This window comes from Thermobia domestica, chromosome 7, assembly GCF_964235325.1.
Source record: "Thermobia domestica chromosome 7, izTheDome1.hap1.1, whole genome shotgun sequence".
NCBI lineage: Eukaryota > Metazoa > Arthropoda > Insecta > Zygentoma > Lepismatidae > Thermobia > Thermobia domestica.
The window spans coordinates 297,992,065-298,064,153 of NC_137460.1; the positions used below are offsets into that span (position 1 = coordinate 297,992,065).

General features: G+C 35.3%; 1 protein-coding gene across 2 annotated transcripts; it reads right to left on the minus strand.

Moving 5' to 3' along the window:
• Nucleotides 1-13,488: 13,488 nt before the first annotated feature.
• LOC145691089 (uncharacterized) lies at nt 13,489-47,779 on the minus strand. Of its 2 annotated transcripts, XR_014132334.1 has the most exons (3): nt 46,846-47,779; nt 44,902-45,085; nt 14,470-14,604 (listed from the first exon to the last, which is right to left on the minus strand). XR_014132334.1 is itself a non-coding variant. In XM_081766764.1 (2 exons), exons 1-2 carry the CDS (start codon nt 47,205-47,207, stop codon nt 14,082-14,084), a joined length of 885 nt encoding a protein of 294 aa, XP_081622890.1. In that variant the 5' UTR covers nt 47,208-47,772; the 3' UTR covers nt 13,489-14,081. The 2 variants fall into 2 exon arrangements, 1 of the variants encoding a protein (XP_081622890.1); XM_081766764.1 differs by lacking the exon at nt 44,902-45,085 and having other exon boundaries at nt 13,489-14,604; nt 46,846-47,772.
• Nucleotides 47,780-72,089: the final 24,310 nt, after the last annotated feature.

Consider the following 72,089-nt stretch of genomic DNA (forward strand, 5'->3'; position numbering starts at 1 on the left):
AATCCACACATATATGAGTAAGGAGTCAAATCATGCAGAGAAAAATTACATGGGATATCAGATTTGTTATTATCCAGGATGGTGCTGATATATATGTTTGAATATGTGCATACCATTTCCTATGAAAAATTCTGTGGTAACTTACAACAAAGAAATATTACATATACATATAGATGCGTTTTGCGTTTATGATTGAGTTGCTTTTCATATGTCAGGCATTCTTAGGATATCGTATTGCAGTGCATTCTATCAGGAAATGTTTATGTAGACAGTGTGTGCGAAGGTTAACTTGGAAAAACGAAGCTAGTTCAGTACAGAAATCACGTTCAAGAATTAAATATTTATTGTTATAAAACTTATGAACAGACGTAGGGTGAAGTTAAGATCAGACATGGCGACCCCTCCATCTCGCTCCCATAATGTTTCTCAACCCAATTCTCAGTCAGAAACACCCAACCAAAATTCAAGACCTATTGTAAATGTGTATAGCAATGCCTTCCCTTTTCCCAAATATGATCCGAAAGAAATGACTATTCAGCAATTCTTTTCTGCATTTGACGATACTATAAAGCTAAACAAATTATCCCCAGATGAGGCTAGATTTAGTAATAACGTGTTTTTTTCTGGAAAAGATAAAGAAATATTACGAGTTTTTATAAATAGGACACATTTAAGGAAGAAGTAAAGAAATGTTTCAAAATACCGAAAGAGAATGTAGATATTAATCGCCCTTCACCAAAATGCTTTAGTCATATTACAATATTATATCTCCTATCCCCACAAGCGATTCTGTAACCACAGATGGACCAAAATGGATAATTACCTGCATATTAATAAGTACATTATCCTACGCGAACAGCCTGGTCGTTCGTCGTACGCAGTTCGACATGTATATACATAACAATTACGTAACTGCGTTTCGCCTGTTTGTGGATAAAAGAATTCTGCGACACATACATAAGTTTACTGAAACGGAAGCTAACAAGTAACTGAGTGATAACAAATGGACTTTGAATGCAAGTAGTATTTCCATAAGAGACTTGTGGAGCAAACAACATTTTTCACTATTTTACAAACAAATAATGAGCAGGAACAGATTTTCTGGGATAATGTAGTTTATACGATTTGATGAAAAAAGTTGTAGATTTGAGAGACAAAAGAAAGGTAAATTTGCTCTGGCTTCTGATATATTATATCGATTCATCGCCCATTGCTAGAGAAACTGCAAGCCTCATGAAAAGTACTAGCGATGAGCAAATATTTCCAACGAAAGTTCGTTGCAAGTTTATTCAACATATACCGAACAAGCCTGTTAAATTTGAATTAAAATTTTGGATATTGGTAGACACGATTTAGAAATATGTGCTTGTGAAAGCATCAAATTGTAAAGAATGTTCCATTTTACGTGGAAAATAAACCAAAGATATGGTCCCGTAACGTACAAAACTCACTGGCTGAATATTTTTATATATTAATTTTATATACTTATAATATAGAACATATATTTTGTATTTATGGTAATATAATAAAATATTGTAAAGTTTCATCGTCTACAGGGGCGAATGAAGAAAATTTACAAGTGAGGGCCATCTCAGTGATTCCTATATTACGTCTGGTATTTAATATTCGTGGTAAGCTATATTGCATGTACTCCCATGCGCAAAAAAAATTGCGCGTATACTGTAACTGAAGATTTTTCGCATTTATTCCATTTTCCTTACGTTTATGGGTAAAATTCAGATATTAGTATGTGGAGATAATAGAAAGCAATCCATCTAAGGAGATATTTCCGAAAAATATAGTAAAATAATAAAAATATAAGAAAAAAACAAAATTATGCTTGGTTTTGTGTATACTGGCAACGATGATTTCTAGGGATTTTTTCAGTAGCAGAGCATGATTACGGAGGGAATTCAGTAGGGGAGTCGAGGAGTTGGACCAAGGAATTGGATAGTGGACTAAAATGTTGCATTTATTGGTTAAAACCTAGTGTGTAGATTGCCTGCCAAATATGAATTAGCTTCTGTAACTAAGATGTCGTACGAAAATATAAAATTAAAGAGAAAAACTCTTAAGGTTCGAAGCGAAACGCACCATGGTTATGAAGATTATTTCTTTAAAAAAAAAAGAGCCAACACAACGTAACCTCCGTGGTTAGGTGGATAGAGTGACAGACTCGTAGTTTTTTTTATTATTTTGACACCACATCGAATCCCATCCCATTCCATTTTTTATTGTTTTTTACAAAACATAATTTTCATGTTAATAAGAACCGAAGCAATATAATAAGGACAACTTATTGATATTTTGCTACAATGACGTATTTATCCAGGATTAGAGAACTATTGTTAATAGCAATTGTTTCTGTTCATGCTGTTGTATAGCTTCTCTCATCCTGTTTTCTTGGGGAAAGAACAATTTTGTCTCCAAGAAAGTGTGAAGGATATATACGGACAGAAAAAGACATCTTTGTACCAAACGTGATTTATCGAGATGAAATGGACTAGTTTGCCATTATAATATATATATATATATATATATATATATATATATATATATATATATATATATATATATATATATAAAAACTAAATTACTGAAGTTGGCTTTTCTTTAGGTTTTAGCTAAAAAAAATATTTTTTCTTTATAAGACTATATTTTATGAGGCAAGGTGTGTGATCATACCCACAAATTTAGCTAGGGAGTGAAAGATGATTGTTTATACAAACATTTTACAGGTTTAGGTGCGTGAAACAACAATACACCATGGTCTCGCTTATCCGACCATCCTTTGTTCCACATACCGTATGATCCGATATATCATTGCAAACAGCACTAATCGGCAAGAAGAACTGCAAGTTGTGGTCTTAATCTATTTTTCATGCTCTGGAGTCTATCGCCTAGCGCGCCCGTCTACACCTTGACTCATACGTCTATCATTCAGTGCAGACATGTATCCAGGTTTTCTATTCGGAGGGGGCCCAACACGAATCCTCGTAAGCACGAAATTCTAATGTTTTAGAAATATCAATAATAATAATAATAATGCAACAGTTGTGTACTTTTCTTAAACTTTTTCCTACTTTTCATTTATAAACCGGTTTACTTTGGAAACTGCATTATAGCACAAACAAAATGAAACATATTTTCGAGAGAAATGTAACTAATGAAAACTGTCTGCTACGTATATCGCATAACAAAAATAGCAAGAAGACATTGAGTGTATCGTTCTAATATATTAAAGTTAAAAACAGAACATAAAAAACGAAATGTTAATCCTATTTAAAACTGTTCTTTAATTCCACCTGGTATAATGCCATTATGGTATGTTCTTAGAATTATAACAAGACAACAGCACATTGCCCAAAGTTTGGACACTGATTGCTAGTAAGCTGATATAAAAGAACCTCAAAAGGGTAAAAGCAAGTTTATTAAAAAGTGTTTGAGTTTCGAAGAGGGACAGCCCTCAGGCCCTCACGCTGGATACGTCCCTGATTCAGTCCAGTGCAGTTATTTGTTATAAAACATTATTAAATGCGTAATATGTAAAATTATATCATAAGTTTTACTTTTAATAGATCTTTTCTTAACACATCCATATTATCCAGCGTTCTTCCTGCCTGTTTATGTCGGATAAGCGAAACTCTACTGTATTTCCAAAGCTAGCATATACATGAGCTTGAATTGTATCGTCCTAGAAGAGACAATAGTGTGAAATGCTTATATTAAAAGGCTGGAATAAAAAAAAGCATAAGTACTGTTTTGGTAGAGTGAGAACAAAATAAAAACAATTCAATATATTTCCTAGCCATCAGATTATCATCTTATTGTATGGATGTGTATTCTTTTTTAAACATAGTTTTAAAAGTCATACCATTCGTAATATTTCTAAGGAAATCGAAAGAAAAACTCCTATGTGCCTCTTGTGGCAAAGCGGCTTAAGTGCATGGTCCGAAACCGATTCCCACGTTAAGGTATAGATAGAGTTCCCATATTTAAAAAATGCAAATCCGGGACGCTACTAAATTACGAGAATCTTTGAAATGCTTAAAATTGAAAGAAGTGTTGAATACTAATTTACTTTCCTCCATTAGATAGAGTTGTTCAAGTATTACGTTATCACATTTTTATTCATTTCACTAGACCTTCCAAGGACGCCAATTTCTCTGTAAATTTGGGGGGGGGGGGTGCATTCAAATGCAGAAGATATATATATGAGGATTTTAAGACAAATTACACTCAAATTATACCAAATATTGTTTATTCATATATACAAAGGAGGCCTACATGAGCTTTGGGCGCCCCGGCCCCCAGGATCGGCGCCCTTGCCTTCTTCCTAGTTAAGAAAACGTATGCAGATGATTTACTCCCTCCCCCTGGTAAGCAAATTGTATTTTTTTTAATCCTCAAGATCTGTTGTGTTTCGTGAAATAACAGCAGGAATTTCCTGATTACTTAATCAGCTGAATGAATGTTTTCACTTAGACCCATCCCGTCGATTCGCGTTGCCTAGGACTAAAATAAATTAAGGGTCAATAATGAAGATGAGACTTCCATATCAAACATGATGATACATGTGGATCGGAGATCTTTCTTTGTTCCAACTTTGATTTTTTCAAATCCATGATGAGAAATTATATTATGAGTACAATTTTCGAAATTAATAATATACAGAGACCCGGGTTCGATTCCCGGTGGGAGCTCATGTGGTTCGGATTCCACGTTAATCAGTAGGTCCACGTCTCATATAGCCTCGCTGCTGAACGGGACGTTAAACTCAAAATCAACTCAACTCAATAGTATACAATCGTAAAGATATATTACAAAACGATAGTTTATGGAAAATACTTTGACTCAAAGAATAAATTACAAGTAATAAACTTGTTACTTTTCCTGAAGAGTCTAAGTCTTGAATGAGATGAAAGCTCTCGAGCGTAGTGCTTGGAACGATTGCCTCACTTGTTCTACCTTCCCGTGGCGCAGCCTTGATTCGACTTGATCCTAAACGTATTATTCAGAAGTCGAAGTCGGAAGATGTTTCCCATTTTTCCAAAACACTCTTGGTCGATTACAATCTGCCTCACTCGTGAGGGGATAATCCCATGCCGTAAGCGTCGGTGGACCACCGACAGGCAACTAGTGACATGTCCCCAAAAATTGGCGGTCCCGCAGCCAAAAATTGATCCCACTTCCGTTTTGAAAATTATACCACCACCGGCAGAGAAGCGACGGGACGCCAACGAACCACAAAATTATTCCCCTAAAATACGTGAAATCGCCTATATGTGTAATTTCTTTGCATCAAAGTGAGTCTAAAAACATTTTTAAAAAAATAAAACAAAAGTGCCCTGAGCTAGGCGTGAACCATCAACCTTAGGGTTACTAGTTGCGTAATCTTCCGAATTCGCCACAGAGGTGATTATGAAGACACACCTTGTAGAGTGATAAATCGTTGAAGTCTTTTTAATATTTCTAATCAGAGTGCTCCTTTAACCGTGTACATTTGACGATAACTGTTTGGATTCAGATCAAATGCACTCGTCATGTAATTTTATAACAAAATGGCAAGCGTTTATTTACTTTTTTCATAGTTCTCCCATATTCACTTGCTAGTGATCGGCGACAGTTACCAACTAAATTCATACAATTATACGCACCCATCTCAAGTTTTTTCACTTCATGATGTAAAGGCAGGAGTTTCTCTTGACCCCCGGAGCTCAAGTATTGTCCTTACAATAACAATTCGTCAGCGAAAAATAATATATAATAATAACCGCATGCACATGACTGGTGATAGTTCATGTTGGTCCCTTTACGATTCTCCGTGGCAAATCAAACGAGCGCGGACGAAAATGAAGTCCTCGTTCTTACGTGGTGGTAACTTCAATACCCCCGATTCTAGATATCTGCTTCGACTCGACGAATCCCTGCCACTAGTGGCAGACTAGCGGCAATCCTTCGACGCGTCGATATAGCGACGATCGCCATTTACCGGCAAGTGGTCCACTAGAAGTTAGTGACGTTTACGGCATGGGGAAGCTCATAAACAAACAAAAAAATAAATAAATTTTAAGCCTTATAAAAAAAAGTTTTCCGAAAATTTACATCTAGCAAAATGATTTGTTGGTATTCCAAAACTGTGAATCCACCTTTATTCGTAATTTACTTCTATCGCAGTTTTGATGTGAGAATGATATGTCTGAAACTGTAACACAGGTCATTAATACTTTTTTTTGCTTTACTCAGATTTGGCAGTTTTACTTAACAGTCAGTCAATTTGAATCTGTGATATCAGAGTTTTAGAGATTTCCTTAATTTTTTCATTTCTAAAACAGTTTGCAACTAATACCATTAACGTCTCTCTTTCGATATTTCCATATGTAATGGCTTGGTCACTCCCAGTATATTTCAAACAATAAACTATTTACGGCGTCTTACTCCATTAATCCGAACTACATTTTATATCCAACAATTCTGTGCATTTTCCTTAAATCTGCAAACTTTCTATTAGGTTAAAACTCAGTATTTTCTATTTTCTTTTTTTCTTGCTAAAACGAAAGTGTTCTTTAGGCAACCTGAAATGATGACTCTATACTACATTATGTTGCATAGGGCATTTTATGTAGCATATCATTTGACTTTCTTCGTATATTGAAAGCAACAGGGATTAAGTCCTTCTACACTTACATGAGAAGTAAACACATTCTTTTTAGTTCGTGGAATTGTGCCAATGCACTAGGTCCAGAGAGTTTTTAATTTAAGCTAATAATAATAATAATAATAATAATAATAATAATAATAATAATAATAATAATTATTATTATTATTTTATTGACTTAGGTTTTTCTGAATATTAAGCAATATTTCACAAAAAGCTGGTATTTTTAAACAAATGTGTTCGATATCAAGTTTTCATAAAGTAGTCACTCTCTCCTATAAATAATTCCAGAGGGGCCGCGGTGGCTCAGTGATAAAGCGTTCACCTTTGGTGCACGGGATCCTTGGTTCGACCCCAGCTCACACCAAGTGAATTTTGCGGTGGAGAAGCACCATGTGCATGGGTTTTCTCGGGGTTCTCCCGTTTTCTCCCACTTTTTTCATTTCACCATTGCATTCATTTCTCATCATCGTGTCCTTTACCCTAGCCGGTATAACCGTGGGTCGTAAAACTTAAAGATTTCACTTCAAATAATTCCAACCCAAACAGTTGCAGGAAGTATGTCATTTCGAATAAAACAAACTACTCTATAAAATTCTAAGTATTATTATTTTTATATATACAATTTTAGCGGACCTTATTTCTAAATCTATGGGTAAGAAGATTCAATTCATTCTCTTATTATTATAAATTCATTTCAATTGAAGCAGTTAAAATAGTTGGGAAAAATTAGAAAGCCATACCCTATATTCCAGTGTGCCACAACCGGATAACGGGGCACACTGGCTTGCCCAACAAAATGAACAGTGTGACGCAAACTTTTACCTATTATTTATAAGAATATTTGTCGAGTTTATTTTATTTATTATTATGAACGATTCTTCCACAGATCAGCTGTCTGTATACAGTTAAACAGACAAGTATCACATTGAGGGAATGAGTGTAATTATTTACTTTAATAGTAATAGAAATGTATATTTTCTTGTATTTTCTACCGTTAATAACTAATCCGGTCTAGAAAGCTGGTACTAACAATAAGATAACCCGATGCGCTAAACACACACCACCCTATAGTCGTGAGTGCCACAAGTCCTTTTCTACGTCTTGGTACCCTAAAGGTTGTTGCCTTCAAAGAGAGAGAGAGAGAGAAATAACTTAAGTACTTGCACTTACATACTTAAATAAATAAATTATGTAAATAACTGTTTCGTTTTCTGTTTATTATTAATATTATTATTATTATAAATTTCTTATGAACTTGACTGCCAAAAGTATGCACACTGCTCTCCCGTGCAGCTCCTCGTGTACTATTTTCCGTACACAAACTATATATTCCAAGTTGATTATGTTCATTCTATACGTGTGTTTGTAATTAGATGCATATGAAGTAGAAGTCAAAATCTAATGTCCACGCTACGTATATGCAAAATCATAGACAAAGAAATTTATGAACAAAAACATTTATGGCGCTAAAACAAAGGGCAAACATAAAGAATTACTGGCGGATTGTTGCCCGTAGTGCACAGGTGATAACGGTTATCAGTGTTAAATTTAAACAAATAGTTTTTAATTAAGCACGAATTTAACTTATAGTGTACAGTGGGGAAGGCTCAGGAGTTGGCTAGGATCCTTACAATATCGAATTCCGTGAAATGCACTGCAAACCTGTCCGCAAGCCCCCGTAATATTCAACAGATATTGTGTATTAATACTCATTTCAATGCAAACCTATATAGACCTACGCACTTCAATACTCAACGAAGGTGCAGACTATTCATGAGTTAAACTCTCTCACCCAATGTATTCTCCTTACATGTCTCCCAGAGATTACAACATTTTTTGGTATATCAATCACTTCCTAGTAGGATAGCTTTAACTAGAGACCACTGACTAACCTTTCATTGGATGTTTCACTCTCTTACCTTTGGAGTTGACTGTCATCGGTTGGACATTTCACACGCAAATATCTAATATTAACAACGTTTCTTCTATAATTTCGTAATATTGTATTATTTCTTTGTATTATTCATTAGCTTGATTAGGCTTGTTCAAACACATTTCTCTTTGCACCTATATCTTAACGTTGGATAAAAGTAAACTAGCTCTCACCGGGAATCAAATCCAGAACCAATGCACTTGAACCATTTGGCTGCAATAAAGCACATTTAAAAAGAACCTTCGATTTTGTTAGGAAAATTGTGATTAGCTGTAACATTTAAAAATATATTTAAGAATGGGTACGGATGAAACGCACTGAATTTTCTCGCTCGAATTTCTTAAACTGACTCGTGTTAGGCTACAGCTATTACTGAAACATTTATTTGGTAAATGCGAATAAAATAATGTGTTTTTGAAAACTTTGTTCGAAGCAACTTATGTCCAAAAGTAAAGTACCCATTGATCATATTTCTGTTTGAAATAACTTATGCCATATATTAGAATTATTGAGGAAATAATTTTATGTGAACTATGAGCAAAAGCGTCTGAGTACCTTCTGAGAAATCGTCAAAAAAGTCATCCCCAAGAATAGAATATCCCTTGTGTATCTTTTCTGGACAAACGAGTTATGCTATTTATGAAATACGAACAAAATTGCCAGTCATTCTCGACAAAATCGTACGGTAAAAATTGCCCCGAAAAGTAATATACCACTTCTAGCTTTTAGGATGATGGAATTATACCATATCCTTAGGTTATTTATGTAACATTTATTTATGAAATATGAACAAAATTGCGTCAGGCGTTAATGGGAAAATCGTCGGAGAAGAGTAAACTACCCCTTCTGAATGCTTACAGGATGAACGAGTTGTGTCATATTGTTAGGTTATTAATGATACAACTATTTATGAAATGATTGAGAAAATTGTTCGGAAAAACGCATCCCATACGGTAAATTACACCTTATGTATTTTTTTCAGAGTAATGATTCATACTATATTTATAAAAAAAAATAATAATAATAAGCAAAATCTTTACAGCTGTTTTTGAAACAATTTATTTTAAATTTTCATTCTTTAGTAAACTACCCTAATTTTTAGGTGTCGGAGGATATAGAATTCGAAACGATAAAGTGTTATAAAATTTCATATCTAGAATTCGGTCCTGATACGTCGAACAGTATGGCCTATTTGAATGCATGTAAAAGCGTGACGAACCGATAAACGAACAGATGGACAGACATCAAAATCACTTTTTCGATATGTGGGGGCGTGAAACTTGAATTCATTGCAATCTCGAATTCGATTTTTATCACTATTATTACAATTTCTTCTTTCGTCGCTTGAACGTGAAAAAGAATAGGAATACAACGACACGTAAGGTGATAATTGGTAATTCCCAAAATTTAATGAGTTACGTTTAATGTGTTGCCATGCTAGAAAAAAAGCTTATCCCTGTTTGTTATATGATTTTAATATCAGTTTTTCACGCTACTATATAATGTAGAAATATGGTATGATTATCGTTCATATTCATGCTATCTTTCGGAAATATTCGTGTTCCGCAGACATAGATCTGTATAATTTAGTTACGTTCAACGAAAGCATTCTTGCACTTGTGGATATAAAAAAAAAAGAGAGAGAGAGAGGAAGTCAATACTCTAAAAAGCAAAAAACACAAGCACACACACACATAAACAATTTAACATCAAGTCGATGTAACAAGGGATAACACTGGATAGATTGTCAAGGTGCGTATGTTTTCCTGCTCCAGACACACATACCCGAAGTGAGTTAGTTGTCTGCTGTTCAAGAACGGGAAGTAACATACAAGACTATAAACTGAAAACAATAACTGTTTCTAATAATACACGTATTCTAATACTGAATAAATACGTCGATTAAAGGATACTATCAAAAAGTTATTTCCTTATTATATTGTTTCGGTTCTTATTAACATCAAAATGATACACTTCTTATAATGTTTTGTAAAAAAAAATTAGAATGGGATGGGATTCGATGTGGTGTCAAAATAATAAAATAACTACGACTCCGCCACTCTACCCACCTAACCACGGAGGCTACGTTGTGTTGGCTCTTTTTCTTTTTAAGAAATAATGTTCATAACCATGGTACGTATCGCTTCGAACCTTAAGATAAGAGTTTTTCTCTTTAATTCTATATTTTCGTACGACATCTTAGTTACAGAAGCTAATTTATATTTGGCATGCAATCTACACACTAGGTTTTAACCAATAAATGCAACATTTTAGTCCCTATCCAGTTCCTTGATCCAACTCCTCGACTCCCCTACTGAATTCCCTCCGCAATTGAGATCTGCTACTGAAAAAATCCCTTGAAATCATCGTTGCCAGTATACACAAAACCGAGCATAATTTTGTTTTTTTCTTATATTTTTATTATTTTATTATATTTTTTGGAAATATCTCCTTAGATGGATTGGTTTCTATTATCTCCACATACTAATAACTGAATTTTACCCATAAACGTAAGGGAAATGGAATAAATGCGAAAAATCTTGAGTTACAGTATACGCGCAATTTTTTTTGCGCATGGGAGTACATTTTCGTGAGCTGGGGGCACCACCCTGCCCCCACCTTCCGGCACCCATGAACTATTGTATTGAATAGTTTTCAACCTTAGTTAAATAAAATGGTAACGTATAACAAGAAATGTAACGTCATTCAACACTCATAACTGGAAAATTTCATGAGAGGTTTAAAAAACCGCTTGGTGCTTCTAGGGTGGAAATTTTATAGAAATGTGTTGCAATACAGATATATTAATACAATGGCCTAAACTTTTGTGTGCTGGTTCATTTTGACAGGTATGCGATGTCCATCAGTACCAGATACTTATAAGATAAACAGAACGTTTTTGAATAAAGTTTAGAACCTGATTTAACAACTTTTCTTATAAAACGAGTGAAAAGTTGGTAAGTCTATACTCAACAACTTCTGAGTACATAATAAAGAATAGGTATGGAATACGAAACATAGCTTCGAACTTTATTTTTAACAATCCACATGAGCGTTCACTTTATATCATCATCCCGCGCTTCAGAAACGACTGTGAGCGAGAAAGAGTGGAAGATACTATGTGACAAATTTTTGGTACACACCCTCTTTCCGAACATACAGCACGAAATCCGGTAAAGTCATTAACATTGGATAAGAATGCTATTAATGTCGCTTTGAAATCAAAGACGAACACAATTGGAGTGCAATCATGTTCCCTATTGTTAGTGAGTCATGTGAGACACTTAATACGATATTAACGTAAAGTTTGTCTGATCAGTTTAACTCATGTGGAAGGGACGAGGACTTGAGGTTTTGATTGCTTCTTATCTTCAATTTCGCCAATTTCTGTCAATGATCATGAAAGAATGTCCTGGAAACGGGAAATAAAAACAAATTCGGTGAAAACGGAAAGGCGCAACAACGTATCGGCGAGCAAGATGCAGCCCAAACGGAAAGGTCAAGAAATTCCTCGTGTTAGAATAGACATGGAACATGTTTTCCCGCTGGATCTACACTTGTAGCTGATGAGGAAGGTACACCCTGATTATCGATGTTGCTTAAACTTGTTGCTCTTAACTCCCTTACATATAAGAAGTCTCAAGAAGCGGTATATTTGGAGTCTTTATATTTAGATAAATGTTCATTTGTGGAATCGTCACTCGAACATTCGTCGGCGTCAGCCACTTTCACACTATGCAGCAATCCCTATAGCGGCAAAGCAGAAGAGCGATTCGTACAGTAGATGCGGAATCAATTTCCCGTGATATCTGCATCTAAAATACGGACTTAACAACTTGTCTTCCAAAACTCACTTTCCATTACAAAGGGCAGATACGACATTTGATGGGCTTAATGTGGTCTGATTCCTTTAAACTTAATTCTAGTGAAGACCTCTTTTGCAGGATATTTATCGTGCATTTAAAAATTTCTTCCAAAACTTGACTTAACAACTTGTGTGTGAGGTCAATTCATTTCTATATGCTATGTCCAGTTACATGTCTTGTCAAAGCTGATTCCAAACAAGATCCTGTTGAACAACCTTCGCATGTGTGATTATTGAACTGTGCCTTGTCATGCGATTTGCCAAATGTAAATTGCCAGTAAATGTTTTTCTAAACTCTCCGGGTGTGTGAGATTTTGTCCTGTGTGGATTAGTATTTAATTTGCTGTATGTGAACCTTGAGTAAATGCCATGCTACGCTCAATGCACCCCTTTGATTTTTCACTTATGTATTGAAATGCCTTGCAAGGTTAAGCGTAGACTACATCTTTCTCCACGTCTACACACGTATGAGGTTGTGGTCCTGTGTGAATCAACATGTGTGTAGCAAGATGTGATCACCGTTTATATGCATAACCACACTCTTGGCATGTGTTATGTATTATTCCTCTGTGCATATGCATGTGTGTAGCCAATTTATAACGCTGATTAAACGACCCAGCACACTCATGGCATTTGTGAGCTTTTTCTCCTGTATGGATTAACATGTGCTTTGCCAAATTTGAACGTTGATTAAATAACTTACCACACTCTTGACATATATGAACTTTTTCTCATCTGTGGATTAACTTGTGTCTAGCCAAATATGAATGTCGTTTAAACGCCTTACCACACTCTTGGGAGGGTGTGAGGTTTTTCTCCTGTGTGGATTAACATATGTGTAACCAAATGTGAATGAAGTTTAAAAGCCGTACCACACTCTTGGCATGTGTGACGTTTCACTCCTGTGTGGATTAACATGTGTCTAACCAAATATGAACGTTGATTAAATGCCTTACCACACTCTTGACAGGTGTGACGTTTTTCTCCTGTGTGAATTAACGTGTCGCGCCAAATTTGAACGTAGAGTAAATGACTTACCACACTGTTGGCATGTGTGAGGTTTTTCTCCTGTGTGGATTAACATGTGTCTAGCCAAATGTGAACGTTGATTAAATGCCTTACCACACTCTTGGCATGTGTGACGTTTTACTCCTGTGTGGATAAGCATGTGTGTAACCAAACTTAAACGATATTTAAATCCCTTACCACACTCTTGGCATGTGTGATGTTTTACTCCTGTGTGGATTAACATGTGTGTAGCCAAATTTGAACGTTGCTTAAACGCCTTACCACACTCTTGACAGGTGTGAGGTTTTTCTCCTGTGTGGATTAACATGTGTGTAACCAAATGTGAACGAAGTTTAAAAGCCGTACCACACTCTTGGCATGTGTGACGTTTTACTCCTGTGTGGATTAACATGTGTCTAGCCAAATATGAATGTCGTTTAAACGCCTTACCACACTCTTGGCAAGTGTGAGGTTTTTCTCCTGTGTGGATTAACATATGTGTAACCAAATGTGAACGAAGTTTAAAAGCCATACCACACTGTTGGCATGTGTGAGGTTTTTCTCCTGTGTGGATTAACATGTGTGTAGCCAAATGTGAACGTTGCTTAAACGCCTTACCACACTCTTGGCACATGTGACGTTTTACTCGTGTGGATTAACATGTGTGTAACCAAACTTGAACGATATTTAAATCCCTTACCACACTCTTGGCATGTGTGATGTTTTACGCCTGTGTGGATTAACTTGTCTGTAGCCAAATTTGAACGTTGCTTAAACGCCTTACCACACTCTTGGCATGTGTGTAACCTTGCCCCTGTATGATTTAACATATGCGTAGCCAAACTTGAACATACACTAAATTCATTTCCATACTCTCCGTAGGTGTATATTTTATCACCTGTATGTACTAACGTATCGCTCGACAAAGTTGAACTCTGACAAAAGTGTTTATCACTGTTTCGGCACGTATGACGCCTTTCATTTTCCTCTGTCAGCATATGTCTTGAGAAACGTGATTGACGAAATGCTTTGCTAAACTGCATCGAAGTATGAGTTTCCTCATCTGAATTAGAAGTGGCTTCCTTTGATGTAATAAACGCTTTCTCTTCTTCGTGGAAAGCTAATACGTTGTCGCACCTGTGAAGAATTCAACAAAGAAGGAAATGTGAATGAAAATAATGATTTAGTAGCACCAACAAATATAATCATTCGCTATATTTCGTTATAAAATTACGCTTAATTTATTTTATTACATGAAATATTGTAGAAATATGAAATGTAGTACCACTTAGAAGTCTCCGTATCTCTCTATTCTCAAAATAAAAGGCTATAGTTTGTTTCACAATATCAAATTGAACAATCATTTATATCGTGGCGGTCATAGGTGTTTGACCTGATAATGGCGCCTGCTTTGAAACAAATGCACAGCATGAGAATTAGATCTGCCAGATCATTCACTTATATCATCATAAGAAAACACGAAAGGCATTTTGAAATGAAGAAAAAAAAATAATATACAACTTTCCAACCTGAGGCAGAGTAACTTAACGTAACCAGACTAAAGACGCATCATTTACATCGTAGTGATCGTGGTTCAGAAGTCTAGGCGCTTAACCAGTAATCTGGAGATTCTTCGATCGAATACACGTCGAGTTTTTTTTTTTACCTAAGGAATTTTGATGGCGATAACACACGCTTTATTACATTCAAATATTTGAATACTCGTTTGTTTCAACACTTAAAATATCAAATATTCAGGAATAATACTAGTAATAATTATAAATATCTCGAAGAATATTTAGAAATTAAAAATTTATTATCACTCAGATCATACCGTTACAAGCAGAAAAGTGATAGTAATCAAAAAAAATTTCGGTTTTGTGTAATGTTGCCCATGAAAAGACGAATTTCTAATCTCGATTCTAAAACAAACCAGACAAAATCGGGATGAGACTTAACATTTTAATTCGAGAAGGGACAACGCTAAGTCACACTATCGTCATGCTTTGGAGATGAGAATCGAGACGAGACAAAAAGTATTGTAAACATTTCTCGTCTTATCTCGATTCTCGAAATTGTGTAAACCACCCTTTAAGCAACAATTGCTCTGTAGACTGAATCTCATACATTATTTTGTTACTTTGTATTTCATAGGTCTCTGAATTAAGGTCTGTGTATATACTATGGAGCAAACTTTTATAATTACATCTGCAAACTCCACAAGTTAGTTTACTACAAGCTTTAGTCTTCAATTATATTCAGTTCTTTTTAATACAGTTATTTTCTTGAAAACGTACAGTAGGATATTTTCTACGCGACATATTAGCGGAAAGCTTTCGTTTAAATTTGAGTAGCTGTAGAGGTGTTACATGAAGTTACGGAACCCCTTCCCCGAAACACCTAGGTTAAGGAAGTTTTGCCAATTTTTAGGGCAACTTTAAAACTTTTAATAGCATTATTATTATTATTATTATTATCAAAATATACAAAAAGGAATAGTTATTATTCATCAATTTTTCTTGAGAGAATATATGCAACTTGTTGCAAATGGCGAACGAAAATATTATTTCTAGTAAGGGTGGAAGAACATTTAGTAACAATTATACAATGACGTTCCAGGGAAATTTATGACTCATACTAAGCCTGAAGAATTACCCCATTCTATTCATGAATTGTTTGAGAAATAAGCGAAGTTTTCAGGCAGTAAAAATCGAGATTGTACACTGTGACGTCATGTAATTACTTTTTCCTTAGAAGGAAGTCGTTTCAAATTTAACTTGTAAGAATGGGAGAAATTGACAATTCTTCATTTTATTATACATCAGAAACATGAACATTCTAAATTATAATTTTTTTCTAAATATCCTCGGAGAATCGAACCGTGGGCCACTAACACACAAAGCGAATGCTCAAGCCACTACCCTAAGACCGCTCTTTTAAGTAAGAGTCAAGAATCACTCGTCTATGTAGGAAATGCAAACGTTTACGAATCCAATGTTCTATTAACCATGAATCACTGATTTTGGTCATGATAGAATAGAGCAGTCCAGATAATTTAAGATTAAATTTTAAAAAGACGGAAAGTATCTCTGAAATTTATCTCTCTTATATTCGGTTATTCTCGTTTTCCAGGTGATTTCAATAACCTTGAACGACAGGGATACATCGAGGGCATTTGATATTTCAAAGGCTTTCCCACCGGGAATCGAAAGTGAGACCCCGCCTACTAAACAATCAGATGGGTGGGGTGCCTGTTTCGTTCCGAAGGAAAGTAAGCTTGAGACGGACAACATAATGCTCGTGGGTTTACTCGGGACACTCCCAATTCCTCATTCCAGCAATTCGTACAACATAATTCACTTGCTAACAGGTATAATCGTTGGACATTAAGTGATTTCATTTTCAAGCTGTTAACCCAAACCAATCCGAATCGAAAAACAGTTGTATTTTCTATTGCTCATTAACGTTTTCTCACAAAAACAATATATAGAAAAAGTCACGGCGAATCGTAATTCCATTCAAAAATGAAACAGCAGACTAGCAATACCTTAACCTAAAATGTAAGCATTACATATCGTTTGGAACTTCTATAAAATCTGTACGGATATTCTGAAAAGTGCCACAGTGGGAGTTGGTCATTTAGTCGGTTGGTCAGTCGATCGTGGGTCAACAGCACCCGACCTACTGCGACCTACCACCAACATGACCCACTACGACCCACCACTCACCATGACACACTACGATCACGACCCAGAAGTATGAATTCTCTTCACACGAAACTACAGATATGGCAGATCTAATTCTCACACTTTGCATTTGTTTCAAAGCAGCCGCCATTACCTGGTCAAAGATTTATGTACGTCACGATACATACGATATCAGAGTTAACTCAGGTACATACCAGAGTACTTATTATGGGCTATATGGAATAAACATTCATTATAAGTGAAAATAGAGATACGTTGTCACTAACATTATTACTTTTTGTGCCAGAAAATTTTAAAAAAGAAAGAAATTTTTGCAATTGCAGCTACAAGAAACTGTCACTATGAGTACAAATAAACAAAGGGACGATATAACAACTTTTAAAATTTTGTACAAGATATGTGATTTCACTAAGTATACCAATTTCTGGTTGCGTTTTTAAATAGTCTGATACCTTGAGATAGTAAAATTTTGCGTACATTGATATGTAGCTACATACTAACATCTGTTACATTGTAATAAAATAAATACTTTTGAGAAGCATAGAGTTTTCAATTTCTTGTAATCTTTATGTTCTTATTTGAAATACATAAATAATGATTCCAGAATTCCACGTTAAGGTAATATGGACAACCACTAGCACCTTCGTCACTCTTAGATTATTACTATTTGGTCTAGGAATTAATTCTTGCGGTTTTTAATAAAAATTGAAGCTTTATTTCAAAAACAAAGTAAATGAATACGTTAACAAAAATATTGTCCATCGCTAGCCACTACTTTCTCCCATCTTTCAGGCAATTTACGGATTCCGTGTCGAAAGAATTCCTCATCTTTTGACGCAATCTAATCAAAGATCCATTTTTCGATATTTTCTGAAGAAGTGAACCGCTGTCCAATCAAATCGTTATTCATGCAATCGATCAAGTAGTAGTCAGACGGAGCAGTGTCTGGTGAATATCGCGGGTGGAGTAACACTTTCCATCCGACATTTTCCAAATAGGTTTTGACCGGTTTTGCGACATGTGGTCGAGCGTTATCATCTTGATAAATAAGTTTATTATGCCTGTTATTCCATTCTGGTCGTTTTCAGGCCAGAGCTTGCTTCAAACGCATTAATTGTTGTCGATAGCGGTGTCCATTAATAGTTTCACCAAGTTTCAGAAGTTCATAGTACACCACACGTTTCAAATCCCACCATATATACAGCATAACCTTTGCACAATGAATATCTCGTTTCGGTTGTGAAGGACCTGGTTCACCTTGCTTCACCCAGGCCTTTTTTCGTTTAGGATTCTCGTAACGAATCCACTTCTCATCACCAGTTACAATTCGATGCAAAAATCCCTTCCTTTTCTGTCTTTGAAGCAGCAATTCGCAAATGGTTTTTCTTCTTTCAACGTCTTTCTTTTCAATTCATGTGAAACCCAATAAGACATCTTTTGAATCATTCCTATGGCTTTGAGACGTTTGGAAACTGTTGTTTGCTCAACTCCAAATGCTTCTGCAAGTTCGTCCTGCGTTTGACACGAATCCTGATCAAGCAATGCTCTCAATTCTTCATCTTCAAATTCTTTTGGCTGTCCAAATTGCTTTTGGTCTTCCAAGCTGAAATCACCATCTTTAAACCGTGCAAACCACTTGTGACACGTTCGCTCAGCTAGAGCACGGTCACCAAACACTTCCACTAAAATATGATGACTTGCGGTAGCACTTTTCTTCATGTTAAAGCAATGAAGAATAACTCCCCGCAAAAACACTTTATCAGGCACAAAATGCGCCATTTTCAGTTGAAGAAAAAATGTTGTTTCCGCTTCAAGCAACTGACATATACTAAATAAGATGCTCAATGACAGTAGTTTTCAACGCATGTTTGGATCAACGAAACTATGGGACAATAAGCTAGTTACGCCATCTTTTGTAAAACCGCACGAATTAATTCCTAGACCAAATAGGTTTTTTGTTTGTGCTTTCAACATAACCTGCTGTAATGCTATTCGCAAAAATGCTATTCGGGAAGAGGATTAAAATTGTATGTCAAATATCATAATCTGAATGGTCTCTCTTGTTAGAGAAAGGACACTTGGCACACTAGCTTTTTTACTTTTAGAAAAGTGTCGTGTGCAGCACTGTTTTCGGAAATAAACATTCAAGAGAGAGAAGACGAGCAATCTGCATACTATACCTCAATTCAAAACATGTGGCATCAACCTAATCTGGTATTAACTAGAAAAATGGCTGAGTCGATTGAAATTAAATTTTACATGTCTGCATGTAACCCATTTAGAAAACTTTTTATATTTTTTTACGTTACTGTTCCCAGAATGAAGATTCTACGAGTAAATGAACAGATGCGGGATCTATCTCAAATATCTATTACTAGTTATCCGTTACTCTTTCACTTCTATACAGATAAATGTTGAAAAACTTTAAGCATCGTTAATTTGAAGCATTTCAAATTTGAATATAAAGTTAAGGAAGAAGATAGAAGGTATCGTTCGGACGCTGATCCAATCGCAGAATAGCTGCTCGATATCTTATACAGTTTTATCTATGAAAATTAGATAACAGGATTACTAATCACTTACTAAACAACAGCTACTACATACCTGTTACCATTTTCGTTTTGTAGCCATAAATGTTGAAACCGGAGACGGATAGTTTTAACTAAGACATGTTTAAATTGAATTTCAACGGAAAATGTAAACACACTATTTGAAAGCACAATCGATTACAAGAAACTGCAACGTGAAAGATTTTAGTATTCTACATCTAAGAAAAAAAATATTGAAATTGGATTAAATTTGAACTACTTCCGTATTTCAGACTATAATGAATAGTCATTATGTATTGTATTCAGACGCTCAATCGTTGGCAGAAACTGATTCTTGTTATTTCCTTGTTCTATGGCGAAGAAAGTTGAAAACTATATCGAATCGGATGTAATAGTAAATTCGAAAACCGTGTGTTTTTGGGAGAGCTCTGTGGTAATCACGATATGTATAATTTAAAAACTGAAATGTTTTCAGAAAGCCGCACTACGCTGTCTGTTACCTTCTCTGTTCTGTAGGGATAATGTTGTAATCAGAAATGGATATTTTGAAACGCTCACGGTTTGAATAGATGGTGGACGGAGGAGATGGATCTATTCTTGAGAAGCTCAATCGGTTGTACGAAACCGTATCTCAATACCTCTAATCATCTTTACTCTACAGAAATCAGTATTGAAATTACCAGTTTAGAAAATTTCAACAACTTCCGATTTCCAACCGTACTGTTGGTTGTGATGTGTCAACTACAGACCCTCAATCAGTTGCACAAACCGTTTGTTAATGTCTGTTACAGTTTCCATTCTACAATGGCAAATATTAACACCACAAATGGTTAATTTAAAACGCTCCGGTTTGAATAGGGCTTAGTGGAAAATGTGGAATCTTAACTTAGAACGCTCACCTGATTGTAAAAACGCACCTCCATAATTCTTACCGCGATTGTCATATATAAATTATTTTTGTAAGCTAAATTAATATTAAATTTGAGCCAATTCTTCTTTTGGTAGAGTGTTGTAGGGTCATTTTATGTTCGAAGCTCAATTGTTTTTTTGAAAGACGTCTTCTACCTATGTTTCCGTAGTATGGCGATAAATGATCAAATTGGAAGTGGCTAGTATAACATAGTTTGCTTTGGTTAAGATTTCAACACAGAAGATGGAACCTATGCTTGCGATGCTTCATCTCATGCAAAAAGTCACTTCCTGATAGCTTTACAGTGTTCATTCAACGGAGATCAATTTTGAAACCAGTAGTACTAGTAATATCCACGATAGTAGCGATATGTTGTTTTCAGACGCTGAATTCTTGGCAGCAAACCGCTTCTCCTTTCCTCTTACCGTCTTTGTTCTACAGCAATAAACGATGAAACCAGTACTGAAACTGGCAACAATAGAGAATTTGGAAAACACCCCATTTTCACAGAGCGTCTACCCAGTCATTATGTGTTTTATATAGACACGGAATCATTTGGAAGAATCACCTCTCGTTATCGTTTACCGTTCCATTCTACCGTTTCATTAGCTAAGTCTAAAATTAATGGCTAGTCTGAAGAGATTTCGGTTTCAGTATGCGGTTAACCGAGGAAATTGAATCTACTTGAGGGACACTGAAAAATTTATAAGAAACAGCATCATGAAAGCATTTACCGTTTATTCTACACAAAAATTACTTTTGAAATTGGATGCAATACTAAATTTGAACCAACTTCGTTTTTCGGTAAGGTACATTGCATAGTATTGAAATTGTGTTAAGACGCTGAATCGTTTGCAAACAAATAGATCTCGCTATATTACAATATTCGCTGTACAACGATAAACGTTGAAATTTGAAATGGTTAAATTGAACAAGTTTAGGTTTGAATAGAGAGTTAAGTAAGAAGGAACCTATTGACATATAGTTAAAAAATATAGTCGTGATATTACGCTAGACTCGACACCAGTTTCGGAATAAATGATAGTGTAAAAATGTGTGCGTGTTCAAATAAAACCAATACAATTTTAACACAGATACTTCTTATATTTTCTTAGAATAATAATCCATAGGTCATTTTTGAAGAAAAAGAACTATTTGACAATGCGTGTACGTCCGCAAAACTACTGCCACCAGCACTAACAGTGAGTGGAAGGTTTAGCTGCATAGCACACGCTCGCAGTAACTTTCTGAATAAAGGAAAAATAACTCATTGGTGTAAAAATATGTGCTTTGGCATTGTACTATATTTTTTGCAAACATATCCTTACCTAATCATCGCTAACCTATGAACACTAAAATTGAAATATATAAATAATTCTTAACAAATGTGAACATATAGAAATCCATCTTGAAGAAAAGATAGGAAACTGTAAGTATATATAACGAAATCGGGTTAATCTACCCTAGTCCATCCACACATGATCTAAGATAACATACGTGAAATGTGAGAAAAGAAATATTAATAATATATCTGAAGATATAGAAACATATTTAGAAAGAAAAATGTTACAACTGCTGTGACTTGAACCCACGACCTTTATTACAGACATTAACGCATTAACCATCCGACCACCGAATCAACCTTGGAAGTATTGGTTTGTCCGTTTTATTTACTGTGCAAAAATGCGAACTTAAATCAAGATGTAAATTGTTTCGTACAAAAATTAAGTACTATACACAACATAACCCCTTAAAGACAACATTTCGGCTATCACCGACCTGAGGTACGTTTTTGGAATTTAAAAAAATAGGACAATTTTAATTTTTAACTTTATTAACCTAGCTTAGTATATAGAGAAGCAATCTTGAATCTTTTCCCAAAACTTTTATATTTTGTACATTTGTGTTAGTAAGCATAGCTCCGGTCTTACGGTTATATATGGTTAAGAAACAGGAATCCTGATCACGTGATTCCTGCATTTCTGGTGACTGTTTCTTTATATTTGACATTCGGGACAATCATCCTCCACTTACGCACTGTTATAACTAAAAGCTAGTTGGACCATTAATGTGGTCCCGATGCTACGGGTGAAAATCGGGATTTTCTCGGTTGACCATATACAAGTTTTGATTTGTTAAAATAACCTTCAGTGCTTTGTACGAATGCCTGGTCATCACTCGGAAAGGCACCCACGAAGACGAGTGGGGTGCATTGTTCTAAACACACGTTATACTCTTATGAGTGCTCCAGTTGTACGGATTGAGCTTCGCACGCTAAATCGTCGTTTGCATATGTGAGAGCCATTTTTTTTAGTTTATCATCAGTAATTGTACGATATTTGCATACGCATCCGTGTAAAATATTTTTTCTAATATTGTGCAAAAGTCAGCAGTGAAGTGACTAGTACATATGTGTTAAGACCGTAACATTCGTTTGTAATCTCAGTTTTTGTGACAAACTCTTGCTCCAAATCATTGAAAGGGAAGGAATAATTGTGCCGAGTAGGACGATCGCTTATTACTATCAACAGAGGACTCCAGCTGACCCTTGGGATCATCCGTTGTGGAACGCCTGAGATCCTTATAACTGCAATTCCCCTAAAGCAGTTGAACCGTCGAAGACTATTGTAAGTAACTGAAATCTTAATTTATCAATTGTGCTACACAGCTGCATGTATAAATAGGAAATAAGATAAAGAGGGAAATAAAACAAGTTAAAACGGCCATAAACATATACAGTAAAAACTACTTGTTCACTTGTAATCTTTTGATTTTATTTTAATTTCTATGAATTACATTCAGTATTATTACATTTCTATAAAGTTTAACCAGTTTTTGTGATTTGCACCGGAAGATGATTTTAGGTTATTAATATCTGAACTTAATTTGATCATTTGCTCACTCTTCCATTTTTACGGTATCTATGTTTTGTCTACCGTTCTCCCCAAGTTCGGTTTATGACAAAACGTAGGTACGGAAGAAATTGTTATTTGCCATAGCAAAGCTGCGATAAACGAAATAAACAAGTGACAGCGAGAGAGAGAGATGTGTAAACCTTTAGGAAAAAGACGAAAATCGATATTAACGTTACGATTATATTTACAAAATTCTAACCACTAAAAAACATGATTACAACCACATGGCTACCGTTTTCCGGATTAAATTATTGTAATCTTCTTACGACTGCTTTTTCAATACCATTAATTATACGGATAACGTGTCGAGTTTCGAATCTGATTAGCCTAGTGTCGACAGTCAATTTCCACCAGCTCATGCGCAAACAAAATTAATTAAAAATAAAGAAATGGGACAGATAAACACAAAGGTAAGTATTGTAGATTTTTCATGTAAGTTAAGTATATAGGTTTTGACTTTGAGAGCGACAGAGAGATTAATGTAGATTATAAAATTTTTTTCTTGTTGGTTTTTAATGCCATGTAGATATGAACGGATAACAAACAGCTGATTGAGTATACACACACACATACATGTTTTACACTATGCATTTATGAATAAGAGACAATGTTTTGTATATGGTACTAGATTATATCTCTGTTAATTTATATTGAAGCACTTTGCAAAATGAAACCTGAGCTGTGAAAAAAAGGATTGGATGTTAATGGTCGTAATATCAAAATTCTTAGTGTTTCATGTTTTAAGTGTACATTTCTTATTTTCGTATTAAACTTAGATATTTATATTTTTGTACTTTAAGTTAGTTGCTCGTAATTCATAACAATATGGAGGTAAGTATTTTAGAACAACTTCAAGCAATGTTGAAAGAGGAATTAAGGTAAAAATTAGAAACCTTTGTTCAGAAAATGGAAATGAATATTGGATGTGTAGGACAAAGAATAACTGAATCAGCAGGTAAATTTCAACAGTCTGTAACAGAAGCGACTTGGGAGAGTAGGAAAGAGCGAATTGAATGCCAAAGCAGAATGTTTACGTAATAATATCAAAGTAATGCAATAACTCCTTAACTGAGGTACGCTGTGAATTAGTTAACGCGGCAAATCATATTTACTCAGTAACTGCCGAGTTTAAAAATAGTGTAGTGGAATGAAAGAAATATCTCACTGAGTTCTGTGAATATATGCGAACGGCACAGTTTGAGTGTAGGCAAGCCAACAAAATACAACAGTGGAAGGAAGTGCAACGTGAAAAAGAAACCGTAAATACACTTGAATTCGAGCCTGCCCAAAGTGTGGAAGATATGTGCCAAATAAACCAGAATGTCGATTACAGTCAGTTAAGGGAGATATGCAGTGTAGGGATAGCGAAAAAGGTAGAATCTTCACGTGTACCTGTAGACAATTATGTTTCTAATGTAATTGTTTTGCCGGCAGGGGATGCCGATGTTTCACACATGATGAGTTGTAGCGTTGAGGTTGCGCGTACCCATCCTCTCGAAAAAGCCAGGGAAGGCTTGAGAGTTCAATTGTTGGTTTTGTGTGGTAACGAAGTTGCAGTGTTGTCGTTTTTGTGTCGCAGGAAAATGGTTTTCTGCGATTTAACAAATTCTTTCGTAACCGTGTATGTCTAACGTAAGTTGCATTTTAGTGCTTCAACACCATTCCGACTTTATCAACTTTGAGTATTGTAGAAGAAAACGATTTCAAATTCACAGTTTAGAGTGTAGGCTCGCGAAGCGAATTGTGTTTTACGTAGCGAACGTCTCGTACATACTCAAACGGTCGGAAATGTTTACCGTAAACAAGCGTAAAAGTATCACTTCCAAAAAAGCACACGCAGTCGAACGTATATTTCCGTTTTAGAGGTGAAATGTAGCACCACGGTTAAGAAGAAAAATAAGTTAGCCAATGATACCTACTCGAGTTTTGTCAATACATCAGTTAAGGTGAACTCTATTTCGAGGAGCGTAATCAGCAGGATTAAAATGAGCAGACGTAATAATATTATCAGTACATTAGATGCAATATTTATTAATTTTCAATTACCGAAATGTGTGAATTTTAAAGCTAGTGCTTCACTATTGCGAAAAAGTAAAGATCGAAAATTTAAGTGTAGGGTTGCTCAAAATTTAGAACAGTTGATTGCATGTGATAATAACCACGTCGACCTCCACATGGAGCGTACTCTCAGCGCGCAACCATGCATTAGGCGCGCAGTAACAAATAAGTTGAGAATAAAAGAAAAGTACTTTGGTAGGCGTAATACGGAAAAAACTAAACCCGGTCACAGACGAACTAGACGCAAATTAAAGTCGAACTGTAGGCGATCTTATTTTGAGTCAAACGTGCGGAAAAAAGTATACATCGACTCCGAAGACTACTAAAAAGATTAAGCGAAAACACGTACGAACATTTTATAGTAAACTACATGGGAAATATAGTAATAGTAAGAGCAAAAATAAAAAGAAATTTATCCCAGGTATCGCAATGCAGCGTAAATCCAATTGTCGTAAACTAAAGCGTGTCATTAGGCGAAATTTTGTAAATGCGCTGCAAAAAGGAGAAAAGTTCCGCAAATTAAAAAACTAACTGGAAAAGTACACGTAATCGTGCTAAATTACAGCTTACAAGCGTAGCCGGCATATATGGAAAATTAAAATCTTAGCGTGAACTTCACTCGAACTCGGACTAAGCCCTGGAAGAGAAGAGAAAGCAGAAATACCGAATTTGAGTTTTAGGGAGAATGAAAAAAGGATTCTTAATAATTTATTTGATTATTCCCCTCGTATTTCAAAGGATAGGTTTTTACTTTTCATATTCAAAGTGCGTGTCCACCGCCACTGACGCGCCGGTCCAAGAACCATGCATATCGCTCTATAATCAAGTATGTTCACTTAGATGTCATGTTTTATGGTTTCCTTAAAGCTTTTGGAGATGAAAGATAAATGTGGAAAGCAGAGGAAGGACAGCATTGGAAATTTTAAAAAGGAAATTTATTTAGAACGCAATTTCGGACTTTGAAATAGAAATAATACCCCACCACTTTTGAAAAGTATGGCTATCCTGTTTTGCATGCGGACTTTCTGTATCGAATTCTTGTTAGAATGTTCAAGTTTTGTATATTTTTTTAAGGTGTTTTCAGTTTTGGGAACCAGACTTCATAATAAAATTTTATTATGAAATTTTGTTTTGAGTTTTTATTCATTCTCCTTTATGTTTGTATTAACATTTAGCTGTCCCCATACAATGAATCATTTATAGAAATGTTAGGCAATTAGAGATATTTACGAACATAATTAGAGAAGTACTAGCAATAACTACAATTAATCATAATGTTAATATTTTGGGTAATTAGATAAGTGTGCTCTTCAGATAATGAGTTTTTTCATCTGATGTGATTGTCTAATGGGAAAATATGCTAAGTTTGTAATGCAAGATTAAGTCAAAATACTGTAAATTAAACACAATTTGGTATAATATTGAAAATAACGTTGATTTTCATAAAGCTGTTTGTTGATTTGTTCGTCGTTCTATATATATATATTTGCCGTCTATTATGAAAAGTCAATGTGTATTCATTGCGACTAATGAGTCCTGAAGTTAATTGAGTTCAGAGAAAGCGATAAGTTAAGAAGAGTTGAAAGTTAAAATATAATTATCCACTAGGGACGCCACTACTTTCGTTACAAAATTAAAGTGATGAAACCAGTACGGAGCCTGGTTGGGTCCCAGCTAATGTGTAGATTCGGCAATTGACTACACATTTCAGAATTTGTAATATTAACTTTTAATGTTTGGCATATTTAGAGAAAAGTATAATAGTAATAAAATTGATGTTCGGATTTTCGATTTTGATATAATACTTAGTTTTGATTTGGATTTAGAGAAAGTAAATTAGATGTTATTCCTTTCGATTTTTGAAAAAAAAACACTTGTTTTATTGTGCCGGGAATCATAAACCGGTCTCGAAAAAAAAAGAAAGGAAAACCCGTTTACGATTCAAGGTACCCTTTACTACGATAAACACCAGATACTATGATGTATCGATAGTACGGAGTGGCTACGACAGTTTGGCAGTATATTGTAAAATTAAAGGTTATGTTATGAGAATATATTAAGATTGTTACGTACGGGTAGACCCTGAACAACATTAATGTTTAATGAACAAGTTAATGTTATTGTTATCTTGTATTTCACGATTGTGACAAATGTTTTCGGATGTGACTTTATTCTCTGTAAAGATAAGTGCAATTGCTGGTAAGCCACAGATAAATATTGGCTTGCGCTCTTTGCAAGGTTACATTTGTAAACCTACCAATTTTGTAGGTATGAGCAGGCCTGAAGTAATACTAATGACTAAAGGATTGATGAATTGAAATGTGGGGGGGTAGCATTAAATCTCCTCCCAGGGTATGTTTCTGGTCGTCCTTTCCATTATATTTATTTTCTTAAAATGCCCCCTAGAGGCCTGAATGTTGACAGCCCAATAGGTGTTGGGAAATTAACCCCGATGTGTCATGATTCGAATGCCGAAGGTATGCAGCCAGGGTGGTATATAAGGTCTAAGTGTAGAAGCTATTCATTCGAATCGTCAGGGAGTTTAGCGCCCCAGCAAGCTTCAACTGTAGGAGATTAAGTCAGCGTCGTTGGTTTTAGGAACCAACTCATTAACCTGTTTTTTATGAATGGCTTACAACCTGAATTGTCAATTAATGACGCAAAGAATGGCGCTTCGTAGGGCTTAACCGCCGTTAACTCATTTATTTGTATTAAAATATTCAAACGCTCATTAGTTATGTCGTATGGTACAAGTATATATATAGATATTTTAATTATTTTATGTGTAGTGGTATGCATATAGATTTTGTTTAGTGTTGAATTTTACTAATTCCATGTATAGATTTTATATATTTAGTATGTTAGTTTTGCTCGTATATTATATATAAATATATGTATTTACGTATTATGTTAGCACATTTTAATTATTTTTAAAAAATGAATGTTTGAAACGAAAAAAGTAAGTCTAGTGCGGGAAACACATCTAAAAAACTTTGTTTTCGTAATTTTTTTTACGAGTTTATCTATTGCTCAACGACTCACACAAAGGAAAGAATATCTAGTTTTTGTTTCCTTTTGTGTTAAATATTCATACAAGTGGAATAATTTGGTTAATTAACTTTACTGAAATATTTTATTCAGTTCAACTGAAATGAAGCAATAGATAGAACTTTAGGTATATGATTAATATGAATAGAATAGGCGTAGGTAACAAATCACTTTAATGTTTAGCTGATTGTTTTTATGTTGATTAGTATAAAAGGAGAGAAAATATTGTATTAAACTAGCACTTGTCAATAAACTCACACAATAGTAATACTATGTAACGGAATTTAAATTAAATTTGAGAATTCTATTAAAAAAAACGACATAAGAAAATTTTGATTCGTTGTGTAATCTAGTAATGGGTAGGTCCCATTGTTCATAGTATGTTGAGGGAGTAATGCATGAGGCAACTAGGCACGTGAAAATTTATAACGTTCGTCAAGCGAACAAAATGATTGCGAATAAAGTATTTTAGAGCTATGCACGTTTGAGTTCAACTAAATGGCAATTGAGGATTATAAATGATTTAGGGCTATTTTCAACAAGCCAAAAGGTTGATTTAGAGCGGCATCCTTACATGAACTTACTTTTATAATGTGTGCGTGTTTTAACGTGATGCCAAAGGCCAGCAGAAGGCGGCTCACTCCGTAGATAGTTATTCCTTGCTTCCCGAATGCGTAGGTTGTGAATGCTAGATGAGTAGGAACCGTTTGTTGTGCATCTTTAATATTTTGGAGGTGGTTAGAATATCGCTCTTTTGATGTATATTTGTGATTAATGCCCATAAATGTGCTGGTAGAGTTTTATTTTTCCATTGCCAATAAGACGTTTGTTGAAAATAAGATTATGTAATTATTGTATCAGCCAAAAATAGCGTGTTCGCTAATGTTGTAAAGATCCGTGCATTAGTGTTGATGCCTATGTACCTGTTATACTTGATGATTTGTTAAAAATACAAGTTTGTTTGCGAGTACTACTGATAATTAAAAAAAAGTAATTTTTGATATATTTGTTTAAATAACAGCAAGACAAGAGATACTGTTTTGTGAGTTGACCTGTGATTCTAAAGTTATTTGAAACATTTTAATGAATATTCCGTTTTGCCGAATGAGCAATATGATTATTGAAACTTGAAACTTTAAATGATTTTGTATTCCTTTAGAATTTTTGATATTTAGTAAGTTGTAATACAGTATTTTAATTAATCAGTATACAAGTAATGTTATAACTATTTTACGAAATGCTTGTTTTGAAAACTGTCTTGCTTTATTAATGTTTTATCTTTATGAGAATATATACATATATATATATATATATATATATATATATATATATATATATAATTTATATTATAATTTTAATGCTACATTATGTGTTTATATTTAGTAGTTGAATATTACAAAATATTTTTGAATAAAATGGTTTGGGAATTAAATAAGTTTGTTGTAAAAAAGGTGCATATACACACATTACGCTACACTAGATACACATATTAGGAATTTCGGCTTTAGCGTTTACACCGTTGTTAGGCAACACTTCCGAAATATACACATTTTCTATTATTGTTTAGTAATAAAGTATTTTTGTGTTAATGTCTACCTGTATATTCATTTAGTTTCAAGTGTTTACTATAATTTCAAATATGTTATATATTCAGTGAAAATGATTGGAAAATCAATTAAAACATCCATTCATGATGAGAAACCAACAGTTGAAAAATAAATAGATAAATAAATAAATAATGGATGAAAGAAAAGGACTTATAAACTGCAAATTTAAATGAATAATATGAACATTTTTATTAATGGTGGTATAATGGTGGCTTAAATGAGGGATTATAAATATAATAGGTGGCTTTAACAACACGTGGCTTATCGTCATATAGGTGGAATAACCTCATAGTTAGCAAATGAAAAATGGTCCATTATGTACAATGAGGTACCAATGTACCGATTTCCATGGTGAACTTCCAGTGAATTGAACCTATATACAGGATGTTCCACAATATAATGATTTCTTCAGTGATACTTAACAAAGACCATTAACCCCTCTGACGGCCGCGGTTCTCTTCACAATTGAATATATTTGTTCGCTCGATTGTTCGGGAACAATAAATTATCACCGGCGTGAGGCTCACTTTTGGAATTTAAAAGAAAAAGGACAATGTTACTTCTAAACTTTATTAACCACGGCTCGTATATGGAGAAGAAATCTTCAAGCTTTTTCCAGCAGTTTGGTATATTGTAGATTTGTGTTAGTAAGCATAGATCGGGTCTTGCACCTAGTTCAGTCGTTCCGAATTACGCTTTCCAAAGCTTTTCTATTATTCTTTTTCGTGCTGCATGCCTAATGAGCCCGCCGAGAGTACGCTATACACTGAGGTCGACGAATATTGTTATCATCACGAGTAATCAACTGTTCTACATTTTGAGTAGCCCTACACTTAAATTTTCGCTCTTTACAATTTCGCAATAGAGAAGTACAAGCTTTAAAATTCACACATTTTGGCAGCTGAAAATTAATAAATGTTGTATCTGCTGTACTGATATTATGATCACGCTTGCTCATTTTAATTCTGCTAATAATGCTCCACGAAAAAGAGTTTACGTTAACTGAAATATTGATAAAATTCAACTGGGTATCATTGGCTATCTTATTTTTTATTCTTAATCTTGGTGTAACATTTCGGCTCGATATCGCAAATATATTTTCGACTGCGTGTGCTTTATTGAAAGTGTTACTTTTACGCTGGTTTACGGTAAACATTTCCGACCGACTGATTATGTACGATACGTTGACTACGTAAAACACAATTATCTTCGCGGGCCTACGCTCTAAACTGTGAATTTGAAATCGTTTCCTTCTACAATACTCAAGGTGATAAAGTCGGAATGGATTTGCAGGACTAAAATGCAATTCACGTTAGACATACGCGGTTACGAAGATAAATTTGAATTTGTGAAGTCGCGCAAAACCATTTGGCTGTGACAAAAACGACAACACTGTATATTCGTTACGACACAAAACCAACAATTGAACTCTCAAGCCTTCACTGGCTTCTTCGAGAGCATGGGTACGTGCAACCTCAACGCTACAGCTCATCATGTGTGAAACATCGGCATCCCCTGCAATTACATCGGCAAAACAATTACATTAGAAACATAATTGTCTAATGGTACACATAACGATTATTCCTTTTTCGCTATCTCTACACTGTATATTTCCTTTTCCTGACTGAAATCCACTTTCTAGTTTATTTGGCATATATCTTACACAACGTGGGCCGGCTCGAATTCAAGAGTATTTGCGGTGTCTTTTTCGGCTTGCACTTCCTTGCACTGTTGTATTTTGTTGGCTTCCCTACACTCAATCTGTGTCGTTCGCATGTATTCACAATTCTCAGTGAGACATTTCTTTCATTCTACTACATTATTTTAAACTCGGCAGTTACTGAATCAACATGATTGGTCGCGTTAACTAATTCATACCGTACCTCAGTTAATGAGTTATTGGCTTACTTTGATATTATTACGTTAACTGTCTGCTTTGGCATTCAATTCGCTCTTTTCTACGCTCCTACTGATTCAGCCATTTTTTGTTCTACACGTCCAATATTCATTTCCATTTTCTGAGCAATAGTTTCTAATTGTTTCCTTAATTCCTCTGTCAACATTGCTTGAAATTGTTCTAAAACACTAGCCTCCATATAGATATCAAATACGAGCAACTAACTCAAAGTACAAAAATATAAATGTCTAAGTTTAATACGAAAACAAGAAACGTGTACTTAAAACATGATACACTAAGAATTTTGATATTACCACCATTAGGTTTGCGACCGGTTTAACTGCTTGTTTCCCTTTTTATCTTATTTTTTTTCAATACATGTAGCTGTGTGGCACAATTGATAAATTAAGATTTCACTTACACGCAATATTCTTCGACCGGTCAACTGCTTTAGGGGAGTTGCATTTATAAGGATCTCAGGTGTTCCACAACGGATAATCCCAAGGGTCAGCTCGAGTCCTCTGTTGATAGTAATAAGCGATCGTCCAAGTCGGCACAACTTTTCCTTCGTTTTCAATGATTTGGAGTCAGAGTTTGTCAAAAAAAACTGAGATTACAAACGAATGTTAGGGTGCTAACAAATATGTGCCAGTCACTTCACTGCTGATTTCTGCACAATATTAGGAAAAAATATTTTACACGAAGGTGTATGCAAATATCGTACAATCACTGACGATAAACTAAAAAAAATGGCTCTCACGTATGCAAACTGCGATTTAGCTTGCGAAGCTCAATCCCTACAATGGGAGCACTTATAAGAGTATAACGTGTGTTTAGAACAATGCACCCCACTCGCTTTCGTGGGTGCCCTTCCGAGTTATGACCATGCGTTCGTACAAAGCGCTGAAGGTTTTTTTTTTTATCAAATCAAAACTTGTATATGGTCATCCGCGAAAATCCCGATTTTCAGACGTAGCATCGGGACCAGAATTATCGTCCAATTAGCTTTTAGTTATAACAGTGCGTAAATGGTGAATGATTGTTCCGAAAGTCAAATATAAAGAAACAGTCACCAGAAATGCAGGAATTACGTGTTTCTTGACCATTTACGGCCGTAAGCCCGGAGCTATGCTTACTAACATAAATGTACGAAGTACCAAACCGCTGGAAAAGGATTCAAGATTGCTTCTCCATATACGAGGCTTGGTAAATAAACTTTAAATTAAAATTGTCATATTTCTTTTAAGTTCTAAAAAAAATTGGTGATAGCCGAAACGTTGTCTTTAAGGGGTTATGTTGTGTATAGTACTTAATTTTTGTACGAAACAATTTACATCTTGATTTAATTTCGCATTTTTGCAGAGTAAATAAAACGGACAAACAAATACTTCCAAGGTTGATTCGGTGGTCAGATGGTGAACGCGTTGATGTCTGTATTAAATGGCCGTGGGTTCAAGTCACAGAAGTTGTAACTTTTTTTTCTAAATATGTTTCTATATCTTCACATATTATTAATATTTATTTTCTTGCATTTCACGTATGTTATCTTAGATCATGTGTTCATGGATTAGGGTAGCATAAAAAGAATTTCGTTATGTATACTTACAGTTTCCTATGTTTTCTTCAAAATGGATTTCTATATGTTCACATTTGTTAAGAATTATTTATATACTTCAATTTTAGTGTTCATGGGATAGCGGTAATTAGGTAAGGATATGTTTGCAGAAAATATAGAACGATGCCAAAGCACATATTTTTACACAGCAATGCGTTATTTTTCCTTTATTCAGAAAGTTACTGCGAGTATGTGCTATGCAGCTAAACCTTCCACTCACTGTTAGTGCCGGTGGCATCAGTTTTCCGAACGTACACTCATTGTGGAATAGTTCTTTTTCTTCAAAAATGACCTATGAATTACACTGTTCAACAAATTTTGATCGAAAGTATGTATATTCTTTGAAATTGCGATTTTTACATTTATTTAAGCATAATATGAAAGGAAATGATAATAGAAGAATTTTCTTAGCTCAGGTTGTGAAAAAAAATGCCTTTGTACAACAGTAGCTGTATATATACAAATGTATTAATATTTATAGAACATTTAAGCAAAATCCTTGTAAAAACCTACATTTCACTTTTTTTTTTATCTATTTCACTCTGATGTGATAAGCTGGGGAGTTAAGAAGTACCCTAACCTATAGCTCTCTATACCCTTGTACTTCCTTTTTCAAAATTGCGCAAATACGAGTTTCACAGCGATACAGAAAATAAAGTAACCGTGGTCAAGTTAAACATTAACAATTCCGTAATAAAAATCAGTATTAACATCAAAACATGAAAAAATATGTACAAATACCTTTTTGTGCAAGAACTACACTGCAATGTAGACAAAAGATTCAAGTGATCCCTTGTACAGGATTATGTTTATTTTATTTTGAGTGTCTTCGCTTGGCTTGCCTTTTGTAGGTTACATCTGGAGCATCCCTTGCAATAGTCCAACAGTAGTTGGACAATATGTTAGAACTTTACTTTCCCTCATATATCTTCTCCATGGCTGCAATATCTTGATGGAAACGCTCACCATGTTCGTCACTTACTGCTCCACAATCTTCGGGAAAGAAGTCTAAATGTGAATGAAGAAAGTGGAGTTTCAGAGACATATTGCAACCAAGACTTTCGTAGCACATAACAACTTTGTAGCAGTTGTTTGTAATTTGTTGCTCGGTGTCTTCCCAAGAACTGTGAACAAACACTCTTCAAGCTTTCCCACGCAGCTTTCTCCTCACCTTGGAGAATTTCGTCGAACTTGTGATCTTTGAACAGTTGCCTAATGTGTGGCCCTATGAAAACACCCTCTTTAACTTTGGCATCACTTAATTGAGGGAATTGTCCTCTTAGGTACTTACAGGCCTCATCCTCTTGGTTCATGCTCTTAACAAAACTTTTCGTAAGACCTAATTTAATATGTAGAGGGAGAAGCAAAATTCGGTTTCGATCTACCAGTGGTTCATGCTGCACATTTTTCACTCCCGGCTGAAGAGTTTCTCTGGTACTCCAATCACTTTTGCGGTAATGAGATCCGCGATCTCTACTGTCCCAATCACATATAAAGCAACAATACTTTGAATACCCTAACTGCATACCTAGCAACAGTGCTATTACTTTAAGGTCACCACAAATGAGCCACTGAAAATCGTAATATTTAATGGTTTGAAGTAAACGTTTCAAGTTTTCATAAGATTCCTTCATATGAACTGCGTAGCCTACAGGAATTGAAGGAAGTTCATTTCCAATATGTAAAAGCACTGCTTTTAAACTTACCTTGGACGAATGTATAAAGAGCCTCCACTCCGTAGGTTCGTATTTAATTTTAAGTGCTCTCATGAGACCATTTACATCTGTACATGCCACAAGTGTGTCTTCCATAGTAAAAAATGAAGTGAACATCTTCTTCCTATTCCGATACACTGAAATATTTACTTTTTCCTGCAATAAATTCCATTGCTTTAAGCGTGACGCTAAAATTTCGGCTTTCCTTTTCGAGAGGTCCAAGTCTCTGATTAGATCACTAAGCTTCTCTTGAGTAAGTCTATGTGGTTCACATGGAGGTTCTTCTACAACAAACGTAGGGTCCTTCGAAGTACTTGATTCAGGAGCTCTAACTTCTTGATCATCATCAGAAAAAAGATCGTATTCTTTAGGTGGGTCAGGAACAGGTAGTCCTTCTCCATGTGGAACAGGGCGCATATCAGAAGGAATTTTAGGATAGATCAAGGTCCGCTTCTTCTTCGTGGAAATTCCGTTCTTGACGGAAGGAACCATACAAAAATAACAGTCTCTGATGTGGTCGCTTAGCTCCCTCCAAATCATGGGCTCTGCAAAAGGCATTGAGCACCCCTTCCCATTAATCCAATTTCTTAGATTGCTGGCACAAGTGTTACACACAATGTGGAGTGCCCAAGATTTATCTTGGTCTCCAAATTTACAACCAAAGTAATATTGATAGGCTTTTCTTATTAGTGGTGTTATAGTCTGCTTTTGTGAGGAAGATGTCACTTCCCCACACACGCAGCATAAGCTATCCGCACTGTTTACAAAACTTCGCGGCGTTTTTGTTGCTTGAAATCCTCAAAATATGACTTGAAATAGTTCCGACAATTTTTTAAAAATATACATTCGAAATACCAGTATTTTTGCGTACTTGTAGTTGTATTTTTATATCCTGCACTACACAGACGTCACACCCAAAACGCTGATGACTGCACTAAACCTGTCTTTTCTAACAATAGCAGAACACTACTGAGATAAGGAACACAACGAAACCAAGCGTTCATATAGTTTCTCCAGTGTTGCCGGATCAGTGTAACATTTTACCCCAAACGAAGCGAATATATTTATTTTTAAAGCGTTATTATTAGACATGCCTGTAAAACGAAAAGTAGAGCTAATATTCGAAAATAACTTTCAAATTCGTGATCAGCAACCCAAAATCAATAAGAATTAGCTGATTTTGTTCAATTTACATTTTCGTTGTTGAACACTGTTATTATTCTGATAAAATATAGAAAATAACTGTGCTAAAATTCTATTGGTTTTATTTGAACACGCATCTTTTGGAACATTCATTCCAAAACTGGTGTCAAGTCTGGCATAATATCAGGACTAATTTTTTTCAACTATATACATACATCTCATTTGTGTGCTATTGTTCATAATGTACATGAATACAAACAAAGGTTTTTAGTCTGAAATTATGGTGTGTGTAAGCGACGGCAGTCTTCTAGAACGAATTTGCTCGTCCGTGCGTCTGTCAAAGAGTATCAGAGCAAAATATTTAAAAAATACAGAGAAACGTTTTCTTCCAATCGAAATAGGTTCCTTTTCATTTAACTCTGTATTCAAACGTGAATTGGTTGAAGTTAACCATTTCCAATTTCAACGTTTATCGTTCTACAGCGAATATTGTAATATAGCGAGGAGTGTTTGCTTGCAAATGATCAGCGTATTAACACAATTTCATACTATCCAATATACCTTACCGAAAAAAGAAGATGGTTCAAATTTAGTAATGTATCCGATTTCAAAAGTAATTTTTGTGTAGAATAAACGGTAAATGCTTTCATGATGCTGTTTATAAATTTTTCAGCGTCCCTCGAGTAGATTCAATTTCCTCGGTTAACCGTATACTGAAACCGAAATTTCTTCAGACTAGTCATTAGTTTCAGACTTAGCTAATGGAACGGTAAACGATAACGAGGAGTGATTCTTCCAATTATCCTGTGTCTATACACAACACATAATTACTGGGTAGACGCTCGGACAAAATGAACTTTTCAAAATTCAGCATTGCTGCCACTTTCAGTACCAGTTTCATCATTTATTGCTGTAGAACGAACACGGTAACAGGAAAGCAGAAGCGGTTTGCTACCAAGAATTCAGCGTCTCAAAACACCATACCCCTACTATCCTGGATATTACTAGTACAACTGGTTTCAAAAATGATCTCCGTTGAAGGAACACTGTAAAAGCTATCAGGAAGCGACTTTTTGCATGGGATGAAGCATCGCAAACATAGGTACCATCTTGTGTGTTGAAATCTTAAACCAAACCAGGTTATACTAACCACATGCAATTTAAACTTTTATCGCCAGAGTACGAAAACACGAAGACGTCTTTCAAAAAACAATTGAGCTTCGAATATAAAATGATTCTAGAACACTCTACCAAAAGAAGAAGTGACTCAAATTTAATATTAGTTTAGGTTTCAATAATTATTTCTATATGACAGTCGCGGTAAGAGTTATAGAGGTGCCTTATTACAATCAGCTGAGCGTTCTGCATTTTCCAGTAAGCACTATTCAAAGCGGAGCGATTTACATTAATCATTCGTGATGTTAATATTCGTAATTGTAGGATGGAAACCGTAACAGACATTAACAAACGGTTTGTGCAACTGATTGAGGGTATGTATTGGATATATCACAACCAACAGTATGTTACGAAATCGGAAGTTGTTGAAATTTTCTATGCTGGTAATTTCAATACTGATTTCTGTAGAGATATCAGGATGCAATTCGTACAACCGATTCAGGTTCCCAAGAATAGGTCCATCTCCTCTGTCCACCCTCTATTCAAACCGTGAGAGTTTTAAATTAGGCATTTCTGATTTCAACATTATCCCTACAGAACTGAGAAAGTAACAGACAGCGAAGTGCGTCTTTCTGGAAACATTTCAATTTTTAAATTATACATATCGTAGTTACCACACAGCTCTCCCAAAAACGAACGGTTCTCAAATTTACTGTTACATCCGATTCGATATAGTTTTCAACTTTCGTTTCCATAGAACAAGCAGATAAGGAGAACCAGTTTCTGCAAGCGATTGACGTCTGAATACAATATATAATGACTATTCACGACATTCTCAAATACGGAAGTAGTTTAAATTTACTATTACATCCAATTTCAATACTTATTTTCTTACAGGTAGAATGCTAAAATCTATCACGTTGCAGTTTCTTGTAATCGATTCCGCATTCAAATACTATGTTTATCTTTTCCGCTTAAATTCAATTCTAACTGAACGTGGAGAACTATCCGTCTTCGGTTTCAACTTTTATCGCTACAAAACGAAAATGGTAACAGGTATGTATTAGCTGTTGTTTAGTAAGTAATTAGTAATTCTGTTATCTAATTTTCATAGAGAAAACTGTATAAGATGTCGAGCAGCTCTTCTGCGATCGGATCAGCGTCCCAACGATAGGATCTATCTTCTTCCTTAACTTCCTATTCAAATTACCGATTTTTTCAACATTTATCTGTATAGAAGTGAAAGAGTAACGGATAAGTAGTAAAAGATTTTTTAGATAGATCCAGCGTTCAAGGAACAGATCTTCTTACTATATGGGAACAAATTGTTACAGATGTACTACCTCAAGTTTGAGGATTGAATTCGCATATTTTGCAAGTCTTAGATGAACACTGTGAAACGATATTCACTTGTTTAATTTCGGTATTGTATAAAACCTTTAATACACCCCACCAAGTTGAAACCTTTATTCATGCATTAAAAAGTTGTAGCTATGTAACAGATGTTTGCCAGAAGTTATGTGAATGGTTAACAAAAAGTGTGCCGCCTTCACATGTTTTTTTTTCACTGCCTTGAATTTTAACCTTTATCCTGATTTGAAATATTATTTTAGTACTAGGCAATGCTGTTATTTTGTTCGTTTTCCAGCCAATGATGTATGTTTTATCCACTACAAGATTTTACAATTCCGACATTTACGTTGGTTATTGCACATATTCCGCTAACACCGTATCAGTTATTCGTAAACGCAAATATTTTACGAATTTTGTAACTTTTTGAACTTGTTCGTTATAGTTGTCTTAGTGTAAACATTATATTTCTGAGAGATTTTTAAACACTTGTTTATTTCCTTTTTCCATACGTATGCAAAATTATCCCGCTTCTTTCCCACTACTAATTAGCATATAAATAAAAGCTCAAGATATTAACTCTCATATTTTATGTTTGTTCATTTCATGTCATGTTTCGATTCAAGGCGGATTTCTGATTTAAAAGACGAACTACCGCCAAATACAATGAACAAAATATGTGGCATAGATAAAAGGAAAGCTATCGAAGAATCTAAATTTTATGAAGATATTTAGTCCAAGACATCGCAAGGAGATGTTGTGAGTGAATATGATGTTGAATATATACGTAGAGAGTATGAAGAGGAAGCATGGTGAAGCGATATTGAACCAGGGATGTAGAAAATGAAAGTAAGCTTGCAAGTCCTGCCTCACGTGCGCGTTCAAATATATATATATGAATATCACATGTATGCCTTATGTTATACATACCTCTTTAAAATTTACAAGTTCCTCCTTACTATCCTTCTTACACATGTAAAAAGGAAGTTGTAAACAGGCCTTTTTTGAAACTCAATACTATTAAATAAAGATTAAGGGCAAACCTCGGGCAAGACAACCTTCAGTCGTTTATGGTAATGCAGTATGAAAGGGATATGCTAAATAAAGTGAATAAAGATGTCTTAAATAATAAATACTGTCATGATAATGCTGAATTGAGAAGATTTCTGGTATATGGTAAGAATGTCCTTGCTTCTTGCTTCTTGCAGTGCATTAATAGTAATTAAGCTTTCTGAAACCAAAGTGAACTATCATAAATCCATTTTCGAGCTGTCATCAAGTAAGTGTAAAACTGGAAAGCCAGGATGTCAAATATCACAAAAAAGGTAGATTGCCACATTGTTACAATATTTTTTCATGTGAGTTTTTCCACCACTGTTTCCAAAAGTGAAAATTTATCCCAAATTATGAAAAACTACAAGGTTTAACCTGGTTACTGATAGTTTGAAAATGCATTTAGTTCACTGTTTTCAGACAGCTCAATTGAGGTCCCTATAATAAAAGAGATTCAAGTTATACATGACGTTTCCAATAAGTTTTATTTACTTTCGGAAAAATACTCGACGGATCACAATATGCAAACTACAAGAGCCACATCGCACTCCACTCGAGGGTCTACCAATGAGTGAATTGCGTCGTGGTTCTCCTCCCAGCTTATATATTTCACTATGGAGAGTCAATTTCCTAGGCATAAATATATCTACTTCAAAGGTCACTTCCCGTGAACTGCAAGGTCTTCACCTTATATATGATGTAAATGTTTTATTGAGTGTAACAAAATAAAACTATGTGGTTTTGAAACTTAGCAATTTTGAGCGTTTAAATGGTCTGCGAGGACAGTTTGTAATAATACTCAACACACAACTGTTGATCAGCCAGTTAAATAAAAAAAAATACGCATGTTATAATGTCCCTAGGTTACGTTCAGTGCGCCTTATTAATGATTTTAAGTCTACGCCCCTCACAGCTTCTCATTGTGACCCTGGTAGAAATGAGAACACTATTGATATTAGAAAAAAACTAATCCAGAGGCATGGGATAACATTAAATGGTAAAATAGCAAATTAATTTCAAAACTTAGCTCAATATATAGTAAAAAATATCGCAAGAAGAAAAAAAAAACAACGAAAACAATAAAAAATCATACATTACTTTAGCACAAATTATAAATCTTTATAAACGACGACGAAAATTTGTTATAAACAAAATTGACTTCTCTCGAAATAACCTGGAACAGGTGAACATCACTTCCGTTTTGTTAATGTTCATTATAATGCATGTTTGTAATTCCAGATGTTGTTTGGCAATAGACAAAATGGAAAAGAGATATTCGGAAGAATGAAAAGAAAGCCAAGAACAAACTTTTAGATATTCTTGTTAATTGCCAGCTGTTTCTTCTTCTTTTAATTCCATTTTACTTGCGCTTTATCCTATCGATTTTAAGACAATACTGATTAGAATTAATCGCGAAGGATTCATCCAAATAGTAACGTTATATTTGTCTTAAGACAAAGAAGAGAGAGTAGTTTTTTGATTCACTCCCATCTCTTTTAAGTTTTCAAATTTTGTAAAATATATGCTATTAGAGTAAGTTTTAAATTCAGAAAATATCTTAACCCTTAACAGGGAACGTTATTATTGTTCGCTTAGAGGAAATGCGTGTCTGTGGGACACGGACATGTATAAAGCAATATCTTTTTTAAAAACCTATGTGTAATGTAGAATAATGAAAATTTATATTCTGTACTTGGAGCAAAATATGATAAACAAGAATTACATATATTAATTCGGTTTTATTGGAATATAAATTCGGAAAATATTTCAATATCTAAATAAAATTAGTACATAAATGTAAAAACTGACAAATTTTAAGTTAGTATAATTCTACACATTACTACCCTGCAAATATGCTATTTGTCCGCATGTAGCTATCCTGTTCAAATGTGCTATTTGTCCAAAAGAGCTTGGAAACGTTTAACGAACATGGTAGCTTTAAATAGATGTCGTCCCAAAGTGTCTTGAAAATGGTGAATACATGTCTTCGTATCCTGATTTACAAATAGAACACAATATTAGGGGAGCAATAAGGGCTTTATTTTGAGATAGGTCAGTAGATCTGTAGTTTAACTTTGCTCTAATTTACTTCAAATTTGTTTCGATTTTCTTCCAACTTCATATTGAAATATCCTGAACTATATCATCATCACATAAGGTAGACAGATTTTTTTTTTTTTCCAGATTTCTTACATGGGTGACTATACTAGGCATCCCTTTGACTATGTTTTGATGAAGAACCCTTCGGTTTCTTACTGGTTCATTTCAATTCCAAACAAACCTGTTTTTACCTCTGTATCTAAGGCCTTCGTTATCACATGAAACTTGACTAGGGCTGCTCACATTGACACTTCTGCTACTACTTGAGCTCACACCTGGCACTGTATCAGAATTGGTATCGCCCTCACTGTCAGTAGGTAATTCTTGACTTTCAGGAAAAAGTAGGCGTCTCAGTCAGAATCTACTGAAGACAATAATATAAATTCCTTCTGTGCTTTCAGCATTTTTGGAATTTTTGCCGTGAAATAAGGATCTGCTGTACTTACAGTTTCATTCTGAAATTTCTTTCTCGGGGTACTAGGTCTATATTTTGCAAATACATAAAATCTCATACAAACAAAATACTATGTTGCAAGAGCTCTATAGCTTCTATTTCATGGTAAATAAAAGTAAACCACAAAAATTTTTGAAAGAAAATTTCTCTTCAAAAAATGTGAGTTTAATAATCACGCAAAAATATAAACGATAATGGAAATGTGTGCCTCTCAGACACCGTAGGTTTTCTACAATCATCGATAAATGTTCACTCAGACATTAACGCCAACAATGGACTACTGCGACACACATACAACTAAATAATGGGAAGGTACTAAGAGAACCGATACATTGAGTGAATCAGTGCTGCCAATTTAAAAATGAAATAATATCTTTGTTTTACGTCCCACGGTTATGCCGGTGAGGCTAAAGGAGACGGTGATGATGAATAATGAATGAAATGGTGGAATGAACAAAGTGGGAGGAAACGGGACAACCCCGTGAAAACCCACGCAAGCGGTGTTTGTCCACCACAAAGTTTATTTGGCGGGGGCTGGGATCGAACCCGGGACCCAAGCGCCAGAGGTGAACGCTCTACCACTGAGCCACCGCGGCCCCAGTGTTGCCAATGTAATACAAAGAAAAACCATAGGTGTCTGACATACACATATTTCCTCTTAAGGGTTAAAAAGCAGAAGGAAACGAAGGAGAAAATGATTGAGTTTAACCTTCAGGGACGATGCAATATTTAAAATGCATTTTCGTAACCTACTGAGTTATAACAAACCAGAAAAGAAAAAAAAGGAAATAGACAATTACAAGGGTGAAAAAGGCATTACGCAAGTGCCCGAGATAAGACTGTAAGTAGTCACAAAAAACGGAGAATGCAGGCTAAAATCTTAAAAGAAAACAATAGTACAAATTAAAGAAATCCAGGTTTGTTAATGGAAATTCTTGTAAAGGGTGATGCACAAGCTTAAAAATGACACCCACGCCTATATCCTGTGAGCTTTGAGCGATCAGCAAGTGCAAATCGAACAAACGTCAATTTCATTTGATACATAAAATCTAACTTTAATTTTTAAGGCTTCACTCGTGAACTTCCTGATTTTATATGGAATAGCTCAGCGTTTTCAACTTTGCGTTTACAAGAGCAAAAATATAGACCTGTCCAAAAGGGCAGTATGAACTATGGGAAAAGCTATCAATACACACAAGTACTGACAAAATGATAGAAAAATCATATCTTGGTGGAATTCCGTCTAAAATGGTGTGAAAAAATCTTGAAAATTGAAAAAAGTGCAAATTAAAGAAGGGGAAAAATACGTGGAAACACAAAATATATCAGAAAACTGATACTCAAGTAAACTGTAAACCATTAGCTCCATCACCTTTTCGTCTGTCTTGGTTTGTTGTACTCTCACGTTCCTGCACTTTCGATTGGATCATAGAATATATTCCCCCGTGTAAGAAATATAATAAAAGTGAAAAATAATTTTTCTCAAAGCAGTTTAAATCTTTGCCTCATAAAAACTTGGACTCAACCATCATCGTGCTTTACTAATGTAAACCTACATTAAAGAATGAAATGCAGCTTATACGATATAGTTTTTTATCATAATAAGAAATTTTGTTCGAAAGGCGGGATGTACTTAATAACATCGTATTTATGATATTCTTAATCTGGACCCTAAAAGGGCTAATTTATAAACAAATAAATAACGCTTCGCTGGCATTTTATGAGTACATCTCATTAACCCACAATGAAATTTGATTTAACATCGCTCTGAAATGAATACAAATAATAATGGTGATCTATATAAAAGTTCTACAGGAGTTCTATATAGAAGAACGAAAAGTCGTTTGTAAAATACCCTTTTCAAAAGTACAACGAGAACATAATCTGATAAACCACACCAAAAATTAAAATTAACTTTACTTAGAAATCGAATTGTAGTCATAATGACCATCCACCTTTAAAGGGAACCCAAAAAGAAGAAACCGACGTCGGGCACATTTTTAAAACTTATTAAGATTCTATTTTGTCAAAAGAGATACTTTGCATAGTTATTTTGTATTGATAAATCTATTCTTAATCTTCTATTCCAAAACTGTTCTTAAATAAAAAACACAAAATCCTGCGGGACTTGTATCTATGGCCATTCTCACTTCTATCTAAAATCTAAAAGCAGAGTAACAAAATTTATTTAACTCACCTAATAAGAAAGACGTTATCTCAAATTACATTCACTGCAGTTAGAAGCGAAATAACTGGCAATAGATGTTAAAGTTTGAAAGATGTTAAAAATAGAATGGTTGAGAAATTTTTCATGCTTTGTACCTGAGATATTCTTACGTTCCTTTATATATTCAAATAAGACCTCAATTCATTTCACTCGCCTGAAAGAAATGAAACGATCTCAAATTATACCATCCGCAGAGTAGGAACCGTTCTGATCACGAAGTTTGAAAAAGTTTAATGCTAGGAACAAAATTTCTCTCATTGTTTGTCATTACGGACATTAATACTTCCTTCTTCATTAAAAAAAAAAATATATATATATATATATATTCGCGAGCTACTTGCCTCTTCTACTAGGAATAACTGGATGACAAATACATACTTCTACGATAGGCTAAGAGCAGCGCAAAAAAAAAAAAAAAAAAAAAAATCGAATCGGAAAGCGCTTTAAATAGAACGAATTGAAACTTTCTTTGTAGTCACCACCTAGGGATTTTCTTATAAATTTCTAGATTGTAAAAAGCACAAATCCCAATTTGTTAAACTTAACTACTAAAAATGAAAAGAACTAAGTTATTTATACAGTAAATTTGGTTGTAGAATAGTTACCACGATCGTCGCCATGAAACAAAAATTCAATTACCCGCTCACCTCATTCCACACATACAAGCAGACAGAATATATGACGCCGCAGTAACAGAGTACGATATGACTGTACAGAGACACTCAGTGAGAAAAATATGAACTACCACCAACCTATTTACAGTTCATGGTTTTGCTAACAGATGACTGAATCTCTTTTCATATTTTGTGGGAAGTAATGCCCGATGTGCAAAGAACCCCGTCTTACGGTAGCTAGTTACCACTGTAAGCGAAATGAAATATCAAAATTTAATTTGGCAAATCATAACACAAAACTAGAAAAACATTTGCGAAGGAAGGAATTCATATAATTAAGGAATTACGTCCCTAATATATTGTGTTAATTTGGAGCACAAATATACAAGCAAATAAAGCATTTAAGGATGTTACCTATAAAATACTTAGGAACGTACAAGAACACATTCAACATGTAAGTTTATCCTAAATACAGAATTTTGCGCTATCCTCGTTTACCAACATTCTGCGTAATGCCCTAATCTGCATAGCAATCTTCTTTTTACCGGCCATCTAGCACATGCTAGTTAGCGTTGTTTGTACAATAATTCACATACCATGTACATTTACTAAGCCCCTAAAGTGATAATATATTGAGAAATTTAAGTCCATACTCTAGAAACGATTCCTGGGAATGTAAAAAGTCGACTTCCTTGAAAGAAGTGTGTGCAGCTATGAAATGGTTTGATGTATGGACCTCTACAATTTATGAACATCCATTGATTGTTAAAATATTCTTTATCTTGTATTTTACTAATGTCTTTAGAAGCCCTCCGGAAAAATGAGGCTAGACACATTTAAGCTAAATTCTAAGTAAAAACACAAACGTCCATAGTTTTTGTTCCAATATAATACATTCCACGTTTAAATTTGGAAAATATTAGGATAAACACCATTCTCACGATTTCTTATTTTACATAAGTCTCTATATAAATAAAACACTATTGTCGAGCACCCATATTTTAAATGTGTGCAACATTTAGTGAGAAGTGTGTAACCAATAATAAAGAAATAATTAGTTTATCAAGATCTGAACTACATAAGATTTGTATGAGTCGTATCGATCTTATTTTTATTTGGTATACAGCTTGTCTATCTGCACCATGCCATTTCCAAATTGTAGGTTACCAACTTACGTTCGAGATGTCTCCCATACCTAAATATTTCTCGTGAAGTATTCCTTTTAACCAACAAACCTTCCGAACGCATGTAACCGTATTATCAATCTGAGCCAATTAGTATATGAAAAATTGAACATTACCTTTCTGGGCGAAATGAATTTAAACTTTTTGTTGTTAATTGTTGGGAGTCATTAGAGTACGACCCGCAAGTCTCCTGAACCACTATTTTTCCAGGCGTCTCTATATTCCTTTCAAATTCAGGATCTTCTACTGCAAATTCTGATTTCACCCTATCAACGTTTAGTTTCACATCCAAAGAACACATAGCTGTATCCTTGTCCGTTGTTTCCTCTCCTTTCGTTGTGGATAATATTAACTCTTTCTTGTCAGTCATCAGTTCGTATGTCCACCCTTTCCCTTCGAGTGGATCTTTCTGAGGTAAGTCAAAAGCAATTTCTTCTTTGCACATCAATTCCAACTTAACAGACGCCTCACCAGCCATTGTGAATTGAAATATAATAAGAATTTAACACTGCTCTTATACTTCCCTTATATTTTGTTGCCAGTGTTAATGAAATGATTTACAAGAACGTTCACAAAAGCAACTTATATTTAAAATCATCATCTTCTGCAGTTTCTTATTTCCTTAGCCACGATCGCTCTCGGCAATTGTTTGTTTGTTTGTAGCAGCCGGAGGAAAGTGAAATGGCACCCGAAAGTTTTCTGTTTTAGTTCAGATTTTGTTCAATTGAGATCTTTTGTCGCTAGTGTAGCTCACTCTTACATAGAGGTATTCTCGTGTTTCAGAAGGTATCCATCCATCTTTATCGTTTTAGCCGGAATAGCAAATCCTGTATTTCTGTATGCCATTGCGGTTTGATTGACTGTCGAACTCCCGTTGCGTATACTAATTTTATTTAATATACGTAGTATTATTGCTTCAAGTGCTACTTTTGATTGTGACTTCTTCCGCGACTTTAGATTGTTAGTGCGAACAATTTAATATTTTAACACAATTTTTCCACTTGACAACAATAACTGGTCGTGGCTTTTGTTTGTATGTGTAAGCGTCTCGTGGAATAAGACGTTGATTTTCGGTGCCATTTGATAACAGTCACTAGCATCACCTACGCACCTACGGTAACTATTGGAGACAAACTTAGAGATCTCTTGCCCCAAACACTACACATTTCCCCCCACACAACCCAGGTCTGTTCTTAAGCACCACGTGTAGTGATGGGTAAATTCCCGGGAATATATTTTTCGGGAATATTCCCTGGGAAAATTCCCGGGAAGATTCCCAAATGGGGAATTTATCCGGGAATTTATGTACAATCAGAAAGAAAATTGCATTCTATTACTATACAATGATTTCAAAGTTGAATTAATTTTTATATCACAGCCAGTGGCGTATTTACGATTTTGTTTCGGGAGGGGCTTTACTAACTTTCGGGGGGGCTTTGCCTGAAAATGGGAAAATTCTGCAAGATATTTCATATACTTTACTATAGTAAGTAAGATTTCGGGGGGGGGCTTAAGCCCGGAAGCCCCCCTCCTAAATACGCCACTGATCACAACATATTATTACTGTTGTCCACAGAGGATTCTTTAAAATCTATATATTCTGAACGGTACTATGTTACTTTATTAACACTTTATTATATTTAGAGAGTATGCATAAATGTACATTTATTTACAATATGTTCTGTGCCCACTCCCCCTTATGTCCATGACGCACCCCCCCAACTGTCTATCCGTAGGTGTTCTTCCATGAAAAAATCTTCTTTTCGATTAATTTTACCCCCCCCCCCATCAAACATATTTATATAGATTTTTAACCCCCCCAAATATTTCAATGACGCAGTTTGCGTCATAGCCCCCCCTTGTGGGCACCCCTGAGTAAATTATATAGTAACAGTTTAAATTTATATGTAAGTGATTTGCTCAACTTGACTCTATTACTGATGTTATAAACACATTAAATTTATAAATGTTGTAAACCAATTAGATTGGGTAAATGCTAGAAGATACATGTCTCACAAATTTATTAAGATTTGTGCATACATATTTATGTACACAAAACTTGCAAGATACTTACTTACTTATCATTATATTTTAGCAGTAACATTGCCATACACGACCTTTCATTCTACCTATTTCTCGAAATTCCATACTTTAATTCACATGTAAAAGAAATCCGAGTACCTCTTCAGAAATTCGAATCAGAGGGAGGAGACAGACCGACGTCTATTACTAACAGGGGCGGATCCAGGGGGGCGACCGCGGCGATACCCCCCAGAAGAGGAAACTCTCTTATTTTTTTTTTATATATAAACAAAACCCTTCCCAAAGTTTGGAGCCCTTAAAAGTAGCAGTATGACAACTCCCCGCTCCCCAGAAGTCGGTCCTGGATCCGCCCCTGATTACTAATGATGGTTCAGGGTTTATTAATAGCACTTCATCTCTATTTCTACATAATTCTAAATTATTTTACAAAATGGTTCCTTTTTATTATCTGTAAATTAGTAGTTAGCTAATTTTGGCTATTCTTTAGCATTGGAGGCTAGCTTTTGCACCTACTTTTTGCGATATTCTATTCCAATGCGGTTGTTTTATGGTTTCATACGTTAAACTACGTTACCAACATTAAATTCAGACATCATTGCAGAGCGAGCGTTAGCGAATGAAGGCGGGTTAGAGCCCCGCATGGCACGTTTTTTCTATCTTCCTTACCAACAATTCACTTTCTTTTCTCACATATATCACTTCCACTTACCTTTCCGTTTTGTATAAATCTCCTACTGCCTTAAAAAATATGTTCGAAACTTTCTTGACAACTTGAACATCACTATCAACTCATTTCTTCTGTAAATCATCCTACTTTTTGCTAGTTTTGGCCTCCAATACTAAACAATTACCCTACTTTTTAGTGCAAATGGAAATGGAACTTAAAAATTCATATTATTAGTCATATAAAGTACCGTCAAATAATTTTTAAGTTTTTAACCTCCAACTTCTTTAAAACCTAGAAGTAAATCATAATATATTAAAATAAAGTAATTAGTCATATGGTTCTTATAATTTGGAATGTAAAGTAAAGAAATGGAAATAAATTCCTTCCCGGGAATCTATAGGCGAGGGAAAAAACCCGGGAATATTCCCATTTTTAAATTCCTTCCCACCGGGAATATTCCCACTGCCCATCACTAGCTGTGTCCAGTAAAAACGAAAATGCTGTCTAACCTATGCATACAGGAGCACAGAAGGGGGCCTTCCGCGGGAGTGCGTACGTAAGCAGCAGGTATCTAAATGATGGAGGGTATACACATAAACGAGGATATCAGAAAAAAACACTCAATACTGCAGCAAACCAGTATCCGGGGGATTAAAGAAGGCTGGGCCCCCTAAATGTTTGCTGTCCCCCAAAAAATTTTCACGGTAAGCTTGCAAATGACTATAATATGTTCGGATCGGACTCCGCTAACTTAAGCCGGCTCCCCCTACATTTTTGGGCTGGCTACTGGTCTGTATTGCAGTGACTCATTTTAACCAGTGTTTGCAGTTTGTGGGAAATTTCCGTAATCTAGGTAAATTTCGTGCATATTTTCGTGTAAAAAGGGTTTTTATTTCGATAAAACGTGAAAAACCACGGAAATTCTCGCACACACTGATTGACCAGTATAAATCCCAAAATTTTTGGTTTCTCTTCAGAAATAAATTAAGATAATACCAACAGTTTGTGTGTGTGTGTTCAAAGTATCATAATTTTTACCCCATTGTTGGGTAGATGCATTTGTCTCTATTTTTTTGTAAAAAAAAGAAGAAGAAAAAGTAAAAGCAAATTAATAAAACAAATCTGGATGACACTTCCTTGAATACAGCTACTTTTATCATATAATTTTGCGTTATAAGAATTGGACACTCAACTAACCAGAGAAAATTTGATAACAATTTGGAAAACATTGCGTCTGTCGAAGGAAATTTTCAAAGTCCAACTTCGGGTATCTTCGGGAAATAGTAAACCAGGTTCGAACCTCCAAGCCAGGCTTTGCAATCGGGAAAAAGTTTGCAGATGTGTTTTTCTTCTTTTAAATATAATAAGACTTGTTACCAAGTGTACAAAAAAAGCAACATTGATTGAAATATTTAATTATACAATATTTCGAATCTTTGTATTAATGTCAGCTCATGTTTGTTTGTCATTTAGCTCACCATACGTGATGGAACATTTAAATATGTAAACGAATCTTTCCATATGTAAAAGAATGCTCAAAGTTAAGACATAGAATATAATTATCACCTGAGTACTAAAATAAAAATCAAAGTAGAACAAAAACAGCGTTTCTAGTGGTATGAATGTCATAATTTTCTTGAGAACCGTTATACATCGCTAAAAGTACCTACGCAGAAGTCCTTGAGTTAGCTCACTGGTAAGCTATCAGGTTTCAAATCATAAGGTTGTGAGTTCGAATCACATCTGGGTCAATGCTCTTTTAAAAATTATATTTTCCGCAATGCATGAAAAATTATATAAAATAATGACATTAAATACATCAGTTGTATATATATATATATATATATATATATATATATATATATATATATATATATATATATATAACATAATCATTGCAGAATGTAGTAATTATTATGTTTAAAATATAACATCTGAAATAGGTAGGTGTTCACAGTAGGTCTGTATTATGTATATGAGAATGTTAAATACAAGTTAAGAAACTCGTTCACTAGCAATAAATAAATCATGTAGTGTATTTATTTGCAGCTATTTGTCATATAGAGGGTAATTCTCGACATTCATAATACAGCATGTCATTTATGTTCTTGAAAACTTATTCGATGCATAAACCGAGGGTTTAAACAGAGAATCCAAAGTCGCAACGCTCGCAAGAAATTCATGAACCCCAAAGGTCACGTGAGCAGACTGGAATTGTCCTTATGAAGCACGCCACAGCAGAAAGTCTTTACATAGATTTTCAATTCAATTCCTGATATATGCTTTTGCAATGTGGAAGTGGTGATGCCTTTAGTCGCTCTCTCTCGCTCGCTCGCTCACTCTCTATTTATACAGAATATAAAAGTGGATGTATGTGTGTGTTTCAACATAATTCTGATATATCTAGCACAATTATAACTATATTTCTTACAGTCTGAAAAAGAGTACTGTCGGGATACATATCAAAAATGCTAGAAACGGGTCGATATTAGTATCGAATCCATAGCTTCGTGGTCGCTTAGGTGAGTAGTTCTACTTTCAATTCAAGTCCAATTAAGCTCCCATTAGCACCCAGGGTGGTTACGTAGCGACATAAAAATATCGAAATCAACCGATATTAGAATCGAATCGTAAGTTTTCAGCGCCGCTAACAGTGCCGCATTTCCCATTAATCCACATTAGTCCACATTTCACATTAGTCCCATTGCCTAGAGGGCAATATATTTGCAGAGTGCAAAGTTTAAAACTTGAATAATATTTTAATTTTTTCCGTATGAAAAAAGTTAAAAATCAAGAGCAAATATACTATTTCATGAACAATCCTCTTTTACTGTTCTAATATGTATAAAAATATCGTAAGAAATCTAAAAATAATTCAGAACACGTTTCACATTTGTTATTTTTTGTTACGTAGTTCTAGCTGTAGCATGTAGTGAGTGGTATTTAAATGTAATAAATTCACTAACTAAGCATATTCGAATTAAGTTTTATTTTTAAGTTAGGGATGAAGGTGCGGAGAAATATGTAGTTATTGGGGGCGCCGAGAGCAAAAGTGCGTAGGGGCGCCGAGCTTTTAAACGCAACACTGGTCGCTAAATTAATTGGTAGAAATTTTAATGTCATTTAAGACCAAATTTAGTCCTAACGGTGGCAGTATCCGTTTGCTCTCCTAGGAGAAATGAAAGGTACTGACATCAAAATTATATATATACCGACCGACATTAGTGTCGAATCCATAATTTTCGAGGTGGATTAGATAAAGAGTGGCACTCCAGGTGCTTAATGATATAGAAAATTAGTTTTTATTTCTTTTTTTTTACGTTGGTCTACTTTTCCTTGATTTGAGAGTTTCAAATTTCATCCTATTTTCTACTGAAATGTGTCTGTAAGGCAACAAAGAAATAATTATATATGATACATTTAAATTCATTTTAATTCGGAAGTTGAGAAACACTTTGCCATTATACATCGTAAAGGTCAGATCCACCAGTATTGTAACAGAGAGGTGCTTGAGCCATTGACGGTAGAAATTCAAACTCCGATAAGTGATAATTTCACAGTCTTGTTTTATTACAAGTGTAGCCTCTTTAGTCAACGGGGAAGAGGACTTGGATCATGGGTCAGAGTTGATGTCGATGGGTGTTGGTGGGTCGGAGTTGGTCGCAATGGTTCAGAGTGGTTCATAGTTGGTGGTGGGTCAGAGTGGATCACGATGGATGATGGGTCAGAGTGGGCCAATGGGTCATTTGGGTGGTGGGTGATACTGAATCATGGTGGGTCGTGGATCAAATTTTCATTGACCTACACCATCTCTGGTTAAAATTGTACGGTACTAAAGATAAGAGGCACCGAAGATGCATGTCGGCTATTATGCTCAAATTTTGCACATAGATAGTACCCACCAGAAAGCAATAAATCTGAAACGGTTCACGGTATCACCTCCTAGAACTCGAGATGTAGGGGTTTGTCTGATTGGCTAAATTAAGACGTCAATGATTTATCCATCAACAAGCAAGCTTTTTATGATCGTTTCCGTGGGGAAATCAGAAGAAGACGTGCCTAGTAATCGTAATATTGATAGTTCGCGTCCACCCCGGGGTATTTGTTTTGTTTTTTTTGACTCACCTAAATATAAACAAATCACACATATAGGCATTTTAACATATTTTGGGAGAGTAATTTTGTGGTTCGTTGTCGTTTCATCGCGTCTCTGCCGCTGGTAGTAAGGTTTTCAAAATGGAACTGGGGCCACCGCGGATTGTCGCTGCGGGGCCACCAATTTTTGGCGAGAGGTCAATAGTTGACCATCTGTAGTCCACCGACGCTTACAGCTTAGGGTAATGAACGATGTCTTTGCTTTGTAGACGTCATGACTACCGACGTCGGCAGTCAACTAGCTTTTAGTATTCCTTTACTAACCATCTATCGTTCATGTTTATACACGGTGTTGTAATAATAATAATAATAATAATAATAATAATAATAATTATTATTATTATTATTATTATTATTATTATTATTATTATTATTTGTAGTAATAGTAGTATAATTGATAATAGAATAATTATATTGTCTGTGTATTGTCTAGGTAGGACTACACACATATTTGGCTCGTTTTAGTTTGACTCGACTCTAATCCGAGTCGAGTTGGAGGATATTTTTCGCGCCGAGTCCTAGAGTAGACCTCAAAGATGTCTGTTTCGAGTCGAGTCGAGTTTCAAAGAAAAGTCGCTCGTGCCCATCCCTACTAATGAGAGCTTAATCGGAGTTAAGCGAAATCGAAAGTTACACTATTTATCTAAGCGATCCCGAAAACTATGAATTCGACACTAATACCGATCATTTTCTAGCAATCTTTTATATGTATCCCCCCTCCCATTCACCATAGGTAACCCGACAGCATTCTTTTTCAGACTATAAGAAATTTGGTTAAAATTACTCTAGGCCAGCGGTTCTCAATCTAATTCTTATCACGATCCCCTTTTATCACATCCTCTTGCCAGCGAACCTTTTATAATTTGTGTTTTATAATAAGCTTGTGTGGGATTTTTAACATACCTATTTCTATAATAGTAGAATCCATTTCTTGTTTATAGTGAACAGTGCCGTGGCATGGAAAATCAGCGCTCGGGGCGAGAGTATACGACGATGTCTCCGTACATATGAGTGAGGTCGACAGACTAGCTGCGAAGCGCCACCATGGTTGACACGAAGCTCAATAAAATTTTCAAAAGTAAACCCTGCCTTTCCTTGATTTTGAGCACATTTTATTACGTTTTTCCTTCTATTTTATACATGTGCACATGCACTTTCCTATAGGAATGCACGCGAGACGTCTCGTCTCGCATTTGTGATACGAGACACGAGAGGAGAGTGAAAATTTTATGCGAGACGCGAGAGGAGACGCTAGACGAGACTCGGTTAAGTCTCGCACGAGAAGTCTCGCGAGACTTCTCGCAGTCTCGCAACATTTATGAATTACATTTAATTGTATATTTAGTAATCTTACATTTAATGAGTTTTCTAAGTTGAGCGTTAATGCCTACAGGAACAAAAAAGTGATTGGGGCAATAGACATTTTATGAGATTTATTATTAATCAAGGTTAATTTCCAGAATTAAAGCCTTCTTTAGTTTCTAAAATGAAAAGCTTTGTAAATTGGAAATTTATTACAGCATAGATTTAGGACTTTTTTTGCGACACAAACACATACACGCGGGCGCGCACGAATACATGAACTTCTATTTTTGGTCTGAAAAGCGAATAAGACTCCCTATTGCTGCGAAATATGATATTTCTGTTGTTTCTGTCTTTTTCACATTACTACTAGCGATTAATGTTGGGGGATGGCGGGGAAATCCCCTCTCATCAAAGTTTATCCCCGGCCCGGCTCGCAGAAATAACATGATATTTTTACATGGAATAAGTATTTTCTTTCTATATATTTATCAAAAACATCCCCCTCTAGTTCGGAAGTTTAATTCAAATACTGGTTTGGCAGGATGTCCCTATAGGTTTCGTGGGAGATGGTAGGAATGGTCCTATATCTGTCAGTAATTTTATTTTCTAGATCTGGCAGTATAAGTTGAATGCGAAAGTTGATAAAATGCGATAATCCAACATTGCTACAAGCGCGAACGAACCGAAAGAATTGAGTCGTATTGTGTTGTGAGTTCTTTTGTTGTGTACAAGCGCTTTTGGTGGTATAAAAACATCTTTATACTGGAAAATCACCCTTCAAGGAAACGACGAAAACGTGAAAATGTTGATAGTGGCGACGATATTTTAGAAGAACCAAATATTGCTGGACACCTCTAAGCTGGAAAACAATGTTGGATCCAGCAACAATTTATGCTGGTTTTGCTGTAAATTATGCTATTAATTTGACGAAAATTAATGGTCCAGCGATCAAATTCCAGCACAACTTTTCTTTTAATTTTTAGCGGAGGGGACACAAGTTCGAATACCATGTTGAACTCTAGGTTCCGTCTCCTTAGGATGTTATGAACAATCATCCCATGGAAAGCAATGGCAAACCACCATTCACCTTGCCAAGGGACTTTTAGCTCAAATACCTGCCTTCGGACAGAATATCACATCATCATTCATTAACAGCCATAGAATAACACATTGCAAAATTTTGACCTAGAATATATGCGAGACTGCGAGACCATGCGAGAAAGTCTCGCGCGAGACGCGAGACGAGACTCAAAATTTTCTGCGAGACGCGAGACCTTACGCGAGACGAGACCAACGTTTGAGGTTGCGAGACGAGACGAAACTTTTCCATTTCTCGTCTCGTCTTGTCTCGCGTGCATCCTTACTTTCCTAACGTGAGTAACACACTTCCTCCGAAATTTGTGCCCCTTTTTTCGGCGCCCGGCATTGATAGTGGATACAGTAACTGTACTATCTATATTCCAGACGACGAAGGTGCTGGTTCAAGATGGATGTTAAACTCCATCATTGAAGAGGCCATTAACGTATCTGATCTAAGCCCACAACTTCTTGACCATATAATAGAATGGTCATGCTACAAGTCTTTGCAACTGGTTTTCTGTAACGAAGACTTGGACAAGTTCTGCCTGATGAGGAGAGAAGAATATCCTGGTCTGGTATCTGCTGCTTTAAAAGTAATAATTCCATTTGCTACATCGTACTTGTGCGCAATTTTTTTTTTTCATGGTAAACATTAAAACAAAGACAAGAAATCGCTTATCAGTTGAAAATGGCTTCATAATGTTCGGCATGAAGACTGAACCGGGCATTGCTGCACTAGTGAAAATACACCATGCTTAGGTATCTCATTAGGTTTCAATTTTAATTCTATTTCAATGTGCAGGTTTTGTTCCATGTGTATTTTTCTAGTATTTCTATATACAGTTCTCATTAGTATCATATCATACGTCTTTCATTTAAATTCATTTTTAAACAACTCTGCACCCTTTGACAATGTTCAGTAGACTTATTTTTTATTGTTCTTTACAGTATGTATAAAAAATAAAAGTATGCCTATCAGAACAAAATTCAAAATAATTTCCGGTATTAGATTCTAACTATATTTATCTCTTCCGCTTATCTTCGCGACCCCCTAGGGGCCACGACTCCCAGGTTGAAAAATCCTGCTCTAGGCATACATGAGTTATGTTGGAACATACATACATACACTTTTATATGTATAAATGCAGATAAGAGAGAGTTGAGAGAGAGCGATTAAGGTATTACCGCTCTCAATCTCTTCACTTTACTTTTGCGATTCGTGAATTTCTTACGTGACAGTTTGGGGCTAGCTAGTTTTTTGTCTTGAACCACGATTCGATTTTCGATATTCTCTACCTAAATGCTGTAATGCGAATATTGAGAAGTTACCTGCGTATGAAAATAGCTGCAAATAAATACATTACCTAACTTATTTATTGCTATTACACGATTTTCTTAAAATGTATTTAATATTCACATATAACATACCGACGTTCTGTCAATACCTCAAATGTTATATTTTAAAGATAAAAATTACTTATGTCGTGAAATGATATGAATATATATATATATTCAACTGATATATACAGCTGATGAATTGTAATGTAACTATTTTACATGATTTTCATGCATTGAGGAAAGTAGAATATCATAAAAGAATCTCTTCTGAACGGGTATCGAACTCACGATTTAAACGCTCGGGAGTGTACCACTGAGCTAACATAACCGCTTTTCGGAAGCTGCTTCTGAAATATAACTGAGTTCATACGTAAATTATTTTTTCCGTATGGAAATCACAATGACGAAACGAGAGTGTGAATATATATTTTAGTTTCGAAAAATTGTATCATTAACTATTTCAATCAACTTTACTTTTTTTCTACACTTAATACCATTTCAACATGTCTTATTATATTTAACATAAGGAAAAACATATCTGTACATTTTTTCCCGATTTCTAAGGTTGGCTTGGAGGTTCGAACCAGCAGCTTTAGTTTACTGTTTTCAGAAGATACCCGAAGTTGGACTTCGAAAGTGTTCGTCTCAATACAGCTATCATCACATCGCTCAATCTGTTTGGTATATGGTATATGTTTTTATACGTGTAAAGTCAGTATAAAAATTCATTCTTTAAACAGCTTTTCGTATGTATTAATACTCCTTTATAAAAACTGCTTTAACGGCGCACCATTTTCAGATTTCTTTCGCGAGTCGTTGACCAAGTCGTTCCCCACAATAGACGTGTCGTGCAATTAACCAACCACATGTCAGGTACTAGCTTTTACCTATTGCTTCCTGCTCTCAGCTCAGAACATTCGTAACTATGGATAGACGTACAGCAGTAATTACTTTATGGGAGTTGGAAGGCTATTCTGCAACTGCAGCTAGCAGGCGAGTAGGAGTCCCGGCCTCTACAGGAAGGCGATGGGTTCGGAAATATGGTCCTACACGTCAAACTGGTAATTTACGATCTTCTGGTTGTCCGCATGTGTCAACCGAAGCCGAAGATGCGAGATTAGTAAACGAAGCCCAGTTAGACCCACTACGGACGTCTAGACAGCTAAGGGAAGCTTCTCTCTTTCCTCGTAGTAAGCATACAGCTCTGCGAAGGCTTCGTCATGCTGGGTTACGTGGCTGTGTTGCTGCCGTGAAGGAAAAACTCTCAGACGGCCACAAAATTTACCGTCTCGCGTTTGCACAGGCGAATGTGGGTCGCAATTGGGAAAACGTAGTTTTCTCAGATGAATCCATATTCACAACATCAAATGAGGGACGCCGTTTTGTGTATCGCCCGAGAGTCACCCGATATGACCCTGGATGTGTTGCTGCTTGAAATCACAGTGGCCATGTATCTATTTCATGTTGGGGTTGGATTTTCAGGCGCGGAGCAGAACAGCTTCACAGAATTGAAGGACACCTGGACAGTGCTCAGTACTTAGATATTATGAGTAATATCATGGTGCCATCTGTACGAGTATTTCCGCCTGATGGTGTAATTCAGTTCCAGCAAGACCAGTCGCCAATAGACCCTACATACTTCCCGTGTGGTTCAGGAATGGTTCGCAGGGCAGCCTGAGATTGATTTAATTGACTGGCCGCCACGTGAAGCAGACCTCAATCTCATGGAAAATATGTGGGCAGAAGTGAAGCGTACTCTAAGGGATAGTTGGCCTGAGGCAGATCCACCAAGAACCCACGATGACCTGTGGCATCTTGTTTCCGAAGCATAGCTGGAGGTAGGGGAAGAAGATAAATTTGTCACCCATTTAATAGATTCCATGCCCAGAAGAATGGGGCGTGTAATAAATTCAGAAGGGTATTGGACACAATATTAATGTCCCCGCCTTAACTCCCGAAAACAGTCCTTTCAGGGCTACCTAAACGCTTCCGAAAATATTTCTAGAAGTAAACCACTCAGTAGTAATCGCATGACTTGGCCTAACTTTTAATTATCCAATTTGGGTCCCCCATGGACCATAATGAATGAATCAGGGATGCTTTGGCCCCGGGATTACGTCACCTATTGAAATTTTGCTTATGCTTATTCAGGGGCCATGCACGATGGTACGAATGAGTCAGAGGTACCTTGGCCATGCTATGACGTCATTGAATTGGGAATATTGGATCAGAGGTCATGATGATTCTTTAAAATTACTAAAAATATGATCTTGATGATTCATTACGTTATGAAATAATACAGGTTTACGAATGCTTTCGTTCCCTTTTATGGAATAAATTTGGAGATTGTTATATCTTTGATGAGATGGACTAACACTTGTGCAAATGAAATCTTTAGTTTTACGCCACACGCTTATGCCGGTTAGGCTAAAGGAGACGGCGACGATGAGAAAGGAATGAAAGTGTGGGAGGAAACTGGAACATAATGTTGTCCACCACAAAACTATTTTCGAGGAGTTTAAATCAGGGACCACATACAGCAGAGGTGAACGTTCTACCACTAAGCCACCGCACCTTTACTGATATGAATGAATTAGAGGTAGTTAGTTCGTTTGACGTCACTGAACTGGGATTTTTTAGCTTGGAGCTTATGATGACTTGTTTCGTTCCCTTTTATGGCTATAAAATTACCAAAACAAGGTTTGATCTCTTTCTTGATGATCTATTACATTATGAATTAGTAGACCCCAGTAATAGTATAAATTAGTATTAGTATTAATATGAAACTCGAAAACTTTGGAGTTCCTTTGTGGCTAACCGGTTAGCGTATGCGCCTTTAACGTGGGAGACCAGGGTTCGATTTACGGAAGAAGCTCATGCGGTTCGGATTGTTATCCCTTTGATGAGATGGACTGACACTGGTGCAAATGAAATCTTTAGTTTTACGTTCCACGATTAGGCTAAAGGAGACGGTGACGATGAGAAAGGAATGAAAGTGTGTGAGAAAATTGGAGCATAATGTTATCCACCACAAAATTACTTTCGCGGTGTTTGAACCATGGACCCCATACAGCAGAGGTGAACGCTCTACCATTGAACCACCACCTCCCTTACTGGTGCGAATGAAGTAGAGGTATTTGGTTTGAGCTAATGTGTTTGTTTGACGTCGGATGACCCTATTTCACTTTTGGGACCCCCCCCCCCCCACACACACACATGGACCATAACGAATGAGTTAGAGATGTTTTGGCCTGGGATTGCATTACCTATTGAAATTTTTGCTTATGTGTACTCAGGGGCAGGGATCACTCAGGACACATAAGATCACATTGATTTACATCAGGAGTTGGGGGAGGGAGGGGAGTATCGCACCTCGTACTCTTTGATGAGTATAAAAAATATTAAAATTTGGACGTTTTTAACTTATCCTATTATCTTTCACGAGACATTTTTGTTATATAATAGAGTACAATGGTTTACTTTTTGGGAGTTATCGTTTCCTTTGGAGCCTTATTACGTTATATGGAGGCATATTTAAAATTATTTCCTTAAATTTGATAAGTACTTTGTGATCCATTTGTTCCGCTTCAGGGGTGAACATGGATACCTTGCAATCGTCCCGAGTTCAATTCTTGGTGCTAGTTTAGGAAATGTTGAATTTAACGTCCCCCCGTGAAAACGATGGTGATGAGAAATGATAGGACGAAACAGGGGAAAACATGTTCCTTTTAGGGGTACAAAATTGCCAAAATATAAACGTAAGCAATACGTTGTACCACGTGTTTGGTCTTTTGGCCCAATTTATCCTCTTGGATGAGGTCCTATTACCTTATATAGTTATATGGGCGTATACAGGGGTCCATATCCTATCATAAGATATGGGTATATTTGTGCACCCCTTTAAATTTGGGTGGAGTACTTTGGCTCACACCCTTCAATTTGGAAATTGCCCAATTTAAACATTTGGTATAATAGTATAGGGCTCTAATATATATTATTATAAATTTGGGTGGTCCACCTCGTTCCTTTTAGGGACACAAAATTACCAAATTTTACTGCAACCACGTATTTGGTATTTTGGCTCATTTTATCACCTTGGATGAGGTCCTATTACCTTATATAGTTGTATGGACATATACAGATGTACATTTCCTATTATAAGACATAGGTACGTTTGTGCACCCCTTTAAAATTTGGGAGGAGTACCATAGCCCACCCCTTAAATTTTGGAAATTTTCCAGTTTAAGCATTCGGTATTATACTACTGGACTCTAATATGTATCATGATAAATTTGGGTGGTTCACTTCGTTCCGTTTTAGGGGTACAAAATTGCCAAAATATAAACATAAGCAATATGATGTACCACGTGTTTGGTTTTTTGATCCAATTTATCCTCTTGGATGATGACCTATTACCTTATATGGTTATATGGTCATGTATAGGGGTCTATTCTCTATCATAAGACATAGGTACATTTGTGCATCCCTTGAAATTTTTGGGAATGGTACCTTGCCCCACCCCTTAAATTTTATAAATTGCCCAACCACGTGTTTGGTCTTTTGGCCTAATTTATTCTCTTGGATGATGTCCTATTACATTATATGGTTATATGGTTATATATAGGGGTCTATGACCTATCATAAGACATAGGTACATTTGTGCACCCCTTTAAAAATTTGGGAGGGGCACCCTGGCCCACCCCTTAAATTTTGGAAATCGCCCAATTTAAACATTTGGTATAATAGTATGGAACCCTAATATAGATCACTATAATACCCTATGCACTCCTCTTAAGCTTTTTGATAAGAGAGAACCACGATACTTTAAGGTTACCTTCTTGGTCTTGGTGTTAGTTCGTGTGTCCCAGGTTCGATTCAAGGTCTTGAAATATGCGTTTATGGTTGTTCTGTGGTAGGGATTCACAGTTTTACGTAGCGTAGCGGCTATGACCAGAACAAGCTTGGCGTGCTTTCATGATGATACGAAAAAAAAAGTCCAATTATGGCTGGCCGTTGATCTGAAACAAAAAATGCACTAAAACGGATCGTAAGTTAGTACTGTCTGAAGAAATAAAGCTTGATTAAACTTCATTTCAAGCAATATCAATGTCTCGGTCTGGCTATGGCTTACCAAACGGTTCATCTCTCAAAACTTAGTCCCAAATATTTCTTCAAGACAATTAAAATTTTAAAATCAGTAAACGGCTATGGTTAAATATTTTCAAGAAGTTTGAAAATTTCGAATTATTTCTTTTGTTCGAAACTTTAACTTTCAGTTCGACAATTTTGGTTTGAAATTTTAGGTCCAAAAATTTGATTTGAAAATTTCGTTATAAAAATTTTTTTAGTTCGAAAAACAGGTTGAAACTTTTAATTCGAAAAATTTTAGTTTCCACTTTCTAGTTCTAACATTTGGATTGAAATGTTTTGGTTCGAAAATTTTGATTCCATTTTTCGAAAAATTTTAGCTTAAAATTTCTAGTTCAAAAATTTCAGTGTGAAACTGATTGATTTCAAAAATTTGAATTCGAAAATTTTAGTTTCAACTTTCTAGTTCAAAAATTTGGACTGAAATGTTTTAGTTCGAAAATTTTGATTTCATTTTTCGAAAATTTTAGTTTAAAATTTCTAGTTCAAAAATTTCAGTGTGAAATTGTGTGATTTGAAAAAATTTGAATTCGAAAAGTTTTATTTCAATTTTTTTTTGTTCGAAAATTTTAGTTTCAACTTTCTAGTTCTAAAATTGGTTTGAAATATTTTGATTCGAAAAATTTTAGTTTAAAATTTCTAGTTTAAATATTTCAGTGTGAAATTGTTTGGTTTAAAAAGTTGAATTCGAAAAGTTTTATTTCAAATTTTGGTTCGATGTTTATAATTCGAAAATTTCAGTTTGATTTCTTTTGTTTGAAAATTTGAATTCGAAAATATTGATTTCAACTTTTTTTGTTCGAAAAGTTTAGTTTGATGTTTCTAATTCGAAAATTTCAGTTTGAATATTTTTGATTTGAAAAATTTGAGTTCGAAAAATTTAGTTTCAAATTTTCACTTGAACTTTTGTAATAACTGGAAATTAGTGGACTCAAAATTTAATCGAATAGTTAAAAACCGTTTATTTGTTAATCGAATAGTTAAAAACCGATAATTTTTAATCGAATAGTTAAAAACCGGATAACGTTTGGCGGTTAACCGTGAAACGATTCCCTCTTTGCACTCACTGAAAAATTTTGACTAAAATATTTTGAGATGATTTTAACTAAACCGTCAATGTTATTTAAGATATAAATTACACGAACTAACACCAAGACCAAGAAGGTAACCTTAAAGTATCCTGGTTCTCTCTTATCAAAAAGCTTAAGAGGAGTGCATAGGGTATTATAGTGATCTATATTAGGGTTCTATACTATTATACCAAATGTTTAAATTGGGCGATTTCCAAAATTTAAGGGGTGGGCCAGGGTGCCCCTCCCAAATTTTTAAAGGGGTGCACAAATGTACCTATGTCTTATGATAGGTCATAGACCCCTATATATAACCATATAACCATATAATGTAATAGGACATCATCCAAGAGAATAAATTAGGCCAAAAGACCAAACACGTGGTTGGGCAATTTATAAAATTTAAGGGGTGGGGCAAGGTACCATTCCCAAAAATTTCAAGGGATGAACAAATGTACCTATGTCTTATGATAGAGAATAGACCCCTATACATGACCATATAACCATATAAGGTAATAGGTCATCATCCAAGAGGATAAATTGGATCAAAAAACCAAACACGTGGTACATCATATTGCTTATGTTTATATTTTGGCAATTTTGTACCCCTAAAACGGAACGAAGTGAACCACCCAAATTTATCATGATACATATTAGAGTCCAGTAGTATAATACCGAATGCTTAAACTGGAAAATTTCCAAAATTTAAGGGGTGGGCTATGGTACTCCTCCCAAATTTTAAAGGGGTGCACAAACGTACCTATGTCTTATAATAGGAAATGTACATCTGTATATGTCCATATAACTATATAAGGTAATAGGACCTCATCCAAGGTGATAAAATGAGCCAAAATACCAAATACGTGGTTGCAGTAAAATTTGGTAATTTTGTGTCCCTAAAAGGAACGAGGTGGACCACCCAAATTTATAATAATATATATTAGAGCCCTATACTATTATACCAAATGTTTAAATTGGGCAATTTCCAAAATTGAAGGGTGTGAGCCAAAGTACTCCACCCAAATTTAAAGGGGTGCACAAATATACCCATATCTTATGATAGGATATGGACCCCTGTATACGCCCATATAACTATATAAGGTAATAGGACCTCATCCAAGAGGATAAATTGGGCCGAAAGACCAAACACGTGGTACAACGTATTGCTTACGTTTATATTTTGGCAATTTTGTACCCCTAAAAGGGAACATGTTTTCCCCTGTTTCGTCCTATCATTTCTCATCACCATCGTTTTCACGGGGGGACGTTAAATTCAACATTTCCTAAACTAGCACCAAGAATTGAACTCGGGACGATTGCAAGGTATCCATGTTCACCCCTGAAGCGGAACAAATGGATCACAAAGTACTTATCAAATTTAAGGAAATAATTTTAAATATGCCTCCATATAACGTAATAAGGCTCCAAAGGAAACGATAACTCCCAAAAAGTAAACCATTGTACTCTATTATATAACAAAAATGTCTCGTGAAAGATAAGAGGATAAGTTAAAAACGTCCAAATTTTAATATTTTTTATACTCATCAAAGAGTACGAGGTGCGATACTCCCCTCCCTCCCCCAACTCCTGATGTAAATCAATGTGATCTTATGTGTCCTGAGTGATCCCTGCCCCTGAGTACACATAAGCGAAAATTTCAATAGGTAATGCAATCCCAGGCCAAAACATCTCTAACTCATTCGTTATGGTCCATGTGTGTGTGGACAAACACATTAGCTCAAACCAAATACCTCTACTTCATTCGCACCAGTAAGGGAGGTGGTGGTTCAATGGTAGAGCGTTCACCTCTGCTGTATGGGGTCCATGGTTCAAACACCGCGAAAGTAATTTTGTGGTGGATAACATTATGCTCCAATTTTCTCACACACTTTCATTCCTTTCTCATCGTCACCGTCTCCTTTAGCCTAATCGTGGAACGTAAAACTAAAGATTTCATTTGCACCAGTGTTAGTCCATCTCATCAAAGGGATAACAATCCGAACCGCATGAGCTTCTTCCGGAAATCGAACCCTGGTCTCCCACGTTAAAGGCGCATACGCTAACCGGTTAGCCACAAAGGAACTCCAAAGTTTTCGAGTTTCATATTAATACTAATACTAATTTATACTATTACTGGGGTCTACTAATTCATAATGTAATAGATCATCAAGAAAGAGATCAAACCTTGTTTTGGTAATTTTATAGCCATAAAAGGGAACGAAACAAGTCATCATAAGCTCCAAGCTAAAAAATCCCAGTTCAGTGACGTCAAACGAACTAACTACCTCTAATTCATTCATACCAGTAAAGGTGCGGTGGCTTAGTGGTAGAACGTTCACCTCTGCTGTATGTGGTCCCTGATTTAAACTCCTCGAAAATAGTTTTGTGGTGGACAACATTATGCTCCAGTTTCCTCCCACACTTTCATTCCTTTCTCATCGTCGCCGTCTCCTTTAGCCTAACCGGCATAAGCGTGTGGCGTAAAACTAAAGATTTCATTTGCACAAGTGTTAGTCCATCTCATCAAAGATATAACAATCTCCAAATTTTATGCCATAAAAGGGAACGAAAGCATTCGTAAACCTGTATTATTTCATAACGTAATGAATCATCAAGATCATATTTTTAGTAATTTTAAAGAATCATCATGACCTCTGATCCAATATTCCCAATTCAATGACGTCATAGCATGGCCAAGGTACCTCTGACTCATTCGTACCATCGTGCATGGCCCCTGAATAAGCATAAGCAAAATTTCAATAGGTGACGTAATCCCGGGGCCAAAGCATCCCTGATTCATTCATTATGGTCCATGGGGGACCCAAATTGGATAATTAAAAGTTAGGCCAAGTCATGCGATTACTACTCACTCCTTGAATCCGATTTCTGTGCAATTCTACTAACAAAAAAAAGATAATTCTCCGCAGGCTTTGAACTCAAGACGACCTCATTAACAAGCCCGTACTCTACCAGTGAGCTAACATGAACACTCAAATCTAACCTGAGGAAACACGACTTTCAATTTCCGGTATTCCATGACACTGATGGTCATATACTTTGCAAATGTTGTATTCAACTTGGGATATTCCGCAACACATAAACAAAGCGAAAGAGAGAGAGAGAGAGAGAGAGAGAGAGAGAGAGAGAGAAGTGAATATACAAAAGTATATTCAACGTATTCGAATGAGAGACTAAGTAACGATATTCCGTTCTAAAGAGAATTTATATTTCTTCCCGTGACGTTAAGGGGATCGGAAAAAGTTATGGTTCTTGAAGCAGGATCCGACTTTGGATACTCTGTTTACACACTTTCTATATCCGCAGGAATATACTGTATTTCACGACTGTAAATGACATGCTGTATTGAGAAAATTGAGAAGTTACATCTGTATGACAAATAGCTGCAAATAAATACACTACATGATTTATTTATTGCTAGTGAACGAGTTTCTTAACTTGTATTTAACATTCTCATATATATAATACAGACCTACTGTGAACACCTACCTATTTCAGATGTTATATTTTAAACATAATAATTACTACATTCTGCAATGATTATGTTATATATATACAACTGATGTATTTAATGTCATTATTTTATATAATTTTTCATGCATTGCGGAAAATATAATTTTTAAAAGAGAATTGACCAAGACGGGACTCGAACTCACAACCTTAAGATTTGAAACCCGACTGCTTACCAGTGAGCTAACACAAAGGACTTCTGCTAATCTACTTTTAGCGATGTATAACGGTTCTCAAGAAAATTATGACATTCATACTCACTAGAAACGCTGTTTTTGTTCTACTTTGACTTTTATTTTAGTACTCAGGTGATAATTATATTCTATGTCTTAACTTTGAGCATTCTTTTACATATGGAAAGATTCGTTTACATATCTAAATGTTCCATCACGTATGGTGAGCTAAATGACAAACAAACATGAGCTGACATTAATACAAAGATTCGAAATATTGTATAATTAAATATTTCAATCAATGTTGCTTTTTTTGTACACTTGGTAACAAGTCTTATTATATTTAAAAGAAGAAAAACACATCTGCAAACTTTTTCCCGATTGCAAAGCCTGGCTTGGAGGTTCGAACCTGGTTTACTATTTCCCGAAGATACTCGAAGTTGGACTTTGAAAATTTTTGCCTCAAAACACAAATAAAGAATGCGCTCAACTTTTTTGAGACAAGGTGTACCTCTATTAGTATTGGGGGTCTATGTCGTTCCCTTTTACGGGTAAAAATTGCCATAGCAGTCAATTTCCTATCATAAGACATAGATACATTTGTGCATCCCGGGAGGGGTAACTTGGCCCATCCCTTTAATTTTGGAAATTGCCCATTCTATATATTTGGTATTATAGTATAGGACCCTAATATGGATTACTATAAATTTGGATGGTCCAGCACGTTCCCTTTTAGGTGTACAAAATTGCCAAAATATAAACCTAAGCAATACGTTGTACCACGTGTTTTGTTTTTGACCTAAGTTATCCCCTTTGGTGAGGTCCTATGATTACAGGGCTCCATTTCCTATCACATTGATACACCCTTTTTAAAATTTGGCAGGGGTCCACCCCTTCAATCTTTGAAAAATGTCCAATTTAAGCATAGTACAGGACCTCAATGTGTATCATGATAAATTTCGGTGGTCGTTTCATGAGTACAAAAGAGTACAACCACGTGTTCGGTTACTGACTCAATTTATCCTCTTTGATAAGGTTATAAGGTATGGACGGGTATCACCTTTCAATTTGGTAGAACCCTTAGGGTGTCAAATGCTAGTACGGTCACGTGATCGATGATTTGTTTTGATGCGCGAACGGTGTCTGGTCAATGTTCTCTAGGAATTAGGTGGAAACTTTGAAAGAAAGATTCATGGCAGTTAAAAACTTTTCAACTTTCAAACTAAAAAAATAACCTGTTTTCAAAACAAAAATTAAAACGAAAACTTTTAAACAAAAATCTTGAAACTAAAAATTTATCAAAACAAAAATTTGAAACGAAAAATTATGAAAAATTTTCAAACAAAAAATTTTAAAAAATTTTCAAAACATTTGAAAAAAAAATACAAAAAAATTTTGAAACGATAAATTTTCAAAAAAAATTGAAACGAAAAATTTCAAGCTAAAGAATTTTTGAAACAAAAAAGTTTGAAGCAATATTTTGAAACGAAAAAAATTTGAAACAAAATTTGAAAAAAAATTGTAACCAAAATTTTGTAACAAAAAATTTTCAAATAGTACTTAAAATCAGTCATCAACTTTCACGGCTAATCGTTAAACTTTATCCGGTTTTTAACTATTCGATTAACAAGTAAACTTTTTTCAACTATTCGATTAACAAATAAACGATTTTTAACTATTCCATAAGCAGATAAACTGTTTTTTCCGTTTCGAGCCAACGTTTACCAGTGAGTGCAAGAATTTACAAACTAAAACAAAAAAAAATTGAAGTCACTTTAAATACGTATCATATTTGAAACAAGGTGTTAGTGTTCATCATGGATACACAGTGGAAACATCCGTTTACCTGTATTCTCGCAGGACCTAGTGGATGTGGAAAATCGTATTTTGTGAAGCGATTACTGTCACAGCTCCCAACCATGATCAATGTGAAATTTCGTAAGATATACTAGTATTATGCAGAATGGCAAGACGTGTATGCAACAATTCTGTTTCCAGTAGAATTTCACGAAGGACTTCCACGAATGAAAGATTTTCAGCCTCAAGATGGACCATATTTGATTATTATTAATGACCATATGCGAGAAGTGAATAGTGATATTGTTGATATGTTCACGAAAGTATCACATCATCGAAATATTAGTGTGATTTTTATAACATAAAATGTATTTCATCAAAGTAAAGCAAATAGAAATATGAATTTAAATTGTTCGTATTTGGTGTTGTTTAAAAATCCACGTGACAAGTCACAAATCAAGCATATGAGTTATCAAATTATGGCTGAGCATCCACTGTTTCTAGAAGAAAGTTGTGCAGACGCAACAAGAAATCCACATGGCTATTTACTGATGGATCTTAAACAAGATACACCCGATGAAATTCGATTTCGTACAAATATTTTTCCCGACGATTTGCATCATTACGTTTACATACCAACAAAACATGTTTAAATTATTGTGCATGTGAAAAGGATGACTTAGTCTGTCACGATGTCTCCTACAGTGACACGCTGATCTGCTACTTGCTCTGCACAAAGCTAAACCAAGATTGCGTAAAGCTTTTATTGCAAATGCAGACGCTTCATTAATTCATAGTATTTGTGAATGTTGCTATAATGTCTTAAAAGGCAATCTGCCACTGACAAGTGCGCAGAAGGCAAGATTAAAGCGTTACAAGAACACGCTCCGCTATCTCGTGGACAATACAAAATCATTGGATAAAAAGAAGAAACATTTAGCTGTACAACAAGGAGGATTCTTACCTGCATTACTTGCACCTATTGTAGGAAGTGTGTTATCCAGTATTTTGTTTAAACAATAAACATAATGGAACATAGCAAAAAGATGGTTTTAGTGCCACCAGAAATGCTTCAACGAATGCATGCATCATCAGCCCATGTGAGTGAGAATCGAGAATCTAATCTCGATCGTGAAATGCAATCTGTATTGAATACATCGTATCCAAGTGATGAAGAAAAATTGAATCAGTACAATAGAATATTACAGAAATATCTTTATGTGATACGTAAACAAGAAGAACCAATACCACTTACAATTACATCAATGAAACCTGATGGTGACGTTCCGAATGTTGACGATAGCACGAAACAAGAAATTTTAGCCGCAATACCACAAATGTATCGTAAGAAAGCCGAACTACTATTCCGTCGTTTAAAACAAGATGACGCAATTACCTTGGATCATAAAGGAACAGTCTACATCAACGATAATAAACTACATGGATCCAATATCGTAGATTTAATATGTGATGTGACTCGACCGAGGAAACATTCTAATCCTCAAGGGTGGGAATTGTTTTGCAACTACCTTGCATCGTCAAACACACCTCAAGAATTGATTGGTAATCCACGAAGATTAAACTATATTGTCAAGCATAATAGTACAACAACATCTGAAGGATCTGCACCACCAAAACCTGCACCTGAATTATTTTCTTCCGGAGAAGAAGAAGAAGATGATGATGATGTTTTAGAAGTCCAACCGAAAAGAAAACGTATCATTCCATAATGGTCAACGTACAAACCATGAACAAAAAGTTGAAATCCATTTATTACAATCGAGCACATCCTGCACCGTTTTCTACTGCAAAGAAATTATGGCAAGCCACAGGAAAATCTATACCTCTAGCCAAAGTAAAACTTTGGTTAAACAAACAACCTACCTGCACGTTACATCATCCTGTACGTCGTCGTTTGTGTAGAGATTTTTATCTTGTCAACAATATTGATGATCAATGGGAATGTGATTTAAATGATTTACAATCACTTCAAAACTATAATGACAATTACCGCTCTATTCTTACAGTAATGGATGTTTTTAGTCGGTACGGGTGGGCTGTACCACTAAAATCGAAAAGTGCCGAGGATATAGTGAATGCATTTGAAATGATTTTCCAGGACAGGAAACCAATTGTGCTACGTAGTGATCAAGGAACTGAATTTACCAACAAGACAGTACAAAAGTTTCTCAGGAAACACAACGTGCAACATGTTACAACAAAGGATCCAGATATTAAAGCCAGCATCGCAGAAAGATTTAATCAGACATTGAAACATCGTATGTCGAAATACTTTACAAAATATCAAACATACAATTACATTAAAGTATTGCCTTTACTTGTAAAAGCATACAATGAAAGTCGGCATTCCAGTATTAAACTTGCACATGCAAACGTTTCTCAGGACAATTTACTGGAGGTGTGGCATAACTTACACGACAAAAAAACTAAAGCGTTCAAAACAAGATACGGATTTATCTGTTGGTGATGCTGTTCGTATTAGTAAAACAAAACGTATCTTTGCCAAGGGTTACCTCGAGAACTGGACTTGGGAAATATTTAGAGTAAAAGCCATTTTACCAAGAAACCCACCAGTGTATCAACTAGAGGATTTAAATCATCAACTTATCGGTGGTGTTTTCTACAGAGAAGAATTACAACCAGTACCGCTCCCTTCGACGTTCCTCATCGATAAAATATTACGTACCAGAACAAAAGGTCACAGAAAGGAGTATCTCGTCCAGTGGAAAAGATATCCTTCCTCATTCAATTCGTGGATCCCTGCAACTTCATTGAAGAAGATGAAGAATGGAACATGATCAAGATTTTTACGTTACACTTCCCAGTAATAGTTCCATGGATTATTTTCCAGAAAATGCAATGACTTCATATATTACGAAATTACAACGACGTGTAGAGTTTCGCCAGAAATGGGATGTGGCAATTGTAGAGATTCATTATCCACATTCTTTGCTGAACATTAACAGTAAAAACAATAAAAAATATTACAAATCATCAAGTAGTAATAATAAGGAACCGTGGAAGTTTGTAACGAT

Coding starts and splice junctions, on each gene's coding strand:
- LOC145691089 (XM_081766764.1), bottom strand. CDS start 47,207: ATGGCTGGTGAGGCGTCTGTTAAGTTGGAATTGATGTGCAAAGAAGAA. Junction 14,605..46,845: donor AATTCATTTCGCCCAGAAAG/GTAATGTTCAAT, acceptor AATTCTTCACAG/GTGCGACAACGTATTAGCTT.